Source organism: Argiope bruennichi, chromosome 7, assembly GCF_947563725.1.
Source record: "Argiope bruennichi chromosome 7, qqArgBrue1.1, whole genome shotgun sequence".
Lineage (NCBI taxonomy): Eukaryota > Metazoa > Arthropoda > Arachnida > Araneae > Araneidae > Argiope > Argiope bruennichi.
In genome coordinates this window covers 23,314,848-23,375,795 of record NC_079157.1, presented here as the reverse complement: position 1 = coordinate 23,375,795, position 60,948 = coordinate 23,314,848, and the positions used below count along the sequence as shown (strand labels likewise).

The 60,948-nt window shown below is 28.9% G+C and overlaps 1 protein-coding gene across 1 annotated transcript; it reads right to left on the bottom strand.

Moving 5' to 3' along the window:
• Positions 1-604: 604 nt before the first annotated feature.
• LOC129976150 (8-oxo-dGDP phosphatase NUDT18-like) lies at positions 605-51,206 on the bottom strand. The gene is made up of 6 exons (XM_056089577.1): positions 50,956-51,206; positions 10,333-10,523; positions 9,243-9,363; positions 8,020-8,251; positions 3,799-3,904; positions 605-1,136 (listed from the first exon to the last, which is right to left on the bottom strand). The coding sequence occupies exons 1-6, from the start codon at positions 51,065-51,067 to the stop codon at positions 891-893; spliced, it is 1,008 nt and encodes a 335-aa protein (XP_055945552.1). The 5' UTR covers positions 51,068-51,206; the 3' UTR covers positions 605-890.
• Between the last annotated feature and the right edge of the window lie 9,742 nt (positions 51,207-60,948).

The window sequence follows — 60,948 nt, the reverse complement described above, 5'->3', positions numbered from 1 at the left end:
ACTCACTTTAAACAAAAATTAATACAATGACTTTTTTGAAAAATTACATGATTATAAATTTGAGCTAATTTTATGATTTTCACACAAAATCAAAAAATTATTACCAGTAAAAAAAAAAAAAAAAAAAAGGAAAAATATAAAGTCCACTCTTTACATTAAAGACAGCTGCAGTTATTTTTTGGACTAAATTGTATTAAAATTGTAGTTCCAGAAGTGGAGAACAAAGCATAAAGTGGAAAACAATATCTATGCAATTTTTTCTTGTTCAAATTATTAAATAATTTTTTTCTCCAAAACTGACTTTAAATTCAAGCATTAATACGTATCTGAGCAATGTGCATAAACTTTAATTTCACCACAAATTTAATTAACTAGAAGCAGATTTTATTGTAATTCATTTGATAGATAGCATTAAAAAAAAAAGACTTGAATCAGGTTATTTTTTATAAAATGTTACAAATTACATTATTTGATCGCCAAAAAAGAAAATTAAAAAATTATAATAAACCTAGTTTTAGAAAATAGATCTAATAGATAAAAATTATATATATTTTATTGTTCAGAAATGAAACTATTTTGTCTTGCAACCATTAATACTAAATAATGTCTTTCACTATTTCATCACAAAAAAATTATATATATACTATCTGTTTAGAAAGGAAACTAATCTAAACTAAAATGCAATAATACTAAATAATTTCCTGCATGGACAAATGACATATATAAGCTCATGATAAGCAGATGAAATGCATATCACTTTCAAGTAACAAAAATATACACAATCTTAATGACAGAATAAAACTGAGTGATCTTTAAATGCAATAAAAGGACAATCCATGCATCATCTGGAGCAATAATGTCAGCACAATAAAATGTCCTTCTAAAATTCTTTATCTGATCACATTGAGCATGACACACTTATTTTTGTTCAGCCTACCAAGTAATCTGTCACCCAGGTCTTTGCGTATTTCCATCCAAGCATAATTGGCGGAGACGGCAACATCTTCAAGAGCTGATTTGCAAGATATTAGGATGGTCAGACATATACCATCATGTTCTCCTGTTGGCTGGGCTGAATGTTCCACTGACATAATTCCATGTGGTTTATGTGGAGGAGGATTTGAGCCAAAAAGAACCTGAAATATAAATTTACAATTCAGTGTATCAAAAAGTTTCACACAAATGTATAACAGTTGATATTTTGATGAATCATCATAAAAATTCAATACTTTTTTATTAATTATCTTTTATTTAATGAGACAAGATGTTGTATATTTTTAAAATACCACAATGTCATTCTCTACACAGAACTAATCGAAATGTTCTTTTATCACCCTATGGACAGTTTTTTACATATCAATGTAATTGAATCCTTTTAAGTGCAACTTTTGAGTTCATCATTAATCAAACATTGATAATTAATCTGAAAATAAACAACACAGATGATAATTATCTAATGATTACTGGGAGAAAAAAAAAGAAAGGATGTATGATTTTGCACTAAAAAATACTTTGAGACTTTTATTCTCACAGTCTAAAGATTAAAAATTAACCACTGCTTGAATTTGACAATTAAAGAGCAAGTATTAGTTAATATTATTAGTTACCATAAACAGAAGATATGCAATATTTTCAACAGCTCTTAGCCATAAATTTTTGCAAAATAAATTTTCATAGAAATGCAAGAAAGCATGTATTAATGTAGAACAGTTTTACACTTATTTAGGTAGAATGTATTGAAATTAGAACATCTTTAAAACACCATCCATAAAAAACAGTTTTATCCCAATCTAGTTAAAACTGATCTCCAAAACATATTTTCACATAATTTTTTTTAATTCTATTTACATTTGTAAATACTATTCGATTTACATTTTCTTCCTTTTTACTAAAACATATTTTCATACATCTTCCCTAGTACTATGGTGGATTTTAAAATGCATATAATATTAAGTTTAATATAATTTTTTTTTCTGAAATATATTGTGAAAAAGAAAATTGCAACAGTATTTGTTTTTTCTCTTCATAAAAAAGGAAAAATTAAAGAGCTGAATATACCACATTTACAGCTTTATCACATACATAATGACAGGAAAAAAATGTACATAAAATACAAACAAAAATCTAAAAAATTTTCAATCCTAAAACTAAAAACTGAACAAGGAGAAAAAAAAAATCATTTAAAGTTTTTATTTGTCATCACAAATAAAATCTATATTTCTAAAATGCTTAAGATATAGGCTTTGATCCTGGTACAAGAAAACTCTGGTTTGAGTTCGAGCTGGTATAATTAAACTTGCATTTGAATTCACATTAATCTAGAAACTTACATATTATCTTCTACAGAATAAATAAGAAAACTTTTTTTGAAAACTCTAGAATTAATTAATTATTAGAATGAGACACCTCTTGCCCCTTCCCAAAAATTCAAAATAATAAATATACAGAAAACACAAGCTTACATGTATTGTAGCTTATTTTTTATTTACGTACTCTCCATTATCATGGTTTTCTATGAATTTAGTTTTAGAAAATTAAAATTTCCTATTTTAACATGTTATGAAAACAGAATTAAAATAATTACAAGGGTGATTCTGGCTTTATTTCAAAAATCCAGAATAAGTTAATAAGTTCCAACATGATTCAAATAATTTAGGACAAAAAAAAAAAAAAAGCAATCTTCTATAAATTAAACTAATAAAGTGAAAATAAAATTAAAAATTAATGTGTTTTATAGGATGATTTCATACTGTTGTTCAAAATTCAATATGATTAAAAAAATATTTAAATGAATGCATAATATTTCTTTTATCATTCAACTATTAGATGTGGAAGATATGAAAACATAATAAGAAACCTTAAAAATATAGAACATAACATAAAGGATTTAGAATCATGGAACATAAAGGATTTAGAAATTGTTCCAGCTTTTCAATAAATCATCTAAAAAATATTTAATATAAAACATTTCTAAATTGGATTTTAAGCAAGATTTTCTGAATTAAGTATTTCATAGGGGTTTTTTTTTGTTTAATGAGAACAACTACCTAATATCATTTACACTATTAATCTATTTGAATTACATATCTGCATAAATACAAAATTTCAGAAAGGCAGCGTGTTTTTCACAAATCTGAAAATTCTTAATTTTAGAAAATTTTAATTTGAAATTAAGATTTTTCAATTTTGCATTCAAATTTTCCTTAATTTTTTTTAATATAAGAAATGATTATAAAAAATCAGAACAGTTATATCTAGACCCTAATTACGAGTCTATGAGTGGACATTTTAATAATAATGAAATTGGCTGTAAAAAAATGTCAAGTTATTGACAACTAAAATGAAGTACAAATATTCAGATGACATCTTTTCTTGTCATGACATTAATTAAATTTTAATGATCAAATTGAAATCAGCCTCAACAAGTTGTATTATTAGAAATAAGCATTATGCTTCCAATTTTTTTTCTTTTCATTTTGTGTCTTTTACTAAAGTACTGCAGTGCATTAAAATATCAGATGGACAGATCTAAATTTTCTCAAAAGTATGCATTTAAAATACTCTTTGTTCTTAACTTGAAGACATTATTTTTTATGAGTTGTCATATATTTCTATAAATGCCACACACTGAATTTATAAAACATGTGATAATAATCAATGGTAAAGCATAATTATTGTCTGCTAGAAAATATGGTAAATCTAACTGAAGAAGAAAATTTTCAATATTTTTATATTAAATTACTTCAAAATATAGACTTAAGTACATCACATGAAGATTGTTTTCAATTTATTTCTTACCTGTATGTATTTCCTTAAGGTTGAGTGAATGCTTTTAGCTGGATTTATCTCGCAAGTTGGAAAATGTACATTGCCTTTCTCGGATATTAAAACATGGATCCGGTTACTGAAAAATAAAAAAAAGTATATGATATACTATTAAATATTTAAAAGGTATATAAGCACATAAAATAATAAATAATTAACTAATTATGATAATGTAACAATGCCAGCTGTTAGCAAAGTATAAAATTCACATTGCCTCTAAAACTGATGACTTTGCCATTCATGGAGCCTGAGAACTTTATTATATGTAAAAAGACAATTAAATTATTTAACTGGTTCAATAATAATAACACATTTATATGTAGTTTAAACTCATTTTTAATTTTAAAGTTCTTTTGAGAGAATAGAACATAAAATATGTTGGATAAAAATTCATAAAAACAATTCCATATTTTTCTCTCTCATTAAATTGTTGTTGATAGAAAATAAAAATAATACAATTATCATTTTTTAAAAATTCATGCTTTTCCATAAAAAATAAAATGCAAAAATTTTTCTCCTTAAATTATTTTATTAAATGTGAATTTCATAAAATCCTTAAAAGGAAACAAATTATTCTTATGATATAAATTATCATGTGAATTATAGAAATACAATTTACTGTTGTACTAACAGTAACAGTTAGCCAACTATTACTTTTGGTGCAGCTTGGATAAATGGCCCTAGAAACAAAATTATTTTATTAACTTTCTCGTCACATCTGGCTTTACAAAATAAACATTAATTTTTTTTACATGATCTCCTCCCCCCTCTAAAAGATGCCTACATATCTCTATACCCCTTCCCTGTCCCTATTACTACAATATTAATTACAGGACATTATGGATGTGATACTACATATACTTGCTGTGGGATGAATCTTACAAAATTTAATGTGGGTATTCAAGTTAACAGTAGTGGGAGGGGAGGTATGAGTACAGTTATATTCAATAAAGTGGTCCTAATTATGAGTCTATTATATGTAAAATAAACTAATATAATTAAACATTTAATTAAAGCAACAATTTCTAATATTCTGCAAAATACTATTCTATATTCAACAAGGAATTTATTTTATTACTATTTTCACTTGTTTTTCTATATGGGATGTTGAACAGTTATATTGAGTATATGTCTTTGTAACTATACTACTATTGTCTGGAGCCCACATAATTTGCTGGGCCAAGGCATTTTACCAATCTATACTTCTGCTATAGTATTACATCATTGCTCAGTGATAATGCAGTTCATAACTTTCATCATACTGTCAAATTAAACAGTGACCAACTGTAATGTAGTTCTAAGAAGCATGAATGAATGATAAACAGGGGGAAGATGTTAATCACTTTTTATACAGCAGAAGTTTTAACCCTTTATTTACTACCAGGAACTAATAAGTTCTGCCAGTTTCATCATGTGAGGCCCATTGGGACTTTGTCCACTTCTATGAAGTTCGTTCTTCAATTTTTAGATGGCAGCACAAGATTATTTCTATTTGGTTACTAAGATTTCTAGTGAGGTCTATAAAATGACGCAAGCCAAGATGGATATCTAGAAGACAGAAAATTGTCTATGTGTTTGCATATATAAAATACTTATTTATTTTCTATTCTGGTAACTCATAAATCTTTCTTTATTCCATATATTTTAAGGTAAGTACAGCATTATTTGATTAAATTATTGTTTAACTTTAAGTATTTTTTAAATTACCATAAAGATTTCAAATATTACACAATTTCATTCAAATATTACAATTAATGTTGTTATCACAAAAATAGTGTTTTCATAAATTATTATCAGAATTTGGAAGTCGCAAGTTGTTTTCCATGTAATTAATGGTATTGGTGATGACTTTTAATGAAAACTGCCCTCAGGGTATTTACATGCACCTAAATTATATCAAAAAGTTACCACAAATTTAACATAAAAATTTAAACAAAGGGTTAAAGGAACTATTGATTAAGACAGTAGTGACAAACAAGCATCAGAATATTTCTCCAGGTAACAATATCAGATGCTTTGCATCATACTTTTAATTTTAAGAGATTGATGAGTGGAAATAGTAAACCAAAAGAGGAAGAAGAGAGTTATAAATGCACAAGATATCAGTTTTAGCAACAATCTGGGAATTAAATATTAATGCATACTTAACTTTTTAAAGTAAAATATATTGCAGGAGACAAAACAATAATAATAATAATAATGACATGACCAAAAAGTTATTTACACTTGCTAAATCTATGATGTTGAATAGGGTTTAAAAAACAGGTATATTATGTGCTGGATATCACTTATATTTCCCAAGTCATTGAGTTTGATATATCTAAAAGTATACGTAAATAAAGGATTACTGACAATCAGTATTTGTTGCTGTTATTCCCCTTGAGAAAATTAACATATATCAATCTGTCTGGGAAATAAGAGGAACATTTTCAGCTGGAAAACTTGTGGGATTAAAATTTTGCAATGTGACTCATTCAGTATATATATATATATATATATATATATATATATATATATATAAATCACAAAAAAATCCCTAAATAAAAAATACAGAAATCCATCTAAAAGTAAAATTTAACTAATGCTAACAATCAGGTGCTACAATTTCAGATTTTACAGTAAGGAACAAAACAGTTAAGCTACAAAAAAAAAAAAGAAAAAAAAAAAGGAAGAATAATTTCATTCTTTCTAATTCCATGACCACAGGTAATGTGAATTCCTGTGTTTAAACTCAGGATAGTTCTTGATCATGACATCAGAATGTAATCTCTTCCATATGAGTGCCTGATACAAATTGACTTTCATGTCGAAATTTCAACTATGCATTCGAAAATGCCTTAGTTGGAGCTTTGTCACAAAAAGGGTTTTGAGTCAAGAATTCAGGCTCATAAGGTAAAATTAAATGTTTTTTCTTTAAAAAAAAAAGGTACATAAAAAAAAGGTTTCATTTAAAGGTACAACATAAACATTATTTAAACATTTTTAGGAAGCTATGGTACTATTTTATGGTTCATTCAGCATAAATACTTAATGAGTTTTCTTGAGAATATTTACATCATCCAACAAAATTCAAACAACCAACTGCAACTTCTTCGCAAAGCTATCATATAACAATGGTAGGAAGCAAGACACAAATGGGGCACATACCTCTAAAAATTGCATTTTTCGATTCTTTCCTTCTTCTTTCAAATTATTTCTTTTCAAATTATTTTTGAATAAATTTATTTTTCCTTTTTTTAAATGAAATTATTTTTCATTTCTACCTTCATATTCTTATTTCATAAATCAATATATAAATTGAGAAACAGAAGTTAAGAGGAAAGCCATAATGAAATAGAAAGTTTTTATCTTTGAATTAAGTTTTAATCTTTGAATTTTGAAATTATCTTTTAGAGCTAAATATAAGACTGTTAAATGGAGTATAAGAAGAATTTTCCAAAATACTGAAATATCTTATGACAAGCTAAATTAAGAAACTTGTCAAATTATTAAAAAAATTCTAAAAGTTAAATTAATAATTTATTTCATTATTTTTTAATTTAAAATAGATATATCATTAAATTATATCAAAGTGCAATTCACTGCTTCTTCAAAGATTAGATGTAGGTCATTTAAACTGTAAGTAATATTAAGACATTAATTGAAATGCAATGCAAATTGATCTATTTCACATAATAATAAAAAAAAATCTGCGACACCATTTTTCTGCCCAGTGAGTTTTATAGTTTAGAAGAGAGATTTACAGACATCCTTAATGGATGCTAAATGGATACAAAGTCAATAAGCCCTGATTTAGATAACAAAAATGAAGATTTCGAAAATTACAAAAATTATGGCAAACAACTGTATTAGGAGCGGAGTTCTTAGATCCTTCTATAAAATGCTATATCCAGTTGCAAAGACTATTTAAGTGAAGGTGTGCACATAAGTATTAGTTTTACTCTGGTATATTAATCAGGGAATAATGATTCGCTATTGATTTCTGTAAATGCAGATTCCGTATACACTTATGCTGAGTCTCTTACTCCTGTGTTTCATATTTTCAAGTGAAATAAACCATTGCTATACATTATCAAGTTTCATTGGATATCACATCATACATCCACTAAATGATTTTCATAACAATATCAAATATATAAATACCTAAAATAAAAAAAATAAAAAAATTCAAATCAATTCATTAAAATAACTCACTTGGATTTCTTCCTTATAACAACAATCAACCTGAAAAGGAGGTTTTTATGAGGGCACAAAGCAGGTAAAAGTGGACGGTGCCAAGCTTCTGGTTTTTCAGCATAAAACTGTTTGGCTCTTTCTATAAGAGGTAGAATATCACAAGCTCGCAAGCTCAGCTGATTCAAGTCATCAATCCAGCTTGCTTGCAAGGATTCTGCATCGGCTCTAGCGACAGTTTTTAGTACACCACCTACAAAAATAAAAATATCTAAAGTCAAATTTTATCACACAGAAAATAAAAAAACAACAACAAGCCACTAATGAAAAATATTCAATACACTGAAATAAAATAGAGCAAGAACTTATTTATAATTAATGTTTAACACTGAAAAAATGGTTTAATTCCTAAAATAATAAAAAGTACATATATAAATTACATGTGACAAGAATATTAAAATTGAGATAGATGATTTTTTTTTCTGATTTATTCTTCACTGAATTAATATGGAAAAGTAATTAACATAAAAGCTTTCAATTTGCAGATGAAATATATCTGTTAAACATGTTACTATTTTTAATAAATTTAAGCATATTTCATAATTATATAAGTCGAAGGTTCAAGAGAAATTCATTAACAAAAATAAACTACTTTTGTTTATTCTAAATGGCAATGCCAACTTTTCATTTCCTACATTATAAGTTATAATCCTTCATAATCCTTTCAGGGACTGTTGATCTGTTGTTTACTAGCAATTAATTTCTAAGGAATCAAGATTACTGACAGACTTAGGGCCTCAAATAGCACTTTCTTATTTGAATTAACTAAATAATAAATAAATGAATATAGACCCTTTTATGCTTTAAAATTTTCATTTTAAGATAGGGCAATATCTTAATATTAAAAAATAATGAACTGAATCATTTGGGCATAAATTCTTTTTAAAAAATCGCATTAAATGTTATTATCCCCTTAAAAAAAACTATAGAGTCAATCAAATACCAGCTAAAAAAAACAAAAACATTACTTAAAAATTTTAAACAGTACAAAAAGATGAATATCATTAACATCACTGTGAGTTAAAAATTGATAATTTTTAAAGACAATTAATATAAAAAATGTTCTGAAAATTATACAAATATAGTAGTTACAGAAAACATTTAGAGAAGATGGAACTTTAAAATGTATTTAGAATTTTAAAAGATCATAAAAAAGTTGCACATTGTGGATTATATCAACATACCTGTAACTTGTCCAGTAAAAACAAACCTATACCAATGACCTTGAGCACATTCAACAACAAGAAGTGTACTGGGTTCAAATTCTAAACCAGTCTCTTCCAAAACTTCTCTTTTTACAGCATCCTAAAGAATTACTACAATTATCAAATATATTTCTATGCAATAATATACACACAAAACAACGACATTATAAATTATTAAATAAATATTTATGTTAAGGTTCTTTAGAATATCTGATACCCTAAGTGAGTACCATGCATTTTAATACTGTACATACTAAATATGGGATCTTGTATACTATAAAGGAGTATTTCTACGTAGTTTTTTGCTTTAAGTAATTTAATATATATATATATATATATATATATATATATATATATATATATATATATATATATATATAAATAAATTCTGGTACATTAATCTTTATTTTACATGCAATTATATTTTCCTTTTCAAAAATCATGATGAGTATATTTCAATTGGTATAGAATATTTTAAATAGTATTAAATAAAAAAAAAGATTAAATTTATAATGAAAAATTTACTGCTTTTCTTTTTTCTTTTTTTCTTAAGTTTTGTATTTGACATGTGCGTGTGAATTAGTAAATCACTATTTGCTTAGATCCACTTCGAATTCTTAGTTTTGATTTGACTGTTCATGAAGTTTTCCAGTTCATAGAATTCCGGTCCTTCATTGTTATATTTAATATTGTTGTATATTTAAAATGCACTACAAATTATAATTTAAAAAATTTTTTTTAAAAGATCTTAGCTAATGTACATGTGATTTTCTCGTTTAACTTCCACAAGTTAATATGTGACAATTAGATCTAAAATATTTTTAAAAGGTAACAGCCTGTTTAAACGAGTACATCTTTTAGTGTTTTTATAAGTTTTAAATTGTATTACCTCCAAAATTAGAATTATTATTTACTTACTAAAATGTTTAATAAATAACATTAAAATGAGAAAAATAGGATCATTTTTTAAATTAAAAAATTAGCATCATTTTAAGTAATATTACAATAATATGTAAAACAAAATTGACTAAATACTAAAATTTAAAGATTATTTAAAAAAATGACTTACCAGGAGATTTTCACCGGGTTCCACTCTCCCAGCTGGTAAGTACCAAGTACCGGCACATGAGCTTTTGGCTTCTTGCATCATCAACACCTCACTTCTGTCATTGACAAGCACGGCTGCCACGATATAGGAAACAGACTTTTTCACAACGGGTTTGTAATCGGACAAGGAGAGAGTCTCCATCCCCCTCGAAACTATAAGAAATGAAAAGAAAAAGTTTAAAAAAAATCTTCTTAGAAATGAGAAATATTATAATGAATAAGATAACTATTAAAATATTCAAAATAGTTTTTCCACTCTTATAAATGGAAATAAAGCTATGCAGAAAATATATATAAAAAAATGATTCAACAAACAAATTGTTGAGGCTGGTTTGCGATATTATGTCCGTCAAGACGACTGCCATTCTGTTAACAATATCTTAGATCTGATTCGACGTGTTGTCCTCGTCATCTGACCGTGGTTCCAAATTATTAAATCCATTCCAAACTGATCTAGTGTTGCTTTAAAACGCGATATTGATAGAACGAAGTTAAAATCGATTCGATTATCACAGATTATACCAAACGAGAATTTCATGCATGTTGACAAAGTGTGAGGATTATTTGCAGCACTTTTCAGATGTTGTTACTTATGACAGTTAAGCCGAGTTTGCGCAGTAGCTTCTGAGGATAACTCGCGCCCGCTTGCACAATCCCTTTCCACAGGGGAGCTCTTTCACTCACCTCACAGATAGAACACAAGTTAAAGAACACCCATACCCGAACCGGGATTCGAACCCGGGACGCCCAGATCACGGGGTAGACGCGCTACCCCTAGGCCAGGACGCCGACACTTTTCAGATGTTAATATATATATAATATTAAAAGCAAAAAAATAAAACGGAATTGCATGTACTAAAAAATTACATTATAAACAACATTCCTACATTCTAGTCTTACTCCTCTATTCATAATGTTCACTCACAAATAAAAAAAAAACTAATTATTAAAATCGGACTAAAATAAATAATCATTCATTCCGAGAAAAAAATGCAACTCCAAATATAAAAATTACAAAAAAAAAAAAAAAAAAAAAAAAAAAAATACCGCAAGAAAATATAAACAATATCGTCCGATTGGCCATGAAATGAGAATATAATGAATTAGCATATATATACAATTCTAAAATATACAGATATCAACTCATTAACTATTGTAACAATCTGGCATGAATAAATGTGAAATAAAATGAATAAAATGTGAAGTTAACAATTATTTACAGGATGGATAAAATAATGAAAAATTAATCAATTTAAACATAAAAAAATGTCCGAGTTGTATCGCGCCAAAGCTGAAATTGACATTAACATACACATGCATTTTAATTTTTTATAAGTCAAACATCGTTTTCAATAATTTCTTTAGCTGAGGAATTTTTCTTCTTTGATACAAGAGCATATAACTTTAAAGTCTATGCACGTATTCTAAAAAACATACCATGTAAGGAATAAGGAGAGGGAGAAACAACATAAAATTCCATAAGGCAGCTGCCAATAATATATCGAAATATGAAAGAATGTAAGTGTGTGAAAATATTTCATTCAGTAGTATTTGATACATCTATTGTTCAATATAAAGAATAAAAACCGAGAATAGAACGAGATCAAATTAAAACTGGATCGATTATACCTTTAAAGAAGTTATTTATCATATTTATAAGCTCATAAAAAATACGTAGAATTCTTTTTCCGAATCTTTACTGTACATACATTACGGGCACTGCATTGTAATGAGTGCATAATGGCTTTTCACATTTGCAATTTTATTCAGTATTATTAATTTTCATTACGTATAAGTGCATGTTGCTATATCATCGCTATATAAAGTTTAGAAAAATTAGTTATTTTATTCAAAATTCATTCTAACCGCCAGGCATTAAATTTTAAAAAACAATTTCGATTAAAATTCAGAAATGTTTATCCAACCTCATTCTATTTTTTTGCATTGAAGTTAAAGAATATCAAACAATTATTCTAACTAGTAAACATGTATTTCAATTTTTAATTTTTTAAAAATTTCTCTTAAACGGTAAATGATGCACTAGTTTCACAATACAGCAAAAAATGTAGTAAAATTTTCGGAAAAAAAAAATGGGAAAAATGTACTTTTTTTATGCAAATTTTTCTTTCTCTTCAAAAAATGTAGTAAAATTTTCGGAAAAAAAAATGGGCAATATGTACTTTTTTTATGCACATTTTTCTTCCTCTTATAAAAGTTTATTTTAAAAGTAAAACAATAAAAAAAAACTAAATAAAGCAATTCAAACTTTAATTAGAAAATATTTTAACCCTCATTTCCCCAATTTTATAAAACTATGTCATAATCTGTATAAAGCCGTTTTACAGACATATCGATTATATAGTATATATTCTTAAAAATATAAATCCGAAAAAGGTTCCGAATTAATTAAAAAGCTTAAACATAAAGTCCTGTTAATTTTATAAGTACGAACAATATTATCTATAAAAAATTTTCAAGTATATATTGAAAAACACACAAAAAGAAAAAAATGCGTTACAAAAAAAATCAGTTTCTGGCACATTTTTGAAAAAATATGTAAAGATATTTATAATATTTATTTAGTTTAACCGATTTACAGCTGTCAAACATTCTAAAGATGTTTCTATTGAATATTCTAGCTATAAAAACATGTTTTGAAACTTTTCCAAAAAAGCTGTTTTATGTGGTTAAAAAGCAAATTTCTGTCACCTCATTTATCCCTATTTTTGGAGATCCCCCCCCCCCTCCCTCCTATCGTAGAGAAGGAAAAAAAATTCTATTACAAAAAGTAAAAGCAGCAAAATAAAAAAATGCATGTGAAAAGTTTATGATGGATTATCGTCTGCTACGAGAACGAATGCCACGTTTGCTTGTCAAAATATAGCGGATGAACATTAATAAGAAGGAAAGAAAAATAATAATAACATCTGGATAAACAGGAACATTCAATTACGAACTCCACATAATAAAATACAAAATAACAAAGTGTCGCTTACTAAATTGGAAAACATGCGAAGCGGAAATCGCAAAAAATCAAAAGTTGCAGTTAATACGAGTGATTGCAAAAGTAAATCTTTACAGTCCCAGATATGACAAAAGATTTTGATGCTACATAAACTCGAATCAAACAATTAAACAGAAACTTCGCGTGCAATTTAGGACAGTAGTTCTCAGAGATATGGTCCAAGAACGTGTTATTATTTTTTCGCGGTCTGTTAAATATGATACCAATCCAGACTATCTATGGTTGATGAGAATGCATTAGCAGAAAAATAAGGCAGCAGATCATCATATTGGAGGTATTTTTTTTTTCTTCTTTTTTTGTTGCTGTTTATCAAAGCAAATGGTTTTCATAAAAAATAAGGAGGTAAGATGGAAAAAGGGATGAAGTTAAGTGCATTCAAATTGCTCAATATAAGTATATCTTAATGCAGAAGTGGAAAATAATAATTACATTAGATGCACCAGTCTGATCGCTATATATATATATTTAAATTCCTTAATCAGAAAACAAGAAAACCAGTAAGTTATAACATTACCAGAATACTTTATAATAAAATATATTCGAACAAAGTTTCGAAGGAAATAATTTTATTCATTTCTTTTAAGCATTTTAAGAATATTAAAGGGGTAAAGAATGAAAAATGTCCATGATTAAATAGTTAGCAAATGAATTTTGATTTTTGTATAGCTTTCGTATATATGCATTATACAAGAAAATATTGTAACTGTCAAAAAATATCTCAAGAGATTGATGGATTTTCAAATATTAGACCTCTCTGAGACATACTGTTCATTTCAGTATCCCTAGATGCCCACTTTTCAACGATTCTATTTCATTAAGGGGCAAGAGGCAAAGGATGTTCGCATTTCTGGAATTTACTTTATTGTTAAATGTAAACACCCCTTCCTTACATCTTTCCTCTCACCCCTATTTTGTCGAATTAAACCCATCTTAACGCATGCGCAAAAGCGCGGAGGGTTTTAGAATCCGTTGGCAAACCATAAGTGCATGTAAGTATGTATTTGAAATTATGTCTGTTTGTCGGTCTGTATATACGAGAACTAATAAACGTTATGAACTGGAAAATTGCTGTGCGGCTTTTAAAATAAAATTCTATCAAATTTTGTAAAAAATTGAAATTTCAGTCAAATTTTCAATTAAATCGGTCAACGGGAAGTCTGGATATCTTCTGCTTATATCCATATGAACACTATAACTTAAAAACGGTCATAAATAAAAGGCTGGAATTTAGCCTATTGCTTTATCAATAGAAATGCAAATATGTAACGAATTTTAGATCAAATTCATTTAGGACTTGACCATCTGCCCGTCTGTATACTTTACTCAAAAACGATGCAAACACAGAAACCTGGTAAGTGATCTTTTCGCTATAATTCTTGAGCTGTAAAGAAAATGTTGAAAATCCATGCTGGACTTGCTTCTAATTAAATTTTGCAAGCAGAAATGTGCTATAATACATTAATTAATTTTTTTTTTTTTTCAGAATTCTGAGCGTAATATTTTTGGATGATTTTATTCCGCAAAGGGGAGATATGCAGTAAGTAAGAAGAGCACTTTTTCAAAGTTCTTAATAGGCTATTGCTATTCTTTCCTGGTATTGATTTTCATTTTATCTTTAAATTGTGTTATTCTATTTTAACTCGGAACTATTTAACGTTTCTGTATGTTACTTAATTTGCTATCTCACCCCAAATGATTGAAATCAAAATTAAATGGCGCCTGCGCAAAATTACGGAGAATTTCCGTATCTGAAAACGGACAATACACTAAGTTTATGCGAGATTAACGTGATAGCCACATAAAATTAAGAATTTTTATCAAAGTAATGAAGATATCAAATATATCTTGCTCTGGATTTTGAAATTTTCGAAAACATTGCCTTCAGTTTGAACTTTTTGAGCCTGATAGAAATCTTTTCAAAACACACACCTTAATAAACAAGTCTATTGAATTTTAAAAGAATCGCTAAAAAATAAACATAAATAGAACGTAAAATCTTTTTGCGTGCATAAAATTTATTAATGGATTTTCTTAATCTGCAACCAAAACATATGCCATTAAGATTTGATCATCTAACGGTGGGCAACTGATTTTCTTTGTTTCTAATAATAACTTCATCGCAGATGAATTTCACTTCGATTCTCTATTGGTGAATAATCGTCTGAAGTTTCTCAATCATGCGTTGTAAGCCTGATAACGTGGATTTAAAACCCACAAAATAGATAAATCTTAGATAATCGATATGCTTCATGTATCAATAAACAGAATGAAATTTAAATTATTATTATCATTAGCAACTGCTATTGGTGGCCAGCTTGTTCGGCCAGAATTCTGACATTTTAAGTTTTAAAATAATTAATTTGGAACTCGAGTTTTTCTCTCTTTTTTTTTAAATTCACTTTAATATTTTATACGTCTGAAAAAACATGAAGTCAAATGAATCAATTTATAGCAAATTAAAAAGCGTGTATACTAAAAAAATAAAAAAAATGAAAATGAAAATACTACTCAAGAGTTAATAATTGGCAAAAATAAATAAATAAAAGCAATTTAAGTTTTGATGGACAAATTTGAATACCATCATAGCATTTAAAAACATTGTGTATCAAACTGAATTAAAATATTATTAAAACAAGGAGAAAAATAAACGGAAATGAAATTGATAACATTAAAAAAGTATTTTTTTTAAAGTCTTATCATAATAAAAAAAAAATTCAAACTAATTCATCAACAACTGGGACACACTAATTCACGTTTCTCAAGTCTTTTAAAATTTATAATATCAAACAAATGCATTTTAAAATGCAGATTAACGATCTTCACAAAGCATGGAATAAACACAAATTGAACCTGAAATTTGATATGATGATGTACAATTTCTATAATGAATTTTTTTAATTTGTCGTACAAACACTGATATCTCCTCTTCTTAAATTTATCTATTGCGAATAGGGATTGCAATACCGGACCAAAATTTCAATACCGGTATTCGGTATTTTTTAGATCTTAATACCGGGATACCGGTTTTAATACCGGTATTAGAAATTTTTAAAAAAGAAAGAAAACACAGGTGTTTCTTTGTTTTATTTGCCTGTTTTATTAAAGAATGTAAATATCACAAAAAATAATTTGTAACTTATAAATTATAACATTATATAAAGAATCACAAAAAAAAGAACATTTTATTTATTTAAATCACAAAAAAGTGTAAATATCACTATTCAGTCTGTGGTACTATTACAAATTTTTGAAATGTGATCTTAAAAAATATAATGCATTAATTGTACTGTCATTAAGCCTGAAAAGTAATTTTGTGTAAAAATTACCAGCTGCCGAAAACGCTCTTTCGGCATCTACGCTAGTTGGTGGTACTGTTAGCAATGCGTGATATACTTTTTCCAAATATTTACTTCTAAATCCCTCATCTTCAAATAAATCAATTCCTCGTTGGATGGATTTGGATATAGGTGATATCTGTATTGTATTTTGGTTTGTTGAATTTTTTTAAATTTTATTTATCGCTAATTCTAATTTTTGTTCAAGAGACAATTGCTTTTCACTATCGACATTAGTGTCATCATAATCTTCGATAACTGTACCGAATTCTTCTGAATGTGGATAGGTTTGTGGGTAAAAAATTTTAAGAAAATGTACTATAAACTTGATCAGATTTGAATTGGTTAGTCTCTTTTCTTCTTATTCATTTTCATTTTTAAAATTATTATAATTATGTAAATACCATAAAACATTTTCTATTTCGGTATGCTTTTCTTCTGCGTGATTTTTCAATGTAATATATAATTCTTCAGATAGTGATGTGTGCTGTTCTTTTAGTGACTGCAACATGAAATTTATTGTTGCATTAGCTGTTAATAAATAAGAATCTCTCCGACATAATGCCTCAACACTCAGTTTTATTGGAAGTAGAGCTGATATAGTTCTGTATATTAAGTCGAATTCACTATCTGAAAAATTAAGTTACAGCTTTAAGTCGATTATTGCTTTTTGCATTGAATTTCTCAGTTTCAAAAAACGTTTAAAAAAAATTAGGAGTAAACTGTTCCAACGTGTTTTATAATCCAATATTAACATATATTCTGTTTTATTTTCAGTTAGTATATATTTTAGTAATATATCATTTTTTATAGGGAAACGTTTAAATATCTTAATAATTTTTCGTACTTTATAAATTATAGGAAGCAATTCTTGATGGGTAAATATTTCATCCTCATTAGCTATATCTTCTTCAAGAATTACATTGTCATTATCTGCATTGTCAATATCATTCTCACGCTTACTCTCTTCAAAGTTGGAATCCGAAGTTTCTATATCCACAGTATTTGGATTCTTCTGTTCTATATATATATACTAGCCGCCTTTGGCGACCAGTTGGTTCGCCAATCTTAATGTTCGTTTAAATTTTAATAATTAAATATTTTACGCAATTCCTACTTTAATAGATTCTTCATCAAAATATTTTAAAACTTCAAATTTTGATAGTCATATAATTCATTCATAATATTATAAAGGTCTTCAGTCATCACTCATAATAATATAAAGGCCTTCAGTCATAACGTAATATGTATCTCTCTAATTTTCTGTCAGCTCTCGTAGAATTTATGCTTTAAATTAAAGTGGAAAGAATTAATCTGCAATTAATATAATAATATTTTTTGCTGAAACAAAGCATTTTTTTATAATATGATTACTGATAACAGAGTCACTGAGCGTTTAAACTTTATGGGCACTAAAGAATATATTTCTTAATTTATGTAATATCTCAAGAATTTGTCAACAAAATTTTCTCAGATTCATCATGAACAGATCGATAATAAATTATTGCATAAAATATTTAAAAAAAATAAACAGAATAGTTTGAAATAATCGGCCGAAAAATGTTAACCCTAGCCTCATTACTGTTGGAGAAAAAAACTGAAGCCTTACTCATTTGGCGTTGGGGAAAATGAAAAGATTTTTTGGCGGGAAAGTTAGTTTTTAATTAATAATTAAAATTATAATTAACAATTCAAAAAAAGGGACCCTAGGTGCACATTCCCGACCTCTAAGGTATACATGTACCAAATTTGGTAGCTGTAGGTCAAATGGTCTTTTCTGTAGAGCGCCAACACACATACACACAAACACGTTGAGCTTTATATATACCTTCATTGATACCTTTGTCTGTTGCAATAATTCAAAATTCATTTACAAAATGAAATCAGTTTCAGAAACATTTATTAAATAATGGTAAGCATTGTAGCTGAAGTGAATGATAGCTGAGTTGATGATAGCTGACATAACTTGATACGTATATGCAGTTTATTAGTAAAGAAATTAAAAACTGAAACAATTATTTTAACCATTTTTTATTATCATATCTTCAATAATTTATATAAAAAAAGATTAAATTTCATTTAGCATACAAATGAGTTAATATTTTTTTATTATCCGATTAGAGGAACTTATTATTGGCTCGTTCACTGACCTTTTTTACGATATCCTTAACAAAAGAAATAAAATCATTTAATTGAAAATTCAATGAAGGTAACAAATGTTATTGCCGTACAACATTTTTCTTAGTAAACAGTCAGATAAAGCATCGGAATTCATTCAAAACGAAAATAATAATTATCCGTGTGCATCTCCAGGTATTTTTCCAAACTTCTTTATAATTAAAAAAAGCAGAATTTTAGTATCTTATATTAATCAGTGATCCGTTAAAACGTTTGAAATTCATCATTTTCAAATAAAATATCTTATTTCTGAGAATTGCCACCGTGCACAGTAATACAAAATTCAAACATAAGATCGTGATACTTTATCCGTTACAACGTATCAAATTTATTGTTTGCATTAAAAAATAATTGTGGAAAATGATATCTTATTCCTGAGAAACGTTTTCGGATAGGATCATAAATAATTCGAACATTCGGATTCGAAACGTAACGCAAATGCGTGAGTTTTTCTACGCCAGTTGGGGTAATGCTATGCAAATTAGAAATTTTTAATTTCCTTTATTCTGTTTTATTTTAATTCAAAAGTACTTAAGAATGAATCTGAAAGATCGATTCATTAACAATGTTTAATTTTAAATGCATCAAACATTAAGAAAATAAATAGAATCGTTTCAAATAATCAGCCGAAAAATCTTAAGCCTAGCCTCATGACTGTTGGGGAAAAAAACTGAAGCCGTACTTATTTGGCGGCGTTCCACCCCAACACCGTGCACGAAGCACATCGTTGGTGGTACTTATTTGGCGGTGGGGAAAATGAAAATATTTTTTTTTGGCGGGAAAGTTAGTTTTTTTGGCGGTGGGGAAAATGAAAAGATTTTTTTGGCGAGAAAGTTAGTTTTTAATTAATAATTAATATTCTAATTAAAAATTCAAAAAAAAGGGCTATCCTATCTTTTAAGTTAGATCAAACTGCACACGGTGTGCAAATTTGATTAAAATCGGTTAAGTAGTTTAGGAGTCCATCGCGGACAAACAACGTGACACGTAATTTATATATATTAAGATATATATATATATATTTTTGTATAATACATCTATTACTCCTAATTAAATTCCATGAAGTGCAATAGCTGATTTGCACCAATCAACTTTCCAACTTTTTTCATAACTGTTGTTCCATCAGTCGTTATGGATATAATATCTTCTTTCGGGGATAATCCATGTTTCGCTAATTTTGATTTAAGCACTTAATTAAACCATTAATTAGCTAATTAATTTCGCCCGTTAGGGAGACATAAAAAATACGTATACTATTTTGCTATGTTCGCGATCCCTGAACATATAGTGGAGACAATTTTAAAAATTTTTTCTAAATACCGAAAAACCGGTATTTAAACTTACGGTATTACGAAATTGTACAAATGGCTCAAAATACCGGTATTCGGTATCCCGGTATACCGGTATTGCAATCTCTAATTGCGAATCTTCGTATCACACTCAAAGCAACATATTTTAGTTCATTTCAATAGATTCTATTTATCCTTTGAAGTGCCTCGTTCATAAGGATTAATCCTAGATTTTAATGCTCGCTAATTCATTACCAAACAATAAAATACAAATATTCGATTGCATTTTTTTTTTTTTTTTTTATTACTCATCTGCATTTTTTTTTTTTTTTTTTTTTTTGCTCTGGCCAAAAATGAGTAATATTTTCTTCTGATAGCATGCTTAGGAGCCGATATTTATAAGAAAAAAAATGAATAAATACAAGACAATTTGTAAAAAATTAAAAATAAATTAATGTAAAAAAGTGGAAGTGCAATTAAATTTCCATTTAATTTATACAAATAAATTCGAAAAGAAATTTTGTTTCCTACTGAAACCCAAATTATTAAAAAGATTTGCTTCAAATTTCCTACAAAAATACTGTTAAATATCAAGGTTTTAGAATTTTTTTTTTTTTTTTTTTTATCATTTAAAAGCTGTTCCCTACTGCGCAAGCAAACATGATGGCGTCAAAATTTGTTAATAGAATTCAAAAAAGTCAAAACAAGAAAAAGATATATTTAAATATACTTTACTTTCCCTTATTGATATCGAAAAATATTTCTTGAAAATTGTTTTGAGACTTCCTGGAACTTAAAATTTAAATCTAAACTACTTACTTTTAAAAAATACATGGAGAATTAAATTCACTATTCTAAATGACTGCATTTCATATTCCAAGTTATAAATACATATTTCAGTTGCCATACATAAAAAGTGTAACTAATTTTTTTTTATCATTCTTTGAAAATTATTAATATTTTTTTGAAAAAAAAAAAAAAAAAAAAAAAAAAACCTTTTGATTTTTAAAAATCAAAAGTTCCTTTTCAGAAATCGAATCGTTCAGAATCGAATCGTTTCAGAATTCGTTCGAAATCAGAAAAATCGTTTTCAAAACTCGTTAATTTAAAAAAAAAAAAACATTTGTTGTCACAGATCGTCTCATTTTAGTAAAAAATATAAAGTAGCAGACGATTTCATCGATTGCGAACAAATATTAAATATGTTTTCATTTCCTGGCATCAACGTAACTTCTCGTTGTTAATTTGATATGTCGTAACTGCAAACTTTACTATAAATAATTTGCATATCATAAGTACTTTCAATTTTGCTCACAAATATTGAAGTACTAGCCGCCTTTGGCGACCAACCGGTTCGCCAATCTTAATGTTCGTTTAAATTTTAATAATTAAATAGGTTGAACCGGATTTTAACCCCCTTCTTCGCCAAATTGCGATAACGCGCCAAAGCTGGCAATCTTTATTATGCACTATAATTGAACATCTGCTCCTTTGATTTTGAACATTTCGCAAGGCCGTTGTTGGCGATTTTTAAAAATTCCGCCAAGCAGGGGGTTAAACTCCGATCGTACCATTAAATATTTTACGCAATTCCAACTTTAATAGATTCTTCAGCAAAATATTTTAAAACTTCACATTTTGATAGTCATATAATTCACAATTTAATTATGAATTATATGACTATGACTATTATATGACTTTATAATTCATATAAAGGCCTTCAGTCATAACGTGATATGTATCTCTCTAATGATCTGTTACCCCTCGTAAAATTTATGCTTTAAATTAAAGTGTAAATAATTAATCTGCAATTAATATAATAATATTTTTTACTGAAACAAAGCATTTTTTTAATAATATGATTACTGATAATAGAGTCACTGAGCATTTAAACTTTATGGGCACTAAAGAATATCCTTCTTAATTTATGTAATATCTCAAGAATTTGTCAACAAAATTTTCTCAGATTCATCATGAACAGATCGATTGATTAACAATATTTAATTTTAAATGCATCAAACACTAAGAAAATAAAATGAATCGTTTAAAATAATCGGTCGAAAACAAGTTTAAAAAAACTACTTAAAAAAACGATGTACTTAAAACTATAAGCATATACAAAAAATATATAACTAACATAAATACAATTTACTTACAAAAGCATGCAACTAACCTAAAAATAATTTAAATCATTGAAAACAGGTAAAAAAAAACTACTTGAAAAACGATGTACTTAAAACTATAAGCATATACAAAAAATATATAACTAACATAAAATACAATTTACTTACAAAAGCATGCAACTAACCTAAAAATAATTTAAATCATCCGTTGGTTGTCATGTCAACAGTCAGAAAACAATGCGCATGCGTAAATTTTCTTCGCCAGTTACGTTAACGGAAATGCGTGAATTTTTCTACGCCAGTTGGGGTAACGCTATGCAGATTATACATTTTTAATTTCCTTTATTCTGTGTTATTTTAATTCAAAAGTACTTCAGAATGAATCTGAAACATGGATTAATTAACAATGTTTCATTTTAAATGCATAAAACATTAAGAAAATAAACAGAATCGTTTGAAATAATCCGCCGAAAAATGTTAAGCCTAGCCTCATTACTGTTGGGAGAAAAAAATAACGGAAGCCTTACTCATTTGGCGGTGGGGAAAATGGAATATTTTTTTGGCGGGAAATTTAGTTTTTAATTAATAATTAAAATTTTCAAAAAAGGGACCCCAGGTGCACATTCCCGACTTCTAAGGTATACATGTACCAAATTTAATAACTGTATGTCAAATATCTTGGCCTGTAGAGCGCCAACACACACACACACATTGAGCTTTATTATAAGTATAGATAAATATGGTTTTAATAAAGATATTATGATAATTGGTAACGTAACTTCTCGTTGTTAATTTGATATGTCGTAACTGCAAACTTTACTATAAATAATTTGCATATTATAAGTACTTTAAATTTTTCTCTCAAACATTGAAGTATAAATATGGTTTTAATAAAGATATTGTGATAATTGGTAAAATATTCAGTTTTTCATTAATTTCACTCTAAGCAAATCAGATAAAACAAAAATAAAAATTACTTAAAAGTAATATCGAGCAGATGTTTTATTTAGAACATCATTAAAAAGGATTTTATGAATAAATTATTAAATAAAAATTTTTTTAATCATCACATTCATTTTAAATGTTTTTTTTTTTTTTTTTATGGCGACAATATTAAAAGCCGTCTCACTTTTAGTGTAAAGTTAACTCCACTAAAAGATATATTATTGTACATAAAAATGCTTTTTTTACACGAATTATATTTTTTTTAAATTCAGTTTCATTTTAACAATTTCAAATATTTTTCCTTTCACAATTGTCAAGATAATATCATCAACTAAAACTAATCTGTAGTAAATAAATTGTATATTGAAAGCAAAAAAAGAGAAAATCAATATAAATAGACCGTGAATTCACCCTATAGCTATATTTACAAATTTTAATTAATTCCTTTAATTTATAATCTAAAAATAAGCATATTTCGTATCTATGATGTATCTATTTGAGATTTTGGTTTTGGTAGACAATATTTATCGCAAAGAATAATTTTGTAACTTTTATTTAATCTGCTGAAATTTTTTAATCTAATCTTGAATATCCACTCCCGTTAATTTGCTACAGATTTTTAGAGCAAACGATAACGCATCCGAGGTATCTCAAACTTTAATCAACTGAATCAAGCAGAACAGATGTAAATTAGATGTTTTGCCACAGAAAATTCTCATTAAAATTCCAAGGACGATTCTATTTTTTTATTTGAAAGAGATATTTACTTCGGAGAGCTATGACTAAAGATATGTATCATGATTTATATTTGAAAGGGAAAGAAATAATAATAATAAAAAAAAAATGCGGAAGTTGACGCACTTGGGGGTGTCTGGTTGGGTTGCAGAATTACCATAACAGGATATGAAATTCCAACAGCTCAGCAGGATTTGTCATCAAGGTTAGGCTTCTAATAAAAGTAGCTACTGTTCTCAAGTTTTTATAACTCTGCTGCATTAATTAAAGGTAAAATCAATGAACTGTGAATAGTGATAGTTATGCTAGGTATTTACATGACTAGTTAAGTTGATAGTTTTTATCTTATTTTCCTCAGTTAAACAAATTTACTTTTTCATGAAGAAAAGTAAGAAGAAAGTTGAACCTACGGGTACATTTTTTTTTCTTTTTTGCAAAATTATTGCATTTGGAGCGCATTTAATTCTTTATGCTTGTAAAATCAGTAGATATTATGCAAGATTTCATATTATTTATGATATATACTCATGCATGATATATTATGATATATACTCATGCACTTAGTATTTCTAAAATTTAAGCAAATAAATTCATATAAACATATGACGCTCTGATACGTCAAATGAACCCAAAGACTTAATCTCGAAACTGAGGAAAAACTTTTGAGCTTTTAATAATTTTTTTTAATTAAAAAAGCTTTTTTTTTTTCACAAACATGTTTAAAAAGCTAGTTATATGAATATCATCACTAAAAATGCAATGAGACATATTAAAAATTTAAGACTTTGAATGCCATAGTCTCAAAACTCTTTAGGTTATGTGGCGAAATTATTGTCCTTTAATAACGTTTATTTTAATCATAATATAGAAATCAATAACTCATATGTTTCATTAATTTTTACATTCTCGTATACGTACTAAAGAGAAAGTATAGTAGTCGTCAAAAAATTCGAACATTAGATTGACAAATATCCGCATTTTAGACCTCACCGAGTTCGGAAAACAAATTTCAAGAAAACGTCCATCTCTCTAATAAAGTTTTATTATCTATCCAAAGATAAATCAAAACCGCTTTGATCTAAACGGATAAAATTTGGTATACAGTCTTTATACCAAATTTGTATATTTCTAACACATTTGGGGTAAAATCCGCTCAGAGAAAGTCTGCCAGTCTGACCGACTGTTCGAATATAATTTAAAATGAGAACTGCAAAACGGAGAGAGCTAGACAGATAAAATTCGATACATACAATAAACATCTATTGTCCAGACATTATCAAATCCTGAGCCAAATCCAACAACGGATTGATCGGTATTTTTAGAAACCTGTGAACGCCATAACTAAAAGACGCAATGACTAAAATATATTAAATTGTGTATGTGAGTTTGTAACATTTTTGTTTTTGTTTCAAACGGTTGGGAAAAATGCATCTAAAACAGAAATTTGATTTTCAGATACCATTAACCTCATGTCAAATATTATATAGCCAAATAACAGAAAGGCACGATAGATTCAGTAAAAATGCTGAATTAAAGCAAAATAATATTTCATAACTACTGAACGCCAATGTTATGCAAGGCGTTCTCTAGGATGACACCTTTATTAGAGTATATGCGAAAAAGTTTTGGAATGACCATTCCCATAAGTATTTCACTAGAATTTGTTTGATTTTTATAAAAGTAGAGATATACCAAAAAAAAATGTTGAAAGAAAAGAGAAATTATACCAATTATTGTTTTCCCCTTAAATATTGAGTCTAAAAAATTAAACAAAATACAAGTAGTTTAGATAATGAATAAATAAATAGAATAATCTATATTTTAGCCTCTAATTCAAAACATCAAAGCATGTTAATGTTTTAGATACGATTAACTTATTTCTATTTTATTTTTAAAATTTACTTAATTTTGCAGCAGTGGAAACATGCACCCAAAAAATAAATTTAATATCATTTCACCACGCCAGTATAAAAGTAATAAATAAAAAAATAAAAATTACTATTGCAAATGATATTTAACAAGGGGGTTACAACACTAGCTCGCTCCGTTTAACAACCCCCAAGAATTACGTGACCTCAGCTTCATTCGCATAATTTCCATATAGTTATGCACTTTTGTAAGTAATAGGAAATTATAAATACGTTCATTAAAAGTAAATTTAAATTATTTTAAATTATATGAACTGTTAACATTCATTTTTCATGAATTACTAAAAACGAAATCATTAATTTTTAAAATTAAACTTCTCTTTCAACGGAGAGAATGCTAGAAAACAAAAAATATAAAATTCTAAGATGTTTAAAAATCAAAATTATTTACATTAATCTAAAATCTACCGTTTAAAATAATTTCAAGAGAAAGGTTGGATTTGCAAGAGATTAATCTACGATCAATTTCGCCAATTTCCATCGCCAAAAAGAGTTAATTCGCCTAATTGATGGTTAGTTAATAGCAATCTGCTAAATTAATAGCAATACAAATGTTATTACAGTAACGATAATTTATTAATACGCAGGCGCTTGTGGCGAGCAGCTGCTTAGTCGGAATAAATGGTCGCTAAAATTTAATTAAATATCATATGTAACTTCATCTTAATAGCTTCTGCAGCAAAATATTTTTAAGCTTTAAATTTTGATAGATGTATTTTATTATGCCTTTCGCTTACTTTCTGCCAGCTCCTCTAAAATTCGTAAAAAATGGATAAACTTTCTATTTCTAGTTTTTTATAGATGTAAAATGTGGCATTTTTCTTCATATTAATTATACTTTAAATATAAATTTAAGATTCTACCTAGAAATAAGCAACATGGACACTTAATTATTTTATATATAAGAGATTGCATATCATTACTATTCGAGTATTTCATATTTAACTGACAATAAATGGCAGTTCAGTTTTTTTTTCCAGACAATTACAGATAAATCTTTTTAAATGCAATACCGTACTTACAATAACTTGCTATGCAAAAACGGAAAAGAAATTTAAAATAATAATTATTAAAAAAAATGAAATGAGTCACGAAGTTTTTTTAAAGAAATAAACCTAAACCATTAAGGTTTAAATGGTATCTAATGCCCCCATTTCCTTATATTTGACAGCTTATGTCAAAAATGACAGATAACAGCATACTTTAGGGTTTTTAAATGTCAACTTTTTAAATAACATACTTCAACGGGTATTTGTGTCAAAAAAAATGTTTTTATACTGAAAAATCAATAAACAAAAAAGAGTTTGAAAGAATCTTTGCTATTAAAACAACTACACAGGAATCGAGTTTAAAACTTCTAAACAGCTTCCAACATAAAAATAAACATTCCGTAATGCGCAAGTGAGAGCGAAGAAATGGGGAGAAAAAAGAAAGGGGGAAAAAAACCAAACGATAATTGTAACCAGATATGTAGAGCGGCATCTAAAAAAGAATAAAAAGTAATAATGGAAGAACGAGTAAATCGCTCGAGGCAGTTTTCCATAAAAAAATGAAAAAAACTTACAACGAACGAGAAAGAAAAGATGAAAGAACGTTGGGCAACGTTCTGGTTGAGGTAAAATCGTGAAACTATGCCGGAATAATTTTTTTTTCTTTCCTCTCTCTCTCTCTCTCTCTCTTTTTTTTTTTTTTTTTTTTTTTTCCAATTCTTTTAGTGCTAGGAAAGGAAGATAGTTGAAGCATGTCTCTGAATTTTTAGGATCACGTCAATAGCCGGTAGAAGAGCAAGTGATTTTGAAATGCACGAAATGGCAAAATGTCCTTACATCGGCAGAAATTATTTTCCGAGAATTCTGAGTAATATGCGAATTTTCGAAGTTCAGAAACCTAAGAAAGCCGGGGGGAGGGGAGTTTTTAAAAATAGCTAATATAATCATATTAGTTTTTTGGATATATTTTAAAATGATAATATTATATTAAAAATGTCTTTTTAATCATTTTTTATATAAATTCTACTAAAAAATTTCGTTCAGACATTGCGTCGTTAATAAGGCAATCCTATTTTATGAATGTCTATATCTTTTGCTTCATTTAACTTCAAAAAAATAGCAAAAGAAAATTAATTTTGTGTTAAATGTCTATTGTAATAAGACGAAGATTCAATGAAGAATGATATTTATCAGATTTATAAACTTTGAATAAAAGGATTCGAATTTTCATATCACCATCAAAAATTTAAATATATTTTTAAGCGATTTCATCTTTATTTCCGTAAATTTTTTTCTCTAATTTTAATAAAAATTTAAAAAGATTTTTAAGTATATTTTAACAATAACATGTTTCATCTTTTTAATTATAGGATTTATACCAGTAATTACGAGAAAAAAGATGAGCGTTATTAAACACATTTTTTGTATTCATACTATCCCTGTCATATAATTGATAGTAAATAAATAAAAACAAAACGAATCGAGTCTACCACAGCATTATCATGTTACGATGCCTTAGATAAATGCTGCAATGCCTTATATATATATATATGTGTGTGTGTGTGTGTGTAATGATATTTTAAACTCTTAATTTCAATTTAATTAATTTCCAAGATTTTATCTTAATTTAGCCCATAGTAACTTCATTCTAAAATATTCTTTTATTTCGTGATCCAATTCCACTTTCTCTACTTAATTAATTCAAGAGAAGCTTCATAAAATTGCTTAGTCAGCTAAACGCCGATACTTTCACACGCTCGGCGTGAAGGGGTAAAAATGTCCAGTAAGCACATTCTTTCTTAAAAGATCCCTGTGTTCCCCTTACATGTGATTGACATGTGTCAGAAATCCCTATCAGAATCTTATTAATATATTAATACTATGAAGAAATATTTTCCCTATCAAAATCTAAGGTTATATAAGACGAGGGATAATTTATTTCGGCCCTTTTTCTCCACTTCGGCTATTGTACTGCTCTGTGGCGGACGTCTTGTCCGCGTCTCTGCTTGTAAATAATTATGCTTTCCCGATGGATTAAAAAGAAATTTAAAAAGATAAAAAGTCTCTTCACTGCTGGTCATAACTGCATCATGCTTAACAACAAATAATATTATATATATATATATATATATATATATATATATATATATATATATATATATATATATATCTTTTCTGTATGCGAAATAATGTATTGTAACCGTCAAAAAAAAAAAAAATCGAATTCGAGTATTGACGAAATTCCACATTTCATACCTCCCTCTGTTCGAAAAACATTTTTGATATGCTGTCTTTTTGCTCGTTCGCCCATGTGTCTGGACACGATATTTCAAAAACGTTTCAAGCTATACTGATAAAATTTGGTACATGGATTTCAGTTCAAATTTTCAGATTTCTATCAAATTTTGTCTGAATTCTATCCAAAAAAAAAAAAAATCATGTATTGACTTTCCAAATGCAAATTAACTCGACAAGGCCAAAACGTATAGAACTAGATAAATAATTTTTTTCACACTTGTTTAGCATAAGAAATATAGATTTTTATCATATTTAATCAAATCTATCAAAGAATTGACCATTTATCCGCATGTCATTTCATAACAATTCATAAATGCAATCACTTAAATCATTGAAATTCGGTATATGATCTTGTGTCTACAACAGATTCAATAAAAATGTTACATTTAGGGCAAAGTTTTATATTTCGCATTTAATCTCCGCCGACGCCGTTCAATGCATTCTCGACCTTACGAAGATCCTGCGGGGTGTGTGATGGATAACATTTTTATTAGAGGATATACGAGACTGTTTCGGGGAGACAACTCTCGTTAATTTATTTTAGAAAAGAGGGAATTATAATGCCTATCTGGCGTGGGTAGGGGGGGAAATAGCTTCTTGCTACTATAAATCTTATGCCAAGCAAAAAAAAAAAAAAAAAAAAAGATAATAACACCAGGAGAAGTCTGAATTGTCAACCGCCATATCTTGACAATGAAAGAAAAAAACATACCTACGCAAATAATCTTGTTTTCTTTGAGAAGATCCAAAAGATGACACTTTACTATAATGTATGCTGATAACGAAAGAGAGATCACACCGAGATTTAGTTCTTAAAAATATCGTTTGAATTTAGCTAAGATGATCTTTATGCGCTATGGGAAAGGAAAGATAAAAGTTTTTTCCCCCAGCTGTACCCCCCCCCCCCAAAAAAAAATGTTTTATTTTAATCCAACAAATTTTGCGCTTCCAAGTAAAAAAAAAAAAAATTAATAATTAAATCGTGTTTTGCAATAAAAATAGTATTTTACAGATTTCAAGCATATATTAATCCTCCAACCATCAAGTTACTTTCACAAACTATTTGGAATCTCAGCTTTTAATGAAAATGAATGAATAGATTCTATCTTAAACTTTCTCATAAACAGATTAAGGTACAGTTTTGTGTTTAATTTCGTAATATAAAGAGAATCAAATATATATTTTGGGCCATATCTTGACCGCCAAATTTGGATCATCTGAAAGAAAACAAGATGCATATCAAATATATATTTTGGGCCTCTTCAACGAAGTGGGATTTGATACAGCTCTATAACTTTAAAAGCGTCGTAAATTTTGCCTTAACACTTCCTTTGGGTGCAATAGTTAACAAGATGAAAGGTAAGTACAGGAAATGCTTCACTAGAAGGATTCCCACGTGGATGCTACCCACCAGCGTAGATAACTAATTTCAGTCCATTGCATTTTTGAGTTACTACATTCAAATACCCATGAAATGATAGACCGATATCAGAGAATGGTGCTTGTTTAGATTTATGATCACTGGGTTTAATTGGCAATTTTCAAATTTAGCCAAGATCGCCAACATAATGAGTTTACTTGGCTATTTTTAACCAAGATCGCAAAGCTACATTATATACAGCATGCCAAAATGGTTCCATTCTCGGATTATTTCACCGAGTTAAGATATCCAACTCCTATATCATGCCTACTGTATGGATTATTTGGGGATTTTCAAATAATGCCCAGAAAGTGGGTTTATTTGGCGACTTTCAGATTACACCAAGATCACCAAGCCCCATTATGCATAAGAGTGGCGATGGTTTGCATTTTTTGGTGACATAACACGGGGAACGTAAAAATAAATAAAAACTCAGACAACTCACTGATCCACGGCCGGATTTTGTACAAAGGTCGAAAAGAAAAAAAATTAGTACTTCTAGTGACAAAATCATCTTTCTATTTTCAGTAATTCCGATTTTGCATTATCGTGTTCATAGGAAAAGACAGATTTCGCATTAAATTTTTTTCCCAAATTAATCAAAATCCGCAATTTTGGCAAAAAGATCTTATGCCAAATGTTATCTGCCTTATTATTAGTATTTTTGAGTCATCTTATTCATATACATACCAATATGCGTAATTCAAACTAGTTCCCTGTAATTTCCTCGCACACTGCTTGACAAAGGTGTTATACCCCCCCCCTTTTCTAACCCCCGGAGGGCACCTCGAAATGAGGATGAGATGCTTCCGGTATGGTGGTTGGATCTCGCCACCCTGGAGGGTAGGTGGGGGATCTGACTCCTCCCATCGATGACGGGACGTACTTCCTTCGAGGAGGGTTGTACCGTGGTCGGTGATGGCCCTTAGGATTCAACCACAGTTCCCGCCAGTGTTGCTGTTGCGGCGGTCTGGTCATTCAGCCTTATGGTTTAAATCCGTGTACCTTCGTGGCGGGTCGGAGAATCAGTTGGTTGACTTACCCCCTTTCCATATAAAAAAAAGGGGAGGGGGGACAGAAAGAAAGACATACGAATCTTGAGCAAGGACCATGAATGCCCGCCTGGAGTAAAAGCGTTTTTATCGTTAAGTTTACAGACTTAATTCCAAAAATGCATTTTTTCGAACTCGACGAGGTCTGAAACAAGAGGACTCTTCAAATTCACGAGGTGAAATTTTTTGAGCACAATACTATTTTCTCTTTGTATAATTCGTATACGAGAAAGAAAAAACACTCCAAAAAGTTGGGGTGGTGAGATAAAAATTTGGACATGGACACTAAGTTTCAGAATATCTATTTTCTGTCAATTGAAAGGGAACAACTGAGAAAGGAACTTACTGAGCATCATCGACTTAACGTTTTGGCAGGCGTGATCGGAATATAAAATAGATATTAATGACTTCAAAGAGGCCTAATGGATTGGGGTCATGAGCATAAACACGATAACCTTCTTCCGATCATGTTCAATTACGAGAACGGCAAACGACGAAGATAAAAACTGTCCACGTCTTGATCACTATGGCAGATGCATAACAATCCACAAACAATGAGTATTGTTATGGTCTTCTACGAAACCCAAGAGGGATGAGTTGCTAATAAGAGGCCAATTGTCATCGTATAATTGGACGAACATCGCTTTAAGCAGTGGTTTCTAATATATTTTTTCTCACTTTGTATTATTTATTTTTGGAATTTGCATATGTGGTGGGTAGAAAGTAAGCCGCAAGAAAAAAATCTTAAAATAATTATTATTTTATATTTTTATATACAAAGACAAAATATTGTAGTCCAAGAATTGGATTGTGAGATAGTCATAAATTTGCAAGTTCTCTCTTAAGACCGGAAATCAATATTTTATCTTGTTTATCTGTCCATATCAAAGCTCATAATTACCATGAGCCAGATAGATGGAATTTGGCGTACTGTAATATCGCCAAAAATGTAGATCTATTTTAAATGTTGGACCCTGAGCCTCTGAATGAGTGACTGGGCAGATATGTCGTATTGTCTATGTACCTGCATCTAAACATAGCAAAATTGTTCATTCTCAGATTCGAAACACCCCCGCGCTTTTGCGCAGGATGCATTTATTTAGCCAAGAGGTTTACATTTAATAATAATGTGAACTCAGACTATCAGATTAGGAGACATAATAACCGATCATATCTCTGCATACCATCCCTCATCAAAGTACAATAGTCGAAAAGTGCTAGTGAAGCAATCATGAGTCGTTGTTGTTGTTTCTAATGACACTTGTCATGGACAAGCTCGATGATGAAGTCAGCGATCTTTTTTAAGCCAAGGGAGCGTCTCTTGTTTTAGTAACGCCAACTAGGGCCAAGAGTACGTCTTAGCTACTCATGCATCACATTCGCTAGCACAACCCCTTTTTACAGGAGGACACATTCACACATCTCACAGACAGAACAGGTGAAGAACAACCACGCCCAAACCGGGACTCGAACCCAGGACACCCAGATCAGGGGGAAGACGCGCTACCCCTATGCCAGGACGCCGGTATCATGAGTCATACAGTTTCTGAGCTAAATTTTGGACCAAATTCGACAATGAAAGAACTATCTATCCATTCGAGTGTAATTAAACACCGTAATAAGAAAACGGTAACACAAATGGGCGAAAAAAAAATACAATAAATCTCATGACAACCTTTTTTCACATTAACTTATATTGGTATTATTTTTTTTATCATTTTTCACACTTCATTTGCTGCCTTTTAGACAGATCACGTTTACATTCATTCCGTCAAGAGAAACAATTTATGAAAAAAAAAAAAAAAAATCGTCCATATTTTGATAGAAATTAGCAATTTCAGTGTTGAATTTTTACATCAAACTTCTTAGTTCAAACTTGTAGCCTTTTTTTTTTTTTTTTTTTTTTTTTTTTTGAATTGCAAAATAATTTTTTTTTCGGACACGCAGATTTAAAACTCGAAATCTCTTAAAATTCCCATGCCGTATTTTTTGCTATTTTTTAATAAAGCTTCTTTTTCTGTATAAACTTGCAGAAAAGGAGGAAACTGTTAAATCAATACAAAATCAGACTTATTAATCAAAAATTATAAATGGGAAACAATACCTTTTTTCCTATTATAAATTTAGTCACAAAATTTTCCATCTAAGCCAAGATCGCCAATGTAAAGGGTTTACTTGGCGATTTTGAGACGATGCCAAGATCGCAAAGTTCCATTATGCTTAGCATGCTAAGATGATTGCATTCTCGGAATTGTTTGCAGATTTTCAAATTACTTCAAGATAATGGATTTATTTGGCGATTTTCAAATTACGTCAAGATCACCAAGCTCCATTATGCATAGGAGTGGCGATAGTTTGCAATTGTTGGTGACTGATCGCGGGGACCTCAAAAATAAATAAATACTGAGACAAAACGTTCTACAGTCGGATTCTGTTTATAATCAAAAAAAGTTCTGTACTTTTGGTAACAAAATATTTATATTTTCATTAGCTTCGATTCTAAAAAAAAGTATTGGAATTTGTAAAAAAATTTTGAACTCGGATTTTGGACAAATTTTTAAATTCCAAACCTCCTTGAATCCACAAAACACATTATGGAAATTATGACGGTGTGTCTATGAGCATGAAAACACAAACTCTCTTTTGAGTTGTACGGATAAAATTTGGTACATGATTTTGCAAAACATTTATGGGTTTTCTACAAAATTTTGAACGAAATCCATTTACAAGAAATCTGTCTTAAATGTCCAAGTGCAAATGCGCACGATAACAAACAAGTTTCAGAACCTAAATACATAAAATTTAAAAGCATATTTAACATCTTAAATGCAACCGTGTCAAATTTTGAAAGAAATCAAATATTTAATAGTGTGTTGTTTCGCATGCATGCATGCGCAGTAATTCAAAAACGCAAAGACTTGAACAAATGAAATTTCACTCTTGGCATGTTGTGACTTATGGCACTTTACAAGCCCGCTGACACTTATCTGTCAGCGATTTAAGCCGAGAGAGCGTCTCTTGTTTTTACAGTAACGCCAACTAGGGCCAAGAGTACGACTTAGCTACTCACGCGTCACAACCCTTTTTACGGGGCGGACTTCATTCACTCATACACAGATCATAATTCAGACCTGAATCAGAGAACGATCACCCCAAGTGGTATTACTTTCGACACAGGGGACTTTGTGACCACGGCAGATTTATACGTGCGCCAGTCACCACACACACACGGAGAGTCTTCGGCCGGCGGGGTTTGAACTTACAACCTAAGGGATGCGAGTCCAACGCCCTACCAACCAGGCTATCAAGACCCATGAAATTTCATTCTTAGTTTAAGCACTTAAAGTAGAGATCCTTATGAAAATTAGAAGCAAATCTTTTCCGTCTATCGGCTCTTAGCTTTCGCATGCATATTAAAGCGAAAACTCAAAAGTGCAATGACATAAAAAAATGAAATATAGCATGTGATCTTGTAACTAAAATTGTAGTTCTGTAATAACATATTTGTTAGTGAGTAAGCCAGTAAATTTTGGAGAGACCATTTCAGTTGGTTTATTTTGTATTTAAATTCACTTTTAATTTATAAATTCTTTTCTTTTTCAGGAGAAAAAAATTATGATTATCTGTTTTCAGATAAATATTTTTCATTTCCGCGCATACCCTACAGTATGCGCAGTAGCACCAAAAACACACACACACACATTTTTCTTTATTATTATTTAGCTACAAGGAATACTGTCAATTCTCAGATATGGAAACCCTCCGCGCTTTTATGCATGTGCAAAGGAGTGTTAATTTCGTCAAAACGCGGTGAGATGAAAGAAGTTGGTTATATTGTTTAAGAATTTTATGCACTGACACTTTACTTAAAATAGTTATGTTAAAACCAGAGCAAACGGTCTCCCCACAACATTCCCGCATGCACACTAATAAAGATGTTATCACAAAGAAAGCCTTTTATAGCATTGGCGTAGAATAGTCACGAAATATTAACTATTGGCGTTAATTTAGCGTTTTTACTGAATCTATCGTGATCCTTGGCGAGTCTTTTGGCGATTAATCCCTGGCATGCGGCTAACAGTATCCAAAAATCGAATTTGTTCTTTGGACACTTTTTTTCAATTGACACAAAACTGCACTTATTGTCACAAAATTTGATATATTTAAGTCATTCCGCTTTTGAAACATCGCGTTTACACGTTTCTTGAAGTACAGACAGATATACAGTCAACCTCTTATTGGATTTCGCTCAAAATTTGAAGCTGTCTGGATTATAGATGTTAAATCTGTGTACCAAATTTTATCTATCTAGATCTATTCATTTTGTAATCATCGTGTTAACTTATATTTGAATAGCCGGATAGATGTAGGACCACTGAACAAATTATACTCAAAATTAGACAGAAATTTGCAAATCTGGTGTAAAGACCGCATACCAAATTTCAACCGTCTAGCTCAAAGCGTTTTTGAGCTATCTTTGTCACAGGCAGACAGATAGATGGGAAGTCTTAATCTTGTGATCAAATCCTTTGACGATTATTATAATTTCTCTACGTATATGGGAAAATTAAAAAACGATAATCTTGGAATCCTGAAACGAACAATATCAATGACCATTTTAGTAGTTATTGTAGCAATATTCCCTCTTTGATATTTTAGTTCTTTTTGTCTAAAAGCATTTATATAACATTTTTTAATCTTTCAAATAGAACTGCTTAATTATTTCCAATTCTCAAAATACAATAAAATTCTTATGGATATTTTATCTCTCGCTGGGGGAAAAAGGGGGGAGGGCGAGTCATTTCAAAACTTAAGAGGCAAATTTTCATCTACGAAAAACAACTCAAGAAAGCTTTTATCCAAATTGATGACGACATAGTACATATATTTTAAAAAGCCAAACGACACACTGTGTAAAACAAACACGGCCTTGCAAAACTGACAAGAACTACAACTTCGGAGAACATAACAAGCACTTCTCAGAATCCGATGGCACCAAGAGCAAACTGAAGGACGTTAAGAACAATGCGATGAATCAACAGGTGGGTGTACACGCAGACGATATAACAAGCCCAATACAACATGGTAAATGTACCGAACGGAAGTTGAAATGTTTTTGGTTTTGTCCTAACAGTGCGTAGGGAGCTAATGGAGGGTGGAAACACAAAGTGTGTTGCCCTAAATGATTCAAAGTACGAATAAGAACTGCAAGGACTTTTATTTAAACGTCAGGCCTAAAATAGGCACATTTTCTGTTAAAGCACCACAACGTGAACCAATTCAAACAAACGGCGTTATAAAAAAAAATGGAAGAATGAAATTTAAACTTCTAGTTCGAAAATTGTAGCATAACGTTTTAGACTTGAATTGTCTGTCTTGTCTTCGTTAGCATTTGAATCTATATATAACGACTTTTACATCATACAAATTACATAAAAGAATGCACGCCTAAATACATTATCTTCTTAAAATTACAGCCTGCGTTTTCATTAATATTACTTAGCTGTCAGTTCTAAATTAAGTTCATAAAATCCTAGAATTATATCAAAATAATATAACAATATATCTACTTTTCTTGTTTAAATGTGTCTTCCAGCTTAATAACTTTTTATTTAAATCAGGAAAATCAAAGTTTTGAGCTTTCTCTCTTCTCTTTCATCTGGTCAAATGTCCGGAATCGCAATATATTAATATATTTTGGACTGCCAAATCAACCACTTAAAAGCAATATAAATGCTATTACATAATTTTTACTTACTCGTATACGTAATATAGTGAAATTACAGTAATCGACAAAAAATTCAAACTCGAGATTTTGACGAATCGACACATTTTAGACTTCCCTCAGTTGAAAAAAACATATTTTTGGAAAATGTCCGTCTGTCTGTGACAAAGGTAATTAAAAATTCCATTGAGAAAGATGGTTGAAATTTGGTATACGGTACGGCTGAATTTGGTACACCAGATTTGCAGATTTCTATCAAATTTTGAGTAAAATCTGTTCAGAGGTTCTGTCGGTCCGGAGGTTCGAATATAAATTAACACGATAAATACAAAACGAAGAGAGCTAGATAGTAAGATTCGGTTCACAGATTTAACATCTATGTTTACACCATAAGCGCGGTGACGTAGTGATAGCGCTTGGTGCTCCCAACGCACACGTCCAAGGTCGATTCAGCCTTTCATTCCTTCAGTGGGTCGATAAACTGAGGACCAAGCATGTTTGGAAACTAAACACTGGGGGTTTCGCGTTAGGCTGACCACCTAACCGGGACATATGCCGTGCACCCCAGGGCTCTCGGTCAAGAAAGCAGATATGGGCATTGTAGGCCTTGGCCCACATGGACTATCGTGGCACTGAGTTTAGTTTTTAATGTTTACACCTGTCAAAGTTTCAGCCAAAACTAGAACGGGTTCGACTCGTCGGTCTGTACTTTCAGAAACATGTTGACGCGATAACAAAAACGCAATGAATTAAATATATGAAATTTGGTATGTGATTTTGTGACGACAAACGCAGTATTGTTATTTCAATCGATCGAGAAAAACGTTCTAAAGCACACATTTGATCTTTGAATACTATTAGCGGCAAGCAAGGAATTAATCACCATGAAACTCGCCAAGGACAACTCGGTAGATTCAGTAAAATTGCTAAATTCATGCCAAAAGTTAATATCATCTATTCTACGCCAATATCCTGCACGGCATTATCTGAAAAGACAAATTCATTAGAATGAATGAATGCGAGAAAGGTTTAGAAAGACCATTCTCGCTAGTATCCTCTAAATTTTAATACTTATATTGGCAATTCGACTGGATTGAAGTCAGTATATCCCGTCAAGTATTTCATATATTTCTATAATATACCATTATCATTATGCTTCATAATATAGAGATTATGCATGTTGGTTCTATCTTTACCCGACTGTATCCACAATTTAATGCAGATCTATAATTCGAAATCACATACCATATTTTATAATACAGTCCCATATTATTTTTCAGTTAGAATGTTCACATATACAAGGGTGGACAAGTAAATACAGATCTTTCCTAAATGACAAATTTTGGTCCAAATGAAAAAAATTAAAATGAAATCTACGATGGCAAATTTCAAATATCCTGTGAGAACATTATTATTTTGAAGTCATTATGTGTCTTAATTAATTCAAGTCATTAACCAGTTTAAACCGGTGTGAAACAATCACGAGACTTCTGCATCAGTCTCTCTCTCTCTCTCTCTCTCTCTCTCTCTATATATATATATATATATATATATATATATATATATATATATATATATATATTTTTAAACTTTCATTTTTAATTTTTCTAGCTGGCAAACAAAGTTTTGGAGTTCGACCGATTTTGAGATGAAATAACAGCTATGATGTCATAGTTCTACGTCAACCTTTTAGAAACGCATCTGCTTTCAAAGAAGCATACGTAATAATAATGCAATACTGGTAAAAGCAGGTAAAAAAAATATATGCGATTAAAAGATGATGATGAAAATTGCCATTTATGCTTTTTTCATTGCCTACTCGATTTCAAGCTTCAACATTCATTTTGAGATTTTGAGCTTCAAAACCCCCTAACCAAAAGAACATCATGTTCTCACATGATAATAAACAATTAACAGTTCAGCATTAAGATCGCATACTATGATTCATTCATTTGCCCTGTGACGTTTTTGTATTATCTTAGCAAATGAACAGACAAATTGACAGACAGTCACATCTTTTGCCGGATAAAGTCTAAAACTTAACACATTCTTATATTTTGTGAATTAAACTGATACTTACTACTCATCCAGTTAATTCCGTTTTAAGATATCATGTTCATATAGACTGATGGACAGACAGAATTACTGGTGATGGGTTTCAAATTAACCATTTTTTTTTTTTTTTTTTTTTACTTTAAGTCTTATTGTCTTTATAGGCAGATAGACATAAACTCTAATAACGGTTTTTCGTATTTAGGAAGATCTAATATATGGAAATTCAAATTTTCTAACGTAATAAGATTCTTTTCTCTTGTCTTTTTATTAAAATCGGAGTATACCTGTAAACCAATGGGAGTGTCTCCCCAAAATTTTCTCGTATATTCTCTTATAAAAGTTTATACCAGAGAACGCTCAGCATGGCATTGGTGTGCAATAGTTATGAGCTTAGCAATTTTACTGAATCTATCGGGTGTTCTTGGCGAGTTTTTTGGCGATTAATCCCTGGCATGCAGTTAATAATACCCAAAAATCGAATTTGTGTATTTGACGCGTTATGTTCAACCGATTGAAGCAAAAATTTGACACAAAACTGCACTTATAGTCACAAAATCCCATACCAAATTTGTCTGCACTATAGATATTAAATCTGCGTGCCGAATCTTAATTATTTTGCTCTTGTCTTTCTGTAGTTATCACGCTAACATATATTCGAATATCCGGACAGACAGATGAATTTCCCCTGAACAGATGATTTGATGGAAATCTACAAATTTAGTATAAATACCGTGTACAAAATTTCAACAGTCCAGCTCAATGCATTTTTAAGTTATTCTTGTCACAAGCAGTCGAACCCAGGGAGATCTGAAATGCAGAAATTCGTCAAAAGTTCGAATTTCTTGACGATTATTATACTTTCTCTATACTACGTATATGAAAAGGTAAAAAAGAATTTATTCAATTATATGAAAATCATTTAAATTATTCTATTCGAATATCGTTGGGCAGAAAGCCTAACCTCCGCAAGTCTCGAAAAATGCAAAGGGCTGATTAATCAAGCAATTCAACCAAGCAATATTTTAAGAATAATTCTTGAATTCGAATTAGCAGATCATCATTAATAGATCATGTATTTTCTTCGTATAATTTCCATCGGCTACACAAAAATTTACGAAATTTATAACGTTCCAACAGAAATAGAAATTTACCTTTGAGAAATTGTTTGCGTAATCAAAAGCACCTTACAACAAAATCCTTGTCCTGTTAATGAGTTTAATGTTATGAGGCTCACACATCGTTCGATAAGATAATTTTCGAATAATATTAGTAGTAAGTATGCGAAGAGTGTCTTAAGAAGCATGGGATGACAATGAGCTACAGCAATTTCTCGGTAAGTTCATTTCCATGACTTGAATATGATTCGGTTCATGTGGATGATTATCTTAAAAATGTCTTGGTCATATCTCTGATTCCAAATCGTAAACATATTTTCTTCCTAAATTCTGTCTACGCAATTACGGCTATTAATAATTCTATTCCTAACTATGAAGGCTTACATTTTGATTTTTTTATAAAAGAAATTCTTATTTGAAAGGAAAAATAATGCTATTGAAATTTTCAACAAAATAATAAATAAAAATATCAAAAATTCCTAAATAAATATAGCAAAAATGCGATCTTGGATCTGATTAAAGAATTTAATCATTCAATATAATATAATAAATAATATAATCCAAAGGGAAAATATGAAATAGAATAAAATAATCATACCGCAAAATCAGAATCGAATTTTGAATTGTTAAGCGGATTAAAAACATTTCAGACAGTGGTTTCTGAAGTTATCGCCGAAAAACAACAGAATCAGAAAAACAACAGCAGATAACAATGTGTAATTCCTAAACGTTAATATAATAATGATGGAATTATAAAATTTAATGGACTACTTTCAACAAAAAATTAAAACTTTATGTGTTTATTCAAGCCAAAAGTCAAGCATAGCTGTTTTATTTTTATTAAAACAGAAATTCGTTTGCTAATCTACTTAGGTTAATTGTGTAAATTTAATTTTTACAACAGGCAATGCAGATGAACGTTTGAAAGCAGATGTTTTCGTGTGTCTCTTCTCTTTGCTTTATGCTGCTTGTGGAACGTTAATTAAAGTTATTATGTTATGTTGTTTTCCGGTTTAAAAATTTAAATCTAGTCCTGACAAGCACAAATAAATCATGCACTTTATTGTAAATAATGTTTAAGAAGAGAAAATTGGCAAATTTTTCTTCTAATAATTTTTAAAGCTGAAGATACTAAACTGTGATTAACATTAGAAAGAAATATAACATTAAAACAACAACCATATAATATTTTGACCGCATATTTTGTTGACAATAAGCAAAATGTGAAAGATATAATTACATTTATATTTAAATTCATTCTGTTGGAATAAAAATAATATTAAAACATTCTAAAGAAAATGCATTCGTGATTATTCATATGATGTTCACAATTAAAAAAACCCGTTGTAAATATAAGCATGTATTGCAATTATAAATATTAAGATTCTGCTGTTGCCACAGACACAAAAGAAATGCAAATGAGAAAAATTTAATTTTGTCATTAAAATTATAAGATTATTCCAGAGCTTAAATAAATTTTAAAACAATTTTTTAAAGAAAAATCTCTTTTTTTTACATCAAGAATAAATTTTTGAAGAAGAGGACCAAAAGAAATATTAAGTAATAATTGATCGAAATCATATTCTCATTTAATTTTAATAAACTTTTGTCACTGTACTCGTGGTTTCGATTGTAAGAATAAGGAAAATATAAATTCTTTTAATAGCACACTTCCTGAATTTTTATAATCTACTCCTTACAGTATTTTAGAATCCTCAAACCTAATTCGAAAAATTTTAGAAAATTGACTAAAATTAGAAATGGTCATACAAAAACGAAATTTATGCGTTAAACAGCTAATATTATTATTATTTTTTTTTAAATTTAAGATGATGAAAAAAATAATTTTTGTGAAATAATATGTTTCGATGTTACGGCAAATATATAATTTTTTTTTTCTTATTCTACCCCTCCCCCTCCACGTAAGGGAGCCTTACAAATTTTTTAATAGCGCAGTTAATCTTTCTATGCGCCATGTGTCAGACTATATTTGATTCTGTCAAAGATTAGGGAAACATATAAGGTTTAAGCAAATAAACAGGCATTCAATTTTATATCCTAATATAAATAAGAGTCATTACGGCTATATATGCATGTTCATGCCATCTTCTAAACAATACATTAAATTCAAACATATTTTGTACATTTATTATTCATGACAAGAGAAAAAATATCGCCAACCTTAAAAAATGCAAAAATTAATTAAATATTCTATTAGCAAGAAATTCCACAAAAATTTCGCATTTCTTTCCACAGTAATTTTGGGGGAAATCGTTCCTAGAAAAAATAATGCTAAACCCTTTTAAAATTCAAAATTTTACTTTCCTATGATATCAATTTTATTTTTATTCAATATTTCTTTCGATAGTTAAAAACTTTTTAAATTATTTAACCACAATAAAATTATTATTAATTTTGAGCTACTTTACCACTTTTAAAAAAAAAACAAAAAAAACTTCCGTCTTATTTTTAATACACATCTGTTTAACTGTTTTCGTTCGATTCAAAGTAGTAATTTAACTATGCCTAAAAGCAGGCATTATCTTAAAGTACATTATTTTAAAGATTTTTACCTTTTTAACAATATCGTTTCTTGCCAATTTTTCTTTTGTTGTCAATTCTTTAGAAAAATATTCGAAGATGATTTTGAAATAAGAAAAATTATAAGTTCTTCTTTATCGGGCAACGTCTTAACGTTGAACATTTCTACCACAATTTTCTAATTTCTCCTTTATTTCAATATATATCATGTAGAAGATTTTGTATATTATAATATGTTATACAAAGTAGCTTCTATATAAAAAATATTTTACCAGAAAGAATTTTAATCGAGAGCGCCGCCGGGTATACCAATTAGTATAGACATCTACAACCTTTGTTCTATAGCTCAATTGTGAAAGGAAAAAAACATGTATAAAGAAGATTACTCAATTTACATATTATTCCAGAATTTACAATTTGTTCTTTAAATCAATTCTTTTTTTTTCCCTCAACCTAAAATGATTAATAAAATGAAAGCCCCAAACAAAATTTCAAAATAAAAAAAATTACTGGACCTCAAAAATAAGCTACTTTTTCATCATGTTGTTTCAAAGTCTACAACTTAATCGGCAATTCAGCCAATTAAACAATACCTAAAGAGATACAATATAAAGTGCACTCTACAGTCTAAATAAACCAGCAACCTCATTAAACACTTGAGTAATTGATCTTATGAAAACAAAGAAACACCAGATTGTCTTAAAGCTACAGGTAAAGATAATTATCTTAGGCGAAAGCTTTAACGATCTCAATTCGATCATCAGAGTAGCGAAAAAAAAAATTACCTAATTATTTTTCATAGCACGTTCCACTAACATTGATGATATTATTTAGAATGTTTGTTGCAGGAAGGTGACAGAGTCAAGGAAGTGTACTTTCCCAGCCAATTTGTGTCCCACGGCAAAATGCTGGCTTTTCGATAACGCCCACTTGGAAGAAATAATGTTCTTAAATTGCTACAATTTAAATCAGATTTCGTTCACGCTTTGATTTTAACAATAAATTGAGAATTAGATTCTCTTCTAGTAGTTACAGTCATGAAAATTCATTCATCTGCATATGTTTATACAATACTTTTAAAGAAAAATTTTCATGGATTCATAATAATTTTGAATAGAATTCTAATATTTTTATTTATCAGTTTAATAATAAATTATTAATAGTTTCAAAATAATTTAATAAATCCATTTTCTTTACGCAAAAAATAAATACAGCGAAATCATTTTAGAATGTAGTTTGTTAATACGGCATCTTTTCTTGATTCCAATGAATTCAATATTGATTTCAAATAAATAAATCTTAAAGAGCCGACGATAATGCATTGTCTATTTTACATTTCCAGATCTTTGATCTTTCTTTTCTGTGATTTAACTATTAACTAAACAGTGATTTAATTCCAAAAGCAAAATTCAAACATCATTTAGAATGTTTCCCTGAAAAAAGAAAGAAAAGACTACTGCAATAAAGATAACCATTTTTAATTTCCACCTACTGTTATATACACATGTAAAAAGCAATATATCTACTAACATGAATTAGAAATAACAATTTGAACGATGTATAAAATAAGATTAACTGCATACTATTTAAGAAATAAACATATTACAAGAAATTGTAAGTTAACATGACAAGAAAAAAGAAATTTAGAAGAGAAATTTAGAACAAACAATATTTATAACATAGCGAATTGCAAGTTTAGTTGTATCATTCCTGGTGCATTGATGAAAAATGCACTTTATCGTTATCATATTCTGCTCCTATATGTCGGCAAAAATTGAAAATTACACACAACAAAATTAAAATAATAATAAATTTAATAAAAATAAGTATTTTGGCATCCGAAACTCTTACAAAAATATTTTGGTGATTTTAACTTTATATATAACGATCATTAAAAACTTTTGGTAAGATGATAGGATTGTTAGTTATTCCGATAATTATGGGTACAAAAATTCTAACACAAAAACATGAGACTAAAATAAAATAGGTCAAATGTTAAATACTGATTAAATGAATGTGATATGCAAATTAAGTGATTCGAAAGTAGATAATACAACAAAAAATATTAAAAGGAATAAAATGATAACGGGAAAAATAAGGAAGAGAGATAATTGGATTTAAAATTCCTGCAAACAAAACTTGTTAAATAACTATACAAATACCAGTTCTTTAAATAATTCACACAAAAAAAAAGTAGAATTTAAGTAAATCGAAAATTATTTTCGTTCTTGTTTGAACAGCAGAATAAAAATGGTGAGAAACGGATCCGAAAGGAAGTCTTAATGATGAGAACGAACAACTTTACAACTACGTTGAAGGAAGAACATGAACTTGACCTCAAATGAATTTGCGATGCCAAACGACTTGGAAATATGCGGTTAATGCTAGGTCGTGTAATCAGAAAATAGTGAAATAAACAGACATTACTGCATTTATTCAACAAATAAATCAGCAGTTTCAGTTCTTTGTTTAAAAGTTCAAAAAATTAAAATGAACGAAATTAAATAAAATCAATTTTATGGATTCTGGTACCAAACGATAAAAATTTTGAGTTTATCTTAGGTTAAATAATCAAAACTCTGAAGAATAAAGACATTGCATTGCATTTAGGGAATAAATAAATAAAATCGTTTTTGAATCAATTGTCAAACTCAGCAATGTGTAGAGTTAAACGAAAAGATATAATCACAGACAAAAATCTTATGTTTATTGATTTAAGTAATTATAAGCATTAATCATTTTAATACTTCTCTAATGTGATCCAAATAAAAAAAAATTAAAACATTTAATAAAAAAAAATCCACTGTTTCTTTAATTCCAAAATCAATTATTTATAACTGAAAATGATTTATTATTATACAATGTAATTTCTCATTAGGAATAATAGCTAAGAAACTTTTACAAAATATTAAATGTCCATAAAACTATACTTGCAATTGAGTATTATCATATATTAGGTACTAAAGTAATAATTGTTCAAAAAATATATGTGGACATTTATTATTAAATATGTGATATATTTCATGATTCTCTTGAATTTTAATCATCATTTTAATTTCAAAAATGTTTGCAATTTTAACTATTCTTTTAATTTAAACAATGTTTACATTTTTTTATAATATATTATAATAACATGGTTTAGCAGTGCTAGTTACATGAATGCATGCTACAAATATGTGCAATGTTAAATATTCTTAACAAGTCAGCAAATATTTTTGAAATTAACATGTTTTAAAAATATATTTTCCATTCAATTGCTCAAGTCATAAACACTAAAAAGAAAATTCTCTGAATTTGAAAAGATCTGTAGACTTACTTTCCTAAAACAAAATGCATCATTTTTTTTTATAGTTAAAAGAAATTTTTAATTCTTATTTCATAAAAACTTATTAAAAAAAACAAGATATATACTTTCCAGCCTAGCTCTTATTTGTTTATGCTTAGAAATTTATATAAACTTTGTGGAAAACATAACATTTTAATATTGAACATAAACTAACAATAAAATCTTTATAACAACAATAAAAAATTTAATTTGAAATTTTTCGAAACCTAGAAATCTTTTATTTTTGAGGTCTTATTATATCTGCAGATGTAAAAAACTGTTTCTAAGAACAAACATATTTCTTCAAACCCAATTTTATAAGTCATTAACATGACAATATTATCAACATCAAATTCAAACCTGCTGATTTAATTTCAGTGAGAAGACAGCTTTAAACACTTTTAATAACTGTAATTATGAAATTTTTAGGTGTGTATCTAAAGAGACTATTAAATAAACTTAATGTAATATAAATGAGGCATTTATCAATGGTTCTACTGCCAGCTATTCAAAACAAATCTTCTAACTGAATGATACAATAAATCTTCAAATATTGTGAACTTGTTATATATACTTTTAAAGCAGTATAAAACAGAATAAACCTCAATTATGCAATTTTAAAATAAATCATGGATTTTAGAGAGACAAAAAAGTTTCACAACACATTTCAGTTTAGTAAAACATAAGTTATAAAAAAAATTATTTCAAAACTAAGTGGATAAGAAGAGGGGCAGAACTGAGTTAAAAAGATATCTGTAATTGCAAATGAATTTCCAATAGATGCAGCAAGTGAAGAAATTATGCAAAATTGATTTTGATCCTATTAAAAAGAACATGCATAGTTTATATGATTCTTTGTTTCAATGTTAATCAAATAATAAAATGGTGTGCTTATACATAGACTAAAAAACAAGTTTTAGAATAAAAAGTTGGCTTTTTTTCCCTTTTGTCTTTCTGTCTGTAAATGTGTACAAAGTTTAATAAGATGTATCAAGTTCATACATTAGAAATATAAACAGTAAGTTCTAATTGCATTGAATGCTGATAGGTTATTATCCGTATATCAAATAAATAATGTTTTAAAAAAAGATCTGATGTAAAATTAATAAACAAAATAATAATCAGTACATGTAAAGAATGACAGAGCAAGTCCTAAACAAAAGAAAAAAAAAATCCATTGCATGCAAATATAAGAAAATAATTCTTTAGACTAAATATATAATGATATATTAATTTCTTTTCCCTAAAATTCTTTCATAAATTTAAAAATTAAATTTTTTTATGCTAAAACTTTCTTTTTATTAGAAGCAAATTAGTAAAAAAGTAATTTGCCAGTTATAATAGAAGAATTTTGCCCTCAATATAAAAATCATTATATTTAAGAAAAGGAGACTTAGAAAATAATAGGAAATTTTTTTTAAATTTACGCTTTACATGAAAATTCATCTCAATTTTTTTCTTCCATATGTAAACGCATAATCTTTATTAATCCCACTAAAATAAAAAGCAATTTCTCAATAAGATTCATGATTTAAAAAAATAATTTATTACTTAGAATAATAATCATTTCCAAATTACTTACATAATGATAAATTTAACATTGCAAATGCTTCTATTTAGTTCTGAAATATTAATGACTCAGATTAATTTTTAAAACCAATGTTTAATATAAAACAAATGTTCCCATAGTGATGTCAAATTCATTAACTTTTTATTCAATACTAATCTAAGCTACAATAGTTTATTTCCTTATAGATACTTTGGCCAGAAAAAAAAAAAAAATGTTTATTCTAAAATTCCTTTAGTGGAAAAAAGAAATGAATTAGATAAGAAACCCATTCCAAGTATAATCTAAGGTAATTTTATCTTATTATAGTGGTGCTATCTTATTTAATTAATATATTAAATTATGGTATTTAAATTCAGAATTCAAACCTTTCTCATAAATAACATACATTAAAAACTTTATTTAAGAAGATTGATGGTCCATGATAAAAAGAACAGAAATTTTATAAAGCCTTCTTTTTGAATAAAATAGAAATTACAGAATTTGCAGTATCAATTGATCTTAAGATAAACAAATAGTGCTGCTATTCTTAATTAATTAATATATTAAATTATGGCATTTAAATTAAGAATTCAAGCCTTCCTAATAAATAAAATACATTAAAAACTTGATTTAAGAAGATTAAAGTTATAAAAATTACTCACAAATTACAAATAAATTTCCAAAAATATTAATAACTGGCATGTTTTCTCAAGAAATGCTTTAAGCTACCCTTAAATTCAAATTAATAATTCAACTTGAAAGAATAAAATTCTTCGACCAGGAATATAAAATACAAGGGAAAAAAAGCCAACAAAATGCTATTGCAGATATATATTTATAGAAAAGTCTTTGATATACTAGGCATCATTCAGAAATAAAATTCTCACTTTAGGGATATTATTCATAAATCTTTCTCAATTTTTTAAGAATATGAATGATATAACTCTACACTATATAACATATAACTATATATTAGATTGAAAATGGAACTAAATGTAATAGTAATTATCTAAATATATATTATGGACACAAATAAAAAAGACATTCTGAACTCATAATACCTAATAGTATGTTTAAAGATGAAATTTATTGATATTACAATGCAATTAATTTTATTTGACACAAAAAATATTTACATTCTTATGCGAAAGATTATTTGATTTTAAATTTTAAATTAAACAATTCTAATCATGCAGTTTTAAAAATTAACACTTGAAAATTAATCAAAAAATTTAAAAAATCTCAGATAAATTCACTTAATAATAAGATGCTATGCATTAAATGAAATGAATTAAATGCTCCTTATTCAAATATTTACTTTTTGCATTCTATATTTAACATTAAAAAGTTTTTATATCTGTTGATATATTTGCTTTGTATCAATGGAAAAAAATTGTATTATTCATTTACAAGCAATTAAAAAATAATAATAAATGCGGCAACAATAAAATAAATAATAAATTACAGACAGGTAGACATTAACTGATTTATCATCGATTAGTCAAGTAGTCATCGAATTTGCCAATATTAACAACAAATTTTCTTTCAAAACGACTTAAATCTGAAATCAGTTCCATCTCCACCAAATTATAAATTTTCTATAGCACTTTAGTTCTTAAAAAAATAAAGAAATCTTGAAAAAGTTCGTGCAATAACTTTCCCACATTTAAGGATGTTTTGATAATGAAAGATTAAGATATTGGGTAATTAAAAGTAATGGCATGGCATATTACTTTCAAGCTAGTTTTCATAATAATCATTCGATGATAGATTATGGAAGTAGCGCAAAAAAATTTCATGCAATAACTTTCTTACATTTAAAGATGTTTCGATACTGTACGATTAAGAAGATATTTTGATCACTGGGTAATTGAAAGTAATGGCATGGCATATTACTTTCAAGCTAGTTTTCATAATAATCATTCGATGATAGATTATGGAAGTAGCGCAAAAAAATTTCATGCAATAACTTTCTTACATTTAAAGATGTTTCGATACTGTACGATTAAGAAGATATTTTGATCACTGGGTAATTGAAAGTAATGGCATGGCATATTACTTTCAAGCTAGTTTTCATAATAATCATTCGATGATAGATTATGGAAGTAGCGCAAAAAAATTTCATGCAATAACTTTCTTACATTTAAAGATGTTTCGATACTGTACGATTAAGAAGATATTTTGATCACTGGGTAATTGAAAGTAATGGCATGGCATATTACTTTCAAGCTAGTTTTCATAATAATCATTCGATGATAGATTATGGAAGTAGCGCAAAAAAATTTCATGCAATAACTTTCTTACATTTAAAGATGTTTCGATACTGTACGATTAAGAAGATATTTTGATCACTGGGTAATTGAAAGTAATGGCATGGCATATTACTTTCAAGCTAGTTTTCATAATAATCATTCGATGATAGATTATGGAAGTAGTGCAAAAAAATTTCATGCAATAACTTTCTTACATTTAAAGATGTTTCGATACTGTACGATTAAGAAGATATTTTGATCACTGGGTAATTGAAAGTAATGGCATGGCATATTACTTTCAAGCTAGTTTTCATAATAATCATTCGATGATAGATTATGGAAGTAGCGCAAAAAAATTTCATGCAATAACTTTCTTACATTTAAAGATGTTTCGATACTGTACGATTAAGAAGATATTTTGATCACTGGGTAATTGAAAGTAATGGCATGGCATATTACTTTCAAGCTAGTTTTCATAATAATCATTCGATGATAGATTATGGAAGTAGCGCAAAAAAATTTCATGCAATAACTTTCTTACATTTAAAGATGTTTCGATACTGTACGATTAAGAAGATATTTTGATCACTGGGTAATTGAAAGTAATGGCATGGCATATTACTTTCAAGCTAGTTTTCATAATAAGCATTCGATTATAGATTATGGAAGTACCACAAATCAAATCATAACTCAAACTGAAACATACCCAAATCTTCATTTTGGTCTGCAAGGGTGTAATCAACAATTGTGGCTGACTCATCTTCAATTGCAGCCCCACCTAAAAGTTTTTCAATCCCCGATTCTAGTCTGTCCACCATTTGGAAGTAAGGTAGGTAACACAAATTATGGGTAAGAAATCTAAAAAGCCAGAGCCTTGCTCATAGTTTTAAAGAGCTGTGTTTTTAACACAGATAAACACGTTTACGACGCGAATCGCCAAGGCAACCTGATGTCAGATGTCAGAGTATTTCGGAACTGTTGCCACTAGCGAGTTGCCAAACGTATAAAACACTAATAGGTTATCGGGCAAGTTAAATAAACTGAAATGAATAAACTTTGATATGCTTCAATGGAAACCTGATTTACTTATTATAAAACTATCATTTTATTTTGCATAATAGCTTAAGCTAAGTATTTAAATGATAATATTATATTTTACCTTCATTTCCAGTTCAAGTCAAAACGCGCTTTTTGAGGGTATTCCAAATTTTCAAACCGTTCAATTTAATCCTTTACAAATGGTCACCTTCAAAATTTAAGTGTTATGTTTAAAGATGTATTTGAGATTTTTTATTCTATTTATTGGTAGCTTGAGATCATGAGGAATATTTTAAGAATGTCACATTTCAGTCAAATGAATCGAAAAGAATGTCAATAAAATAGAATACACGCTGCAAATTTCTGTGTAAAGTAACGAAACTAATTTGAAAGAAGATTCGAAATCGGAATCAAGTGTGTCGACAATGTAAATCAGGAAATTATCTATGTTGGCAACAAATTAGAAATTTCGCTGGTATTAAATATCACGACAACTGAAAACAAAAATATTTCTGAATTATTCTATGATACTGTGCGGAATACGATACAAAGAAAAATGTAAACCAAAATTAAATAAATATAAATATTTAAAAAATTCTAGTTCATCAGTTTTATCACTTAAAAACAATATAATTATAAAAAAAGAATTTTCATAAAGAAACATGTTTTATTAGCCATAAAATAAAAGTATTTTCAATGAACATGGAAAAAATGCAACATTCTTTTTAAATAACGTTTTGCATTTGTTGCTTTTTTTTAGTCTTCGAAACCTCAGTATCGAAATCAGAGATAGTTAAATCAGAAACTATAATTCTGAATAATTAAATTAGATTTCTCTTTCCCTACATTTTTTTTTTTTTTTTTTTTTTTTGCACTTTGAATAACAAAATTAATTTTTTATTTTACAGTAACAATTTTTCAAAACAAATAGTCCTCACTATACAATCATAGTAGAACATGTATTATATATTAGTAAAAGTTTCATCAAATTTTCATCTTCTGATAGAAATTTTTCTGTTATGAAGAAAATTCATTATAATGAAAATAATTATTAATGAACTTATTATTAAACTTCTATATTGTGAGTATGAATCTCTAAATTCAAAATAAAGAATTATTCTAAAAGTAAAATATTTTAAATTTTATTGAATAAAATGGCAAAAATTGTTAAATTGTAATTTTTAGAGGTAAGAGTATGATGTTTTATTTTAATTGCACTGTCATGCAGGAAAAGAAAAGATTTTTAATGACCTTACATTATTTGCATTTTCAGTCTCTTTATCCATACTAGATGGCGGCACAAGCTAGTTTGCAAAAATATATTAAACATAAATAAAAAATATATTAAGTTCCTATAATCTCTATGAGATGGCAGCACGACAAAGACAGCAATTTATTTCTATTCCCTCCCCCCAAATATTGTAAGAAAAACATCTTTCGAGGACATTACTTAATTAGACCTAATGATTAGATTCATTTATTACTATGAAAATTTTCAGCATTTTCAAACACTTTTAAAATTTTCAATGTAAGATATATTTTCGATAACTGAGAGCCAATTCAAAATGTTGCGCAAAAAATTAATCCAATACGAGTTTTAATATCTTAATAATAATTAAAAACTTATGAGAAATAAATATATTATTATATTTATAATATTGAAATAATAACAAAAAAAATGTCGAATGATGGGCCTACTTTTTCACTGTATTTTGAATGAAATTTTATCCTTTTGAATTTTTTCAGATCTCTTAAACGATACTTTTTATCATACGAATTACCCTTTTTCAAAGCTCTTTTTTTTTAATAATCATTACCCTTAAAAATATGGCTGATATTTTTTAATTAAGAAATAGTTTATTATATATTCTTAATAATTTAATAATATTTTAAAATAAGAAAAATAAGCCACAGATAACTAGTGAAGTGTAAGAGTTAAGCATTTTACAAGCATTTAAGCTTTTTTTTTTATGTTTCGATTCTGAAAAACCATGATATTTTTCCATATTTCCCATCCATTTCATTATTTGACATTGAAATTTCTTATTTCTTGCAAAACTTGAAACTAACTATATAAAATTTCTTTTAGCATTTTTATTAGGTTAACGTTTAATCGAAAATAGAATAAAAAGTTAAATACAATATATGCATTCTTTCAATGTTGAAATTTAATTCTTTCGGAATTTCAAAATTTAGTACACTAATGCACTTTAAATGTAAGAACACATTTTATTGTAAAAAGGTGGTCACTTTCTTATTCTTTCTATCGCTTGCTCTATTTTAATATATATCCACCCATCTAACTTGTTACATTTTTGATAGATTGTTCCCATGTATATCCTAATAGACAAATCAATTATCGATCAATCCACTGATAAGTTTTGTCTAAAATTTTATACAGTACCAAATTCTAAGGATAAAATTATATGCAACATTTTATCCGTCTCTTGCTGATTTTTGGAGTTATTGTTATCTACATGGATCGGACAGAAAGGCATACTATTTGTGCGGGTTGAGGTTCGAACTCGCAACGTTAGGGTTCATAGCTGAGTAACATAACCACTAGACAAAAGAGTACTCTCCTCTCCGGAAGTTGTTATCTGGCTTATAATGTTACCACTACACTATTATTAAGGGATACAGATCGTTACTTTCGTATAAAGACTGCACAACCAAATTTCAATTCTCTAACTCTTTGCATTTTCGAGTTATTGTGTCGTGAAACTTAATTCCAATTTTTTTTTTATTCGGTCTGAAGATATCTAAAAGAATGAGATAAACCCAAATCTCCGTATAGGATTTTCAACAATTGCAGAAGTTGATTCATAATTAACGATTGCAAATTAATTTTTTTAATATTCTGTAAACTTCATAAAAAATTAAATTTAAAAAATCTGAGCCAGCCAAAAGCATTAGACGATACTATTCTACTAATCAAAACACTCTAAATAATCCTAAATAGCTTGAAAAAGTACTCAATATTGTCATGGAATAATGCAGGTCTCTATTTCCATTTTCATAATATAAATAAAAATCATTGTAGCTATATATTTATATATCATATCATATCAACTTCTGAATGGCACAGCTTTAAAAATACTCAATATTGTCATGTTAAAGAACAATACTGTAGATCTTTATCTTCATTATAGTAATATAAATAAAAGTTGTTGCTGCTGTACGTATATATGTATATATCATATCATATCGTATCGTATCATATCAGAAGAACAAGTGACAGGAAACCATCAACTTTTCAAAGTGAAAAAGTTAATTACATATTCAGTTAATTAGAAATTAATTGAAATTTTGCTGTTTATCTACTATATCAAATTATTTTATAGAGAAAATTATCTTACTGGAAGTATTTTGATTATTCAAAATTTTACCTTCGTAGTAATATTCAAACAAATCTTTGTGTCTTCAGTTTTTATTAATATTTTTAAAGTCTAACGCCTACGATTTTAATGCTATCTCCTTCATGCCTCTGTTTTCATCATAATTTTATGGCATCCATTTGACTCTAAGCTGATTTTGCTGGAGAAACACCTATGTGAAACTCCACTTTCTTTAACTTTTTTTTTCTGAAATTTAAGTTATAATCAGTTTGCTAGTCTATGAAAAAATTTCCATTAACAAAGCACAACCACATATTAAATAATCTCAGTGCCATGTTAATACTGAGATGTTAAGAACCTTGAGTTCAAGAACTCCGTGACACATTCCTCATATTGGCAAGGCAATTTTAAAATATAGCATTAATAAGACTCGGATCTACTTTACCTTTTCTTCAAATTTCCATTAACAAAGCACAACCACATATTAAATAATCTCAGTGCCATGTTAATACTGAGATGTTAAGAACCTTGAGTTCAAGAACTCCGTGACACATTCCTCATATTGGCACGGCAATTTTAAAATATAGTATTAATAAGACTCGGATCTACTTTACCTTTTCTTCAAATTTCCATTAACAAAGCACAACCACATATTAAATAATCTCAGTGCCATGTTAATGGTGAGATGTTAAGAACCTTGAGTTCAAGAACTCCGTGACACATTCCTCATATTGGCAAGGCAATTTTAAAATATAGCATTAATAAGACTCGGATCTACTTTACCTTTTCTTCAAATTTCCATTAACAAAGCACAACCACATATTAAATAATCTCAGTGCCATGTTAATACTGAGATGTTAAGAACCTTGAGTTCAAGAACTCCGTGACACATTCCTCATATTGGCAAGGCAATTTTAAAATATAGCATTAATAAGACTCGGATCTACTTTACCCTTTCTTCAAATTTCCATTAACAAAGCACAACCACATATTAAATAATCTCAGTGCCATGTTAATACTGAGATGTTAAGAATCTTGAGTTCAAGAACTCCATGACACATTCCTCATATTGGCAAGGCAATTTTAAAATATAGCATTAATAAGACTCGGATCTACTTTACCTTTTCTTCAAATTTCCATTAACAAAGCACAACCACATATTAAATAATCTCAGTGCCATGTTAATACTGAGATGTTAAGAACCTTGAGTTCAAGAACTCCGTGACACATTCCTCATATTGGCACGGCAATTTTAAAATATAGCATTAATAAGACTCGGATCTACTTTACCTTTTCTTCAAATTTCCATTAACAAAGCACAACCACATATTAAATAATCTCAGTGCCATGTTAATACTGAGATGTTAAGAACCTTGCGTTCAAGAACTCCGTGACACATTCCTCATATTGGCAAGGCAATTTTAAAATATAGCATTAATAAGACTCGGATCTACTTTACCTTTTCTTCAAATTTCCATTAACAAAGCACAACCACATATTAAATAATCTCAGTGCCATGTTAATGCTGAGATGTTAAGAACCTTGAGTTCAAGAACTCCGTGACACATTCCTCATATTGGCAAGGCAATTTTAAAATATAGCATTAATAAGACTCGGATCTACTTTACCTTTTCTTCAAATTTCCATTAACAAAGCACAACCACATATTAAATAATCTCAGTGCCATGTTAATGCTGAGATGTTAAGAACCTTGAGTTCAAGAACTCCGTGACACATTCCTCATATTGGCAAGGCAATTTTAAAATATAGCATTAATAAGACTCGGATCTACTTTACCTTTTCTTCAAATTTCCATTAACAAAGCACATCCACATATTAAATAATCTCAGTGCCATGTTAATACTGAGATGTTAAGAACCTTGAGTTCAAGAACTCCGTGACACATTCCTCATATTGGCAAGGCAATTTTAAAATATAGCATTAATAAGACTCGGATCTACTTTACCTTTTCTTCAAATTTCCATTAACAAAGCACAACCACATATTAAATAATCTCAGTGCCATGTTAATACTGAGATGTTAAGAATCTTGAGTTCAAGAACTCAGTGACACATTCCTCATATTGGCAAGGCAATTTTAAAATATAGCATTAATAAGACTCGGATCTACTTTACCTTTTCTTCAAATTTCCATTAACAAAGCACAACCACATATTAAATAATCTCAGTGCCATGTTAATACTGAGATGTTAAGAACCTTGAGTTCAAGAACTCCGTGACACATTCCTCATATTGGCACGGCAATTTTAAAATATAGCATTAATAAGACTCGGATCTACTTTACCTTTTCTTCAAATTTCCATTAACAAAGCACAACCACATATTAAATAATCTCAGTGCCATGTTAATACTGAGATGTTAAGAACCTTGCGTTCAAGAACTCCGTGACACATTCCTCATATTGGCAAGGCAATTTTAAAATATAGCATTAATAAGACTCGGATCTACTTTACCATTTCTTCAAATTTCCATTAACAAAGCACAACCACATATTAAATAATCTCAGTGCCATGTTAATGCTGAGATGTTAAGAACCTTGAGTTCAAGAACTCCGTGACACATTCCTCATATTGGCAAGGCAATTTTAAAATATAGCATTAATAAGACTCGGATCTACTTTACCTTTTCTTCAAATTTCCATTAACAAAGCACAACCACATATTAAATAATCTCAGTGCCATGTTAATGCTGAGATGTTAAGAACCTTGAGTTCAAGAACTCCGTGACACATTCCTCATATTGGCAAGGCAATTTTAAAATATAGCATTAATAAGACTCGGATCTACTTTACCTTTTCTTCAAATTTCCATTAACAAAGCACAACCACATATTAAAAAATCTCAGTGCCATGTTAATGCTGAGATGTTAAGAACCTTGAGTTCAAGAACTCCGTGACACATTCCTCATATTGGCAAGGCAATTTTAAAATATAGCATTAATAAGACTCGGATCTACTTTACCTTTTCTTCAAATTTCCATTAACAAAGCACAACCACATATTAAATAATCTCAGTGCCATGTTAATGCTGAGATGTTAAGAACCTTGAGTTCAAGAACTCCGTGACACATTCCTCATATTGGCAAGGCAATTTTAAAATATAGCATTAATAAGACTCGGATCTACTTTACCTTTTCTTCAAATTTCCATTAACAAAGCACAACCACATATTAAATAATCTCAGTGCCATGTTAATGCTGAGATGTTAAGAACCTTGAGTTCAAGAACTCCGTGACACATTCCTCATATTGGCAAGGCAATTTTAAAATATAGCATTAATAAGACTCGGATCTACTTTACCTTTTCTTCAAATTTCCATTAACAAAGCACAACCACATATTAAATAATCTCAGTGCCATGTTAATGCTGAGATGTTAAGAACCTTGAGTTCAAGAACTCCGTGACACATTCCTCATATTGGCAAAGCAATTTTAAAATATAGCATTAATAAGACTCGGATCTACTTTACCTTTTCTTCAAATTTCCATTAACAAAGCACATCCACATATTAAATAATTTCAGTGCCATGTTAATACTGAGATGTTAAGAATCTTGAGTTCAAGAACTCCGTGACACATTCCTCATATTGGCAAGGCAATTTTAAAATATAGCATTAATAAGACTCGGATCTACTTTACCTTTTCCTCAAATTTCCATTAACAAAGCACAACCACATATTAAATAATCTCAGTGCCATGTTAATGCTGAGATGTTAAGAACCTTGAGTTCAAGAACTCCGTGACACATTCCTCATATTGGCAAAGCAATTTTAAAATATAGCATTAATAAGACTCGGATCTACTTTACCTTTTCTTCAAATTTCCATTAACAAAGCACATCCACATATTAAATAATCTCAGTGCCATGTTAATACTGAGATGTTAAGAATCTTGAGTTCAAGAACTCCGTGACACATTCCTCATATTGGCAAGGCAATTTTAAAATATAGCATTAATAAGACTCGGATCTACTTTACCTTTTCTTCAAATTTCCATTAACAAAGCACAACCACATATTAAATAATCTCAGTGCCATGTTAATGCTGAGATGTTAAGAACCTTGAGTTCAAGAACTCCGTGACACATTCCTCATATTGGCAAGGCAATTTTAAAATATAGCATTAATAAGACTCGGATCTACTTTACCTTTTCTTCAAATTTCCATTAACAAAGCACAACCACATATTAAATAATCTCAGTGCCATGTTAATGCTGAGATGTTAAAAACCTTGAGTTCAAGAACTCCGTGACACATTCCTCATATTGGCAAGGCAATTTTAAAATATAGCATTAATAAGACTCGGATCTACTTTACCTTTTCTTCAAATTTCTATTAACAAAGCACAACCACATATTAAATAATCTCAGTGCCATGTTAATGCTGAGATGTTAAGAACCTTGAGTTCAAGAACTCCGTGACACATTCCTCATATTGGCAAGGCAATTTTAAAATATAGCATTAATAAGACTCGGATCTACTTTACCTTTTCTTCAAATTTCAATTAACAAAGCACAACCACATATTAAATAATCTCAGTGCCATGTTAATGCTGAGATGTTAAGAACCTTGAGTTCAAGAACTCCGTGACACATTCCTCATATTGGCAAGGCAATTTTAAAATATAGCATTAATAAGACTCGGATCTACTTTACCTTTTCTTCAAATTTCAATTAACAAAGCACAACCACATATTAAATAATCTCAGTGCCATGTTAATGCTGAGATGTTAAGAACCTTGAGTTCAAGAACTCCGTGACACATTCCTCATATTGGCAAGGCAATTTTAAAATATAGCATTAATAAGACTCGGATCTACTTTACCTTTTCTTCAAATTTCCATTAACAAAGCACAACCACATATTAAATAATCTCAGTGCCATGTTAATGCTGAGATGTTAAGAACCTTGAGTTCAAGAACTCCGTGACACATTCCTCATATTGGCAAGGCAATTTTAAAATATAGCATTAATAAGACTCGGATCTACTTTACCTTTTCTTCAAATTTCCATTAACAAAGCACAACCACATATTAAATAATCTCAGTGCCATTTTAATGCTGAGATGTTAAGAACCTTGAGTTCAAGAACTCCGTGACACATTCCTCATATTGGCAAGGCAATTTTAAAATATAGCATTAATAAGACTCGGATCTACTTTACCTTTTCCTCAAATTTCCATTAACAAAGCACAACCACATATTAAATAATCTCAGTGCCATGTTAATGCTGAGATGTTAAGAACCTTGAGTTCAAGAACTCCGTGACACATTCCTCATATTGGCAAAGCAATTTTAAAATATAGCATTAATAAAACTCGGATCTACTTTACCTTTTCTTCAAATTTCCATTAACAAAGCACATCCACATATTAAATAATCTCAGTGCCATGTTAATACTGAGATGTTAAGAATCTTGAGTTCAAGAACTCCGTGACACATTCCTCATATTGGCAAGGCAATTTTAAAATATAGCATTAATAAGACTCGGATCTACTTTACCTTTTCTTCAAATTTCCATTAACAAAGCACATCCACATATTAAATAATCTCAGTGCCATGTTAATACTGAGATGTTAAGAACCTTGAGTTCAAGAACTCCGTGACACATTCCTCATACTGGTAAGGCAATTTTAAAATATAGCATTAATAAGACGCGGTTCTACTTTACCTTTTCTTCAAATTTCCATTAACGAAGCACAACCACGTATTAAATAATCTCAGTGCCATGTTAATACTGAGATGTTAAGAACCTTGAGTTGAAGAACTCCGTGAATCATTCCTCATATTGGCAAGGCAATTTTAAAATATAGCATTAATAAGACTCGGATCTACTTTACCTTTTCTTCAAATTTCCATTAACAAAGCACAACCACATATTAAATAATCTCAGTGCCATGTTAATGCTGAGATGTTAAGAACCTTGAGTTCAAGAACTCCGTGACACATTTTTCATATTGGCAAGGCAATTTTAAAATATAGCATTAATAAGACTCGGATCTACTTTACCTTTTCTTCAAATTTCCATTAACAAAGCACAACCACATATTAAATAATCTCAGTGCCATGTTAATGCTGAGATGTTAAAAACCTTGAGTTCAAGAACTCCGTGACACATTCCTCATATTGGCAAGGCAATTTTAAAATATAGCATTAATAAGACTCGGATCTACTTTACCTTTTCTTCAAATTTCCATTAACAAAGCACAACCACATATTAAATTATCTCAGTGCCATGTTAATGCTGAGATGTTAAGAACCTTGAGTTCAAGAACTCCGTGACACATTCCTCATATTGGCAAGGCAATTT

Coding starts and splice junctions, on each gene's coding strand:
- LOC129976150 (XM_056089577.1), bottom strand. CDS start 51,067: ATGGTGGACAGACTAGAATCGGGGATTGAAAAACTTTTAGGTGGGGCT. Junction 10,524..50,955: donor AGACCAAAATGAAGATTTGG/GTATGTTTCAGT, acceptor CATTTCTTATAG/TTTCGAGGGGGATGGAGACT. Junction 3,905..8,019: donor GTTATAAGGAAGAAATCCAA/GTGAGTTATTTT, acceptor TTTATTTTTCAG/TAACCGGATCCATGTTTTAA.